Source organism: Lathyrus oleraceus, chromosome 4 (genome assembly GCF_024323335.1).
Source record: "Lathyrus oleraceus cultivar Zhongwan6 chromosome 4, CAAS_Psat_ZW6_1.0, whole genome shotgun sequence".
Lineage (NCBI taxonomy): Eukaryota > Viridiplantae > Streptophyta > Magnoliopsida > Fabales > Fabaceae > Lathyrus > Lathyrus oleraceus.
Window position 1 is genome coordinate 360865008 of NC_066582.1, and position 72089 is coordinate 360937096.

Below are 72089 nucleotides of genomic sequence, written 5' to 3' on the forward strand. Positions count from 1 at the left end.
TTTGCTTAGACTTATCTAGACTAAAACAAATTCATATGATTATTATTTTTAATTTAATTTAATTATTTAATTATAATTGAAAAAATACTAACTCTTTTTTGTTTTATTCTAACTATATTTTAAAAAATAAAAAATTACTAACTATTAATAATTAAAAAAAAAATTAAAGTTATATCCATCATCACTACAAATAAAATCAACAACCTAACACGATAAACTCACAAACTCATTCTTCATTATCTCCAATCCAATAAATTCATAAGGGTGTTCTTCATTACACCCTAAGTATTTTTCTCAAATTGTATAAATTTTCAATAACACTCTTGTTAGGAAGACGCATCCTATACCATTTATATCCTATACCATGTTATTCATATAATTTCACTTAAAAAAAATTATTAATGGGATTTATTATGAAGCTAAAATCTGATACTATAATTTTTAGAAAAGACCATAGGAGATGATAAAGTTTAGGATATTTTTGCGAAATTTACTGCCAAACAACAATCTATAGGAAAAATTTCAGTAAATTTCGCAAGAAATCCCGATGTCAACTTACAAGTGCACCAGTACTATTTTGAACTTTTAGTACTATAATTTGGAGAAAATATCGCAAATATGTCCGCAAAAATGTTGGAAATTAGCAAAATCTGTAAAATTTGCTGCAAAAAATTTCATAGTGCACCAGGAAGATTATTTCGAGACATGACAATCTATGTATGATTTTCGAATTTCCAAACGTGACAAATACATTCAACAAGAATCTTTGCAATTCAACATTTCTCATCCTCTATTTATAACTGATTACATACTAAGACCGAAGATGACAACACAAACTCATAGCTAACTTTTTGAAAGTGTCATGAAATCGAGATACTATTTAATCCCATATTTGATTTTACATTATGAAATTTTACATTATTGCTTTGCAGAAAAAGTCAGTTAAGTTTGATTTTGTTTAAGCAACACTTCCTTAATCAATCTGTCCAAATTCATGTATGAACCACCACCAGGTCTAGTATCCTCCTCTACTTTCTTCTTCATCTCATTTATCTTTTCCCTCATCTTCTTTCCTCTCTCTCCCACCATCAATTCATTCACCAACTTCTCCACTTCCCCTCTCTTGACATTGCTGTCAATTTCAATCCCAATCTCCCATATCTTACAAATGTATCTGCAGTTTGTTGGTTGATCAGCAAAGAATGGCCAACACAACACCGGCACTCCACCACATATGCTTTCAATCGTCGAGTTCCATCCACAATGAGTTAAAAATCCACCAATTGAAGGGTGCTTCAACACTTTCTCTTGTTGACACCAACCAACGATTAGGCCTCTATCGGAAATTTCATTCACAAACTCAGACGAAAAAACTACTGAACCGCCAATGACAAGATCAGGCCTAATGATCCACAAAAATGGTTTCTTGCTGTTGGCCAAACCCCAAGCAAATTCCAACAGTTTTTCTAGAGACATAACCGTCGTGCTTCCAAAATTTACATAAACAATAGATCCCGGTTCTTTCGAATCAAGCCACTCAAAGCATTTGGGGTCTTCTTTCCAAAGATTGGAATCTAAAGATGCCAAGTGATCATTTGGAGATTGATTTAAAAAAGAAGCAAAAGGGCCAATTGTGTATAAAGAAGGGAACATAGAATAGAGAACATTCATAACATCACTCTCAAGATCATTACAAGTATTGAAGAGAATAGCAGAGACTCTTCCAAATCTATCTCCTACTTCAATGATAAATTCTATCATCAAATCATTAGGATTTGTTGTCCTTATAAAAGCAAGAAGATCCTTCAGTCTAAAATTTTGCAATCCTGGAATCCAATCAACTTTAGCGTCCAAATATCCATTTGTTAGATAACTCTCATCTGTATATATTAATTCCAAAAGTCAATAATATTCGCACCAGTGTCACGATTTTGATATTATAAATAAATTTACAACTAAATATAACTGATACAACCTCAAAAAGACATCACAACCTTTATGTTTAGCTTGCATTGTTGCAGCATTTGTTTAAAACGCAAGGATAAAAAAGAGGAGCATAGATTGTTATTACCTTTGAGTGGTATGACACCTTTCTCAATAAGTGTACGAAAATGTAAAGCAGACAAGAAAGAACAAGCACTAGATGGGACAAGGAGAACGACTGGGAGTGCAAGTTCTTCAGCAACTTGTATGGTAACTGACATGAAACTATCAGAAACTAAGCATGTAACAGGAGGTATAAGACCAGATTTGGCAGAGTCATCAAGTCTAGCGGCAAGTTCGCGAAAAGGGTTGATGAAATTATTTCTGATTGATTCACGAAGAGATTGCAAGTCTTGACTAACATCACCATCACCATTCATTTCTGGGATGATTTTAAAGTCAAAGTCAGTGAAACCATCAAAGGCTTTTGGACCCATTGAATTGAGCAAGCGTTTGTGATTGTGTTCAGTATTTACAAAGGTTATATAAAAGCCTCTAAGGTGAAGTAGTTTTGCTAGTTGTAACATTGGATTGATATGGCCTTGAAGTGGATATGGAGTTAACACTGCATGTGGTTTTGTTTCTGCAAAGTTATTCATCTCTGAGATGCCTTTTTTTTCCTATGCATTGTTAGAGTGGGTGGGTATAGCTCTTTTCTTTAATAGACACAAAAGGCCAATTTCAAACAATGATGATTAAGAAATATTCAAACGAAAAAGAACAAGAAAAACAAACAAAGGTGAAAGATTCAGAGTACATAACCTTACATATTTCTGAATATATTATTTTGTCATGTAAAGCAACAGAATATTGGACCGGCCATAGTATATAATACTCTTGCTAAACGGATCATTATCTTACTAGAATACAGATGAGAGTTATCCTTGTGTAATTTGTATGTATGGATAATTCATCTGTCTTGGACTTTTAACATCGAGACAATTGGTTCAAGATAGAAGATTTGGCATAAGACAACTTTCTCCACTTGGTGCCATAGAAGGAAAATTTTACCTTGTATTCCTCTAGTTAGCCTCATACCTCTATAAAATTTTAAAAATTCTCATTCTACCCTTAATTGGTTTTAACCAATTTACCATTTCATTTTTACCATTCAATTGAAAATTTCAGAAATTACACGTTTCAGACCCCTCGCACCGGAACTCCTGCAAAAAGACTTCCTGTATGTATTTTTCCCAAATCGGAAGACTTCAAGAATGACTTCTGGAACACACAAAACAATGAACCGGAAGACTTTATGAAAGTGTTCCGGTTCAATCAGAAAAGATTTACAAACCGGAACACTTCTTGAAAGAGTTCCGGTGAACAAATTTACACATACCGGAACTCTTTGGAGAAGAGTTCCGGTTTGTATGATATGTGTTCCGGAACTCTTTCAAGAACTGTTCCGGTTTGCTTTTTTTATTTTATTTTATTTTTTTTAATCTGTTTTTTATTTTGCAGGAATGGAAAATCTTCCCCAAATATGTGTAGATACTACTCATGCGTTTATAACGATGGGAAGATTTGGTACACGAGAAGAGGTTATCAGATAGATTAAAGAGGTTGGAATCGATAATAAAGTAACTATTATTATCAGTCGTTCAGATACTGAAACGGGGAAGAGAGGGAGAAGTAACAAATTAATATTTGGTTGTGATAAAGGTGGGAAACACAAGATTGCTGATAGTGGTACCCAAAGCGCGTCCAAGAAATGTGGATGCCCATTTAAAATCAGGTTGACTCCGGCGAAAGATGGATCTGGTTGGAAGATTGATGTAAAATGTGGGTTACATAATCATGGTTTACCTGATAGATTAGAAGGTCATTCGTTTATTGGTAGGTTGACCATAGATGAGAAGCAACATGTCGCTGATTTGGCAAAGAGACATGTACCACCTAGACACATATTGCTTTCCTTGCAAGACCGATATCCTGAGAATGTCACTCGGATTGTGCAAGTATACAAGCATAAGAGTGTGATACAAAAAGAGATAAGAGGTTCTAGGAATGAGATACAACATCTGTTTAAGCTTATTGAGGATGCAGACTATGTCTATTGGAGTAGAAAAAAGGATGACTCGGAAGTGGTGAGAGAGATATTTTGGGCACATCCTGATTCAGTTAAGTTGTTGAATATTTTTCCGATTGTGTTAGTTATGGATAGCACCTACAAGACAAACAAATATAGACAATCTTTGTTTGAAATTGTTGGCATGACATCGACCGAGTTGACTTTTGCTGTTGCATTTGTGTATATGGAGTCTGAGCAAACAGAGAATTTTTGCTGGGTATTGGAGAAATTAAAAGAGTTGTTTGTGAAGAAAGACATGTGTCCACAAGTGATTTTGACAGATAGAGATCTTGCTTTGATGAAAGCAATTGAAATTGTATTTCCCAGGTCGATTAATTTGCTATATAGATTTCACATTAACAAAAACGTTGGTGTCAAATGCAAACAACATGTGGTGAATGACCTGCAAAAGATGATACACACATTATGGATGGAAGTTGTCTGGGCTAGTGATGAGGTTGAGTATGGTCAATGGTTGCATCAACTTGAGCAAACATGTGTTGATTATAGTGGATTTATTAATTATGTGAAAGACACATGGTTGACTCCACATAGGCATATATTTGTTGGAGCATGGATTAATCGAGTGCTACATTTGGGTAACACAACGACTAATCGGTACGTCTTATAATTTTTTATGTGTTATTTTTATATGTGATATTATTTCTATGTATTTTTTATGTGTTATTTTCAATATTTTTAGGGTTGAATCTGCTCATTGGAAGTTAAAGCAGATGTTAGGAAACAGTATAGGTGACATGGTCAAATGTTGGGAAGCCATGAATAACAACTTGAGGTTACAACTGGGAAACATTAGAGCTTCTTTTCAAAAGAGTTTTTACGAAGTTGAGCAAGCGCACGTAAGTCCCTTTTATGGTTATTTGCGTGGTTCCGTATCTCGAGCTGCTTTGAGACGTATTGCTAAAGAGTTATTGAGAGTTGATTATGTTGGAACTAACAGGCAAATATGTGGTTGTACTCTTAGAACATCTTATGGGTTACCTTGTGCTTGTGAGTTAGGAAGATACACACTAGGTGGTATACCGATACCCATTGATGTTGTTCATGTTCATTGGAGGAAACTAACTATGGAAGTTGAGTTAGAGGTAGGTGAAGATGATGGATCAGAGGTGGATATGACTTCTGCAATGGATGAATTGTGGAGACGATTTAGGTCATTAAATGTTATTGGGAAAAGGGCATTAAAGAGTAGGGTATGTGAAGTAGCATACCCAACAATGACTCCATTGTGTCTACCACCTGAGAAACTAAAAACCAAAGGAGGAGTGAAGAAGAAAGGGAAAAAACCAGCAGAATATGATGTTTATAGGGACCATTCGTATCATGAGTATGTTGATAAGGCATCTCAATCTTCACAAAGGCAATCTCAACCATCACAGACTTCGAAGAAGATAAAATTATCAAAGAAGCAACCACAATTCATTCTTCAATTTCCTAATCATATTAGGTCATACATTGAAGATGTAGTTAATGTTGAATCAGATGGTAATTGTGGATTTAGAGTCATTGCATCATTGCATGGATATGGTGAGGATGGTTGGCCAATGGTTTGCAGAGAGTTGGGGTTGGAAATAATAGACAAGGATAGGTCAACTTTGTATGACAAGTTATTTTCTAATCGGTTGTCAGAAGTGAGAGAATCTTTGATGATAGAATCATTTGGTTCGCAGCGACCTGAAAAATGGTTGAGTCTACCAGATATGGGTTACTTGATAGCGAATCGCTATAATGTTGTACTTGTTTGTTTAGGCAATCCGTGCATGACTTTCTTTCCGATGACAAGTTCACATTCACCAAATGTCTCTATTTATTGCATTGGTTTTGTTAACCACAATCATTGGGTTCAAGTACGTATTTATATGCCTAAATATTTTAATTATTTCACTACATTATTTCAGTTAATATTTTATGTTATATGACTTAATATTTTAATTATTTTACTTTATCAGGTTAACATGAAAGAGGGGTTTCCATTGCCACCGGTCACATTAGATTGGAAGAAATTTCATTCTCATACAGCAACTACTTGGATGTTAGGATTTGCAGGACGTATGCAACATTGTCAATTACTTACACATGTATTAGCATGAATATGTACTCAAAACATAAATATGTAATAAAAACATGAATTTTATATTATGTCTATTATATTCAGTCCTAAAACTTAATACATAAATCAATGTGAACGAGAAATATGCAAAGCTTCAAATAAATCAGCAAACTGTGGATCTTCCTCTTCGGCATTAACCTGTCTCAGATAGTGATGAATCAATGTAGATACACGAGCCCAATCAGGATCAGATGACCCGACGTCATATACAGGAACTGGTACCTCTCTAGGATCGTCACGATGGGGAGGGACCAACCGTGGATGCGAAACACAATAATACCACTCCAGATAACCATCTTCTACATCATATGGAGTGGTGGCCAGGGTAGATGGACCGATCACAGCGATAACACTCAGATGGTAACTAATCCAATCAACATCAATATTCGTCGCCATCATACAATCCAGAGGTGGGGATGGAACATACTTCCTATACCCGAACTGACGTAAACATCTGTCAGGCAAGTATGGAACAACTGTTTCAGCCCACTTCAAACAGCCCCTGTAAAGACATATCTCATCAAATAGACGCCATGCTCTATGATCCTCAAATGGACGCCATATGACGTCGGCAAGTGTCAGCTCGTCCAAAATAGGTCGTAAATCATCAACCTTCAGGACTCCTTGCCTATACGACCATCTCATCGCTCGGGGAAGACCACCGTTATCAGCAGGTTTCCAATTCTCCCCTCTTTTTTCCAACAGTTGGAAAGTATTCGTGAATCCAGCACTGTTACAAAATACAAACATAATAAATAAAATAAATTAAGTTAACATATTTTATAAAATGAATCCAACACTTAATAAACAAAATTAAATTATATACCTGTAGGAGAGTAGGATATCCACCGAGCTGTTTGTAACTGTACATGGACGCATCTCCAAGATATCTGTATAGGGTAACTAGTGTAGCTGCTCCCCAGCTATATCCTGAACATCTATCCAAGTCCGTAAACAGGAGGAGGTATCGTGCCTCTACAAGTGTAAAGGTCTTATCGGCAAATATGATGGAACCCACCAACATCAATAGATATGCTCTGGTTGCATATGCCCAGCTGGAAGCAGCTCTATGTTGTACGAATAAATCGTATAACCACTCCAACTTGTAATACAACCCCCTGCAGCTACGAACATGTGACTGTGCCTGACCCTGTGACACTCCTAGGTAGTCAACAACAAGTTCAACAGCTACCTCTTCCGTCACATCCTGAGGACTCCAGAAGATACCCCTGATGGGCAGGTGAAGCAGACATGAGACATCATCTAAAGTAATGCTCATTTCACCAAACGGCATGTGAAATGAAGATGTCTCTAGATGCCATCTTTCCACAAATGTAGAGACAAGATTTGTGTCTATCTTGTTCAGACTGGTTCTCTGCAGTGAAGATAAACCAGATCTAGATACCCAACTCTCCATCTGTGGTGGAAGAGCCAATGGAACCCTAGAAGTCAACTTCAATCCATGTCCAGCAACCTTCAACTCTTTCTTTGGACCTCTTTCCTAAAAACAATTAAAACACATATTAGAAAACACAATATAAAATATTCAACTATTATTCATTTTCAAATACATCCCGTTTACTTACCTCACCGAACCATAAATGTCGAGCAACATGATGCTCGTACTTCACCAAAAGAGACGTATCCTACGGCCCTCCTGGATATCCAGCCGACTCAGCTGCAGATGAAGATGCACCCCGGTCTAACGTGCGGACTGGAATCCTACCATCTGCACCTCGTCTTCGAACCACTGTAAAATTTTTTTTAAAAAAAATAATTAAATTTTTTTTAAGAAAAAAAAAACGTACCGGAACACTTCAAAGAAGAGTTCCGGTGAATAAAATAAAAGGATGACTTCCGGAACACTTTTTTAAAGAGTTCCGGTACAGATCATCCAAACCGGAAGTCTTTAAGAAAGACTTCCGGTATACAACAAACCAAACCGGAAGACTTTCTAAAAGACTTCCGATTCAGTGCCCCCTAAAGGCAACAAACCGGAACTCTTTACACATGTGTTCCGGTATACATTTCATGAACCGGAAGACTTACTCTGAGTGTTCCGGTTTACAATGGCAAAAATTGAAATTTTTTGTTTTCCGGAACTCTTGAGACGAAAATGGTAAAAAAAATTAGAAATGGAAAATATACCCTATTTATATGAGGGTATTTTGGTAAAAAAAAAATTAAATGTAGGGGTGTGGGTATAATTGTAGGGGTACGGGGTAAAGTTTTCCCATAGAAGATCAAGATGCACCAACCATTGAAGATACTTATGGTTCAGATACAAAATAAGTTCTTGTGACTTTAGAGACAATAGCTAGGGAAGCTCCATTCTCATCGACTATGCAATTCACTCTACCTAGTCTCAGGCTTCCTCCAAGGATGTCTATATTTGGTGTTCACCCAAGACAACTCACAATTGCCCAATGCATTCCTCCCCAAAACCGGTATTATGAGCTCAGTTCAATAGGTTTACTACTGAAAATTCAACATTCTAAGAAGGTATAAGCCTCCAGAATGTGTATATACAAGAACGGTAAGATAATGGAAATCATGTCTTTCTCATTGATCTGAATAGAATATATATACATCAATGTGTAACATTTGGTCAACTATCTAATTATGATACAACATAATTATAGGAAACTAATTATGACTAATTATAACAAAATATTATATTCTATCACACCCTCGTAGTTGAAGCGGGAGGTTCACAGACGCTTAAACTGGTCCGAAAATCATCAAAGAGAATGCGAGGAAGTCCTTTGGTAAAGATATCTGCGATCTGATGTCTTGAGGGAACATGAAGGACGCGAGCCTGACCACGAGCTACCTTTTCCCGAACAAAATGAATGTCCATCTCAATATGCTTAGCGCGCTGATGCTGCATAGGATTACCAGATAGATAGATGACACTAACATTGTCACAATACACCAAAGTGGCATGGGGAATAGGTAAATGGAGTTCCATGAGAAGATTGTGAATTCAACATGATTTAGAGACAACATTGGCAATCCCCCTATATTCGGCTTCAGCACTGGAACGAGAGAGAGTTGGCTGCCTTTTGGAAGACCAAGAAATAAGGTTGTCACCTAGAAAAACACAGTAACTAGATGTAGAACGTCTGGTGTTAGGACATCCACCCCAATCATCCTCAATGTAGGAGATAAGCTTTGTAATGGGAGATAAGGATAAGTGTAGTCCAAAATATAAGATGCCCTGAACATAGCGCAAAATGTGCTTAAGAGTAAGCATGTGTTCCGTGCGATGGGCATGCATGTGAAGAGAAACTTGTTAAACAACATATGATATATCAGGTCGAGTGAAGGTGAGATACTGTAAGGCCCCTGCAAGACTCCGATACAAGGAGGGATCCTCATAAGAAGTGTCGGAGGAGGTGCTGAGTTTCTGCTTGGTGTCAACAGGAGTGGCTGATGGTTTATAGGACGTCATGCCATCACGTTCAATGATCTCTAAAGCATAAGTGCTTTGACTGAGTAATATGCATCAGGGTGACGAGATACTGCAATATCTAGAAAGTAACTCAGAGGGTCCAAATCCTTCATTGCAAACTCAGATGCTAAGAGTGACATAATTGATTGGCGAATGACCTGGGTGGAGGTGATGAGGATGATGTCGTCTACATACAGCAGAATGTAGGCTATGTCTAAACTTTGTCGATATATGAAGAGGGAGTGGTCTGATATGCTATGGTGAAAGCCAATGGTGGTGACATAGTTAGCAAAACGTTGGTACCATGCCATAGGCGCTTGCTTGAGACCATACAATGACTTCTTCAACCGACATGCATAATCTGGATGACGAAGGTCGCGGAAACCCAATGGCTGATGCATGTAAACAGTCTCATGAAGATCACCATGTAAAAAGGAATTTTGGACATCCAGTTGATGAATAGGCCAGGATTTGGAGAGAGCAATGGTAAGCACTGCTCGAATGGTAGCGGGGTTTTACCACGGGGCTAAAAGTCTCATCACAATCCACACCTGCAACCTGTGACCTACCATCACCTACAAGACGAGCCTTATAACGCTCAAAGGAGCCATCAGAATTTTTCTTATGCCTAAAAATCCACATACATCGAATAAGATTAGCATCATAAGGATGAGGAACTAAATCCCACATCTTATTTCGAATAAGAGAATCAAATTCAGATTGCATTATGGATTTCTAATTCGGGTCTAATAAGGCTAGTTTGGGGTTTTTAGGTATGAGAGAGATGGTGTGGTCAGAGTGAGAGATTGATAAGTTAAATATCGTGTGGGGTTTGACAATGCCTTTCATGCTTCGGGTGGTGATGGTCCGTGTAGGTGGAGGTGGATGCGGTTGAATTGATGGTGGTGATGGAGAGTTTATTGTAATGGGTGTGTTGATCGAAGAGGTAGAAGATGACGATTGTTGGTTTATTGAGGGTAGTGGTTGGTCAATTGGGATTGTGGGTGTTGGTCGATTATGTGCAACAGGTGGTGAAATTTGATTTTGCCGCTGATGTATAAGGTAGGGGTGAAGGTCATCATCTAGGAATTGATAAGAGTGAGGTGAATGGGAGTGTATCTTGGTGAAGGGAAATTGAATTTCATCAAAGATAACATGCCTCAAAATTATGGGTTAAATACACTTTTCCCCCCTGTAATGTTAGCGAGTTTAGGATTACCCCCCTGTAAAAATATTTTTTGTAAACCCCCCCTTATGTTATGTAGATTCCTTCATAGAACCCCCTAATATCCAGGTGGCATGGAATCTAATAAGAGGTCCTACACCTGGCATATTTTTAATTTTGTTAAAGTGATTATGTGTCATTTTACACTTTTTAATTTCAAATACCCCCTTAGAAAATTAGGGTTCTGAACATAGCAGGGAAGACGAAGACGAAATTTCCAGGGGAAGACGAAGACGAAGAAGAAGAATGCAGGGAACGAAGCAAACGAGAAAGACGACCGCAGTGAAGACGAAGATGAAGACAACCTCAGCGAATACGAAGAAGCGATCCAGCTCAGTGAAGACGAGCTCAGTGAAGTGTCCAAAGTCCGAGGTTAGTAAAAATTTGAAGTTCATCAATGTCGTAGGGTAAAATTTTGAAATCAACAATCTTTGACATGTGGGTATAATATATTGACAGGATTCACAACACTTTAGTGTTACACTCCACCATGGGGGTGAATTTTACAGGGTTTTTGAAGAAGAAATTATATACAGAGGGGGTACGGATACGACAGTTAATGGGATACATGTTTCAAATTGGAACATGGATAACATTGAGAAGTTGTTGAGTAGGTTAGGGTATAAGGCTGATTGTGTTAGGGTATGGACAAAAGTTTTAGAAATTCAAGATGGTTTTTTTCTGATTAGGAAAGATGATGATGCTGTTGATGATTTTGCTCTATACTTTAGTGCAATGAATGTGAAAGGAGATTTGTATGTTGAACATAGTACTGGGAACATGGACCCTGCTGATAGGGAACCTAAATGTGTGAATGATGATGACCACCCCCCTGATAATGGAATTGACGGGTTAGATGAGGAGAAGGTAGAGGGGTTAGATGACAGTGAAGATGAAAGAGCTACTGCTTACTTTGATGGTTTTGAAGGAATAGATGTTACTAAGCCTATTAGGTGGGAGCCCAATAACAGTATGGAGGAGCCCAATAAGAGTATGGATTCAGATGATGTATACTATAGTGATGAGTTGAATAGTTCTGACCCAGATGATTCTTGTGATGAAGAAAGGCCCAAGTATGCTAGGTTTAGGAAAGAGCATCTAAACAAAGACTTTATATTCAAGTGGGGTATGGAATTCAACACACTTGATGACTTTAGGGCAGCTATCCGTGAGTGGTCAGTGCTTAATGGGAGGGAAATTTCTTTTGTGAAAAATGAGGGAGATAGGGTAAGGGTGGTGTGTAAGCATAAATGTGGGTTTTTAGTCTTATGCTCTAAGGTGGGCCACAAGGAGACTTTTGCTATAAAAACACTTGTACATAAGCACACATGTGCTAGGGTTTTGAACAACAAGTCTGCTAGCTCAAAGTGGGTGGCCAAGCATGTGGTAAAGAGGATGCAAACTTCTGATACAGTCAGGATAAGAGACATCATCCAAGATATGAGGTGTCGCAACCCGAAAAATACGGTATGCGAAAAAAACAACCGGCGAGAAAAGATGACAGAAGAGTCGCCACCGTGCGTTATTTATCCCAAAGGAGGGAAAGGAAACGCTCGAAGTAAACCTGGAGAAAGGAAAGGAAAAGACAAGGTCTCGCAACCAAATCTTGGGTTCGGGAGTCGATTATGCGAAGGGAAGGTATTAGCACCCCTACGCATCCGTAGTACTCTACGGGATCCACTCTTGTTGTTTCTGTCTAAAGGGTGTATGTTTATCTAATGTACTATTTACTAAAAGAAGGGGTCGAAGAAAAATGACTCGCACGGATGTCGCATCCACTGCATACGTATCTCATCTGAATATGAGAATCAGAGTCTTCGTAGCTCGGGTTCCTATGGGTGAAGGATAAGTGTGCTCGCTAAGACATCGCGTCTTATGCCTACGTATCTCAACGGGAATGAGAATCAGAGCAAAAAACGTAGTTCAGCCTAACTATGGGAACAAAGGGTCTCGATTGCAACTAGGGCAAGAGAAAGGAAAGTCTCGATCGCAACGAGGGCGAGAGAAAGGATCGCAACGAGGGCGAAAGCAAACAAGGATTAGTTGTTAGTCGTTAGTCAAACTCGGCAAGACATCGCATCTTGTGCCTACGTATCTCATCTGAACATGAGAATCAGAGTTGCCGTAGTTCGGCTACACGCACACAAACAAACACAGGCAAAGGCAAACGTGGAGCCTGACTGCCAATCACTGGACTTACATCAGCATCCGAACCAAACACACACAAAAGGGGCAAACGTGGAGCCCGACTGCCAATCATTGGACTTACATCAGCATCCGAACCAAACACACACAAAGGGGCAAACATGGAGCCCAACTGCCAATCACTGGACTTACATCAGCATCCGAACCAAAACACACACAAAAGGGCAAACGTGGAGCCCGACTGCCAATCACTGGACTTACATCAGCATCCGAACCCAACAAACCCACACTGGAACCCGAATGCCACTCGATGGGCTTACATCAGCTTCCAAGCACACAACAAGCACAAACAAACAACAAATCGCTAAGGAGTCGGGAACTCGAGCCTAGCAACTGTCCGACAAACACACACAAAAAAAGGGAAAAGTGCCCGGAGAGGTCTCGCACGACCTCCTGCCTACATACCTCGTCTGGAACAAGGATCAGGGCGATGTAGTTCCCCTTTATAGGGGTTGCCATCTGAACACGGACTTACAGAGGAAGACACCAGTTGTGTCAAAGGAGAGTGGGCAATGTGTTCACGTCCTAGCAGTAGGTGTCGCAGCTCGCTGAATCGAGTCTTAGGCAGTTACCTCTTTGCAATAGAACGGACTACATGCCACAAGATCGGAGACGCTCGGAAAGGTCTAAAAGAAAAGGGGGAAGCTCTGCCCTAGAGTTGTCATGCAATATGTACTTAGGTATTAGGATTTACAAATGGGAATATCTACCTAATGTTGGCATGCAAAGAATATGGGAATTCTACCTATGTTATCATATAAAAGAATAAGGGAATCCTACCTATGTTATCATACAAAGGGTTCTATCTAACGGGTGCTACCTAATCGGAGCAAGAATCGACGAATGGAGCAAGGAGAAGTGTTAGGGATTAGGGTAGATGGCGATGCATGAAGCAATCGACTTACAAGGTTGATGGCGATGCATAAAGCAATCGACTTACAAAAGGGTGGATGAATACGTGCTGGTTCTGTTAGGTTTTGAAAAATGATTACTCGACGTTGGATCGAGGTTTTGGTCTTGTTTTGAAATGGTTATCGAATGTTCCTTTTAGTTCTTGTATTAACAGATGAATAAAGAATGAAAGAATATTATACATTTCATGGGAGAGGGATACATTTGTTATGAATGGGGGTTGTCATGGCAATCAAGCAATATAAATATATGCCTCATACATCATACAAGTAGGCAACAGTTAATCAAACAATTAAGATATAAACAAGTATATGATCAAATCAAATAATCAAAGAATGGAATAATACAGCATTAAACAATGTATGAGTGTAAGTGCAAAGAAACCGGCTCATTGTAAGAAAGCCCAAGAGTAAGCTATGTGAGGTTGATGGCGATGCTTAAAAAAGCAATCGACTTACAAGGGTGTAAAAAAAGGGCTCGACTGAATCGAGAATTGTTTGATCTTATCATTATTATTTTTGAATGGTTCTTCTTTTTATTAATGAAAATGAGATGATTTATCATGATCCTCACACATAAAAGGTAAATAATTCACATAAATCCCAAAGAAAGAGGAATCACCTAAGTCATATTAAAAATAACATAATAGAAAAAATAAATAAACAATAGAAATATGTTAGTTAAGTAGTCAGACTAGATAGTTAAATGTGAGAATTAAATAAAATGTTAAAAAAAAACCAAAACATCACACCTGGGTATCAAACCCAGGACCAAAGAGGAAGTGAGCTATCTCCACTTCCACCAAGCCAAGACTTGCTTGCTACTATACTAAGACCAAACAAAACTAAACTCTAAACGAGAACTCCCCAAGGAGGAGAACGAGAATGGCCAAGCATGGGCCGCTGGCCTGGGAGTTTGACTAAGGCCCAAGAATCCTAAATTCCCAAACTCGGGTCAAAAAAAAGACCCAATCCCAAAATACCCTCACGTGCGAATAGAGAAAGGATCCCGAAGGTCACCCTAGCCGCATGGCTGTTGGGTGACGGGACAAGGGATACGGTTAATCTGGCGGCGTTATGAAGGGTTAGCAAGGGAGATGAATGTCATCAATGACAATAATGCTATGGTGCCAGTCCCAAAACACAAATCCTCCTCCCAACACTCGCAGGCTTAAAACAGTGACGGCTGATAAAACCAGCTAGATCCGTACACCACTAATCATGAAAAACGGCATTGAGAGTTCTCAAAACAAACTTCAACACAGACACAACCTTCTGGATCTAAAAGGGGAGCGAGCTATGGCTCAAAAGAATCACTCGAATCGCAAGCAGAAAGCCGACAAAGCAAACAAACGAAAACCAAGAATCAATGAAGCAAAGCGGAGTTTCTACCTTCTTGGAGGTTAGAAAAAATAAATGAAAGAGAGAAAATTTACCGGAGGCTTACGATTTTGGTGGTATCCTGATGAAAAGTATATCCGAAGTGAGTATTTTCGCTCTGTCGGTCTACCTCCTCCTCTTCTTGATCTTTAAGGTTTTTTTTCTTTTTGAATTGTAGCCACCGATTTTCCTCTCACTGATTTCTTCTGTATTTTTGGATTAGGGTTTATATCTCTATTTTGCCGCCTCCCATTCTCTCTGATTCCTCTTTCTCTCTATTTATGTTTGCAAATTAGGGTTTGGAGATCAAAAGAGGTCTCTGTCAAATCCCCTCTTCATGTGCTCAGTCAGGATTGGCCTTACTTGATGCTAAACCAGAACCGGTAAATTGCACTCAAGCTTTTTCCCTCTATTTTGTCTGGATACCAAATTGGGAATTCCTCTTGAAATTTTACTGTTGCCATTTTGCTTTTACTGCAGTGAATTCAGAGTATTGGTCTGAACTTGGTTTTGGATGCATGCCTTGGCTTTTGCTTCATCATGTGGCCAACCTCTTGGTCATGAGTTGCCATGTTTCGCAGAGAACAAAGTTATTCAATTTGTGATGCCAACTGTTGTTCTGATGATGTTGTCATGACAATTTAAGTAGCAATGTGGTAATGTTCTTGTAACTTCCATAGGTTGTTACTCACTGCAGAAGTCATGAGACCACTGCTCTATTGAGTACTTGCTTGTAATGCAGGTGGTTAGGTGCTCTGTTCCTAAACTGTTTTATCTATGCATTAAGATGGCCTGGTTAAGCATGCTACATATTTCATCTTGTATTATGTACTAACAGGGGAATTGTAACAGGTAGAAAGACTTGGTGGCTGCATGGTTCATTGCATAAAATATTCAGTTCCCGTATCAGTTATGCCAGTATGACTGCAAGCCGAAAGAACGCCAACGTGACATTATCCTTAGCAATTGAACTTCTTGCCTGCATTAGGCCTATGGAGTATTTCTGACTGAATTTTCCATGGTAATTTCGTCAGGTATAAAACCTGCTATCTTCATTGAATCAAACACCGGTAAAGCCTGTCTGCCAAATCCATGCCTAGCATAACCAGCTGACATTGTGTTCCAAGAGATGATATCTTTCTGCTGTATTCCTTCTTTAATCAAAACTGAATGGCCTTTTTTTGGATATGTTTTATTGCAGGTTGTTCTTACTGTCACGGTTGTTCTTCCGGCTGGAGGAGTTCTGGTTCCTTAAGGTTTTGTATTTGACCATTAATCCATAGCCCCAGCAGGACAAGAAGTGCAGTTCCAAGAGTAAAAAGAAGAGCAAATTCCATGCTGAATAAAACACCAGGTTCAACAACTTCAATTGCTCCATTAAAGAAGGTGTTTTGGTATGGGTGTTGGTCCATCTCATAGACAATGGTGCCCACAAGATCAAACGGTCCAGGTTGCAAGAACTTGCTGACAGAAAATATGTATGGGAAACTAGCCTTAATAGCGATGACATTCAAACTTGACTGCCCATCATTTTTTTAGACCAACAAGCAGCTCTGCCTCTTCACCACCTTTTACCAATCTTGCAATTTTCTTAAGGAAGACACAGATGGTATCAACTCCCGGAGCAGAAGGAAAGCCTCCATCCGCAAAGTCTTGAGCGTCGTCGGTTTCATCACCAACAATTCCGATGTCATTCAACTTCACCAGCATCCTCTGCAACTTCATCTGACTGACACCTAACAACTTGGAGGAGTGGGGAAGCGATGAGGAGGAGAAGGATGGAGAGAATCCAGAAGTTGTTGATGAGTGCCATGTGGGTGGTTCTAGCGTTGTGTTGTGTTGCGTCTGTATGCCTGTATAACTACCGCATAAATTAATGTAACCGTTATTTTTTCATGTTTTGAAGACATCACTGCTGAACCAGAAATTGTAAGAAGTGTGACTTGGAAATCTGCTTGGATCACACATGTTAAACTTTTTTTTTTTAAAATTAAGTATGCCTCTTCTCGAATGTATACTATCCGTTTCATTTGCAATAATCCTAAAACTATTGGTTCCCCCACAAAAGTAACATTGCCCACTCTCCTCTGACCTTTATCTTCTCAACAGCATCACGCTTATACACTATTTGGTGTGACAAATATGTTGTTGGGTGGTAATATGTGAAAAACTTCTTCACGGCTTCGCAGTATGAATCCTCGGAGGACCAAGGTATTCCTCGGACAAGAATTGCAAACTGACTTGGTTTTGGAGGCAATCCAGTGACATGTCCTAGGCATAAATTAGTAATGCTCTTGTATTCAAAGTAAAGAAGTGAGCATGTTGTCAATGATATGATGTACAATGCAAGACAATGAGTCCAAAGCTATTTGGATCCTTCCTGGACATTCTCAATGGTAAAGGCTTCCAGTGACTCAAAAGGTAGGTCCTTGCGTATCCTGTCATAACCATAATAATTCACTGGAAACACTAAAATTGTGCAGATGATAACAACAACAGAAAATACTCGAATACTGCATGCGTAAAGGTGAACCAATTGTCAATGAGGAGAAACTAGGAACACCCTGGTTCAAAAATCACAATGTTGAAGGGAGAAATGAAATGGAATGTGGATTGTTCAGATGTTTAGACTGGATATTGGGTCAGCAATGCATTGTACATTTTCCTTAAAGATGCGGCACTTCTCTCAGACAAAACAATGCATCACACAGACTGTGCTGGTCATTAAAGGAGAATGGGCAATTAAGTACAATTAACAAAGGAATCCGGAAGAAATTCTCCAAGTATGAGGAATTGCCAGTTGAGCAATTCTTGAAATGAAAACAAACAAAACTTGTGGCAACTTGACCAGAAAAGCACTCCATCCATGTTTTGAAAAATATATCAGAAACCTTAAGATTCAAATGCAGATCAACCCTTAAAACATGCTACCCTCCGCAAAATCCTATGTTTGGGACTCAATAGCATTGTAATCAAACCGTTCCCCGATAATAAACTGAGGATGAAGTGTGAGTGAAGAAAGAATGCAAACGAGTGATTGATGGGAAGAAAAATTCAGGGCCAAAATCTGGGTATGACAGCTGCCCCTATTTAAGCGTCTTCAACTTAGAGAATATGAAGCAGTGTATTCTTCATATGATCAAAGTGGGAGATGGTTAAATACTAAGAAGACCCGGATTTTGATCCTGAATCCGTATGTCGGAATCGGCAAAGAAGCAAATCTCGAAAGAAGGGTCCGTCTGGTACGGTGAAAAATCGGCCTGAGTACCGAAACAGAAAGTTGACCTAGATACCAAAATAAATGGTAACACAGAAATACCCATGGCCTGAACGCCGCTCATTAGTCTGAACACTAAGCATGAGAGTATCAATGTTGGTCTGATCGCCGGAAAACTGGTCTGAACACCACAAGTTCTTCGTCCTGATTGTTGAGAACTTCTTCGATCTGGAAATCGGAAACTGGCCTGAATGCCTCTTCGGTCTGGATACCGGGAAAACTGGTCTGAACACCACAAGTTCTTCGTCCTGATTGTTGAGAACTTCTTCGATCTGGAATCGGAAACTGGCCTGAATGCCACTTCGGTCTGGATACCGGGAAAACTGGTCTGAACACCACAAGTTCTTCATCCTGATTGTTGAGAACTTCTTCGATCTGGAATCGGAAACTGGCCTGAATGCCACTTCGGTCTGGATACCGGGAAAACTGGCCTGGACACCACAAGTTCTTCGTCCTGATTGTTGAGAACTTCTTCGATCTGGAATCGGAAACTGGCCTGAATGCCACTTCGGTCTGGATACCGGGAAAACTGGTCTGAACACCACAAGTTCTTCGTCCTGATTGTTGAGAACTTCTTCGATCTGGAATCGGAAACTGGCCTGAATGCCACTTCGGTCTGGATACCGGGAAAACTGGTCTGGACACCACAAGTTCTTCGTCCTGATTGTTGAGAACTTCTTCGATCTGGAATCGGAAACTGGCCTGAATGCCACTTCGGTCTGGATACCGGGAAAACTGGTCTGGACACCACAAGTTCTTCGTCCTGATTGTTGAGAACTTCTTCGATCTGGAATCGGAAACTGGCCTGAATGCCACTTCGGTCTGGATACCGGGAAAACTGGTCTGAACACCACAAGTTCTTCGTCCTGATTGTTGAGAACTTCTTCGATCTGGAATCGGAAACTGGCCTGAATGCCACTTCGGTCTGGATACCGGGAAAACTGGTCTGAACACCACAAGTTCTTCGTCCTGATTGTTGAGAACTTCTTCGATCTGGAATCGGAAACTGGCCTGAATGCCACTTCGGTCTGGATACCGGGAAAACTGGCCTGGACACCACAAGTTCTTCGTCCTGATTGTTGAGAACTTCTTCGATCTGGAAATCGGAAACTGGCCTGAATGCCTCTTCGGTCTGGATACCGGGAAAACTGGCCTGGACACCACAAGTTCTTCGTCCTGATTGTTGAGAACTTCTTCGATCTGGAATCGGAAACTGGCCTGAATGCCACTTCGGTCTGGATACCGGGAAAACTGGTCTGAACACCACAAGTTCTTCGTCCTGATTGTTGAGAACTTCTTCGATCTGGAATCGGAAACTGGCCTGAATGCCACTTCGGTCTGGATACCGGGAAAACTGGCCTGAATGCCACTTCGGTCTGGATACCGGGAAAACTGGCCTGAATGCCACTTCGGTCTGGATACCGGGAAAACTGGCCTGGACGCCACTTCGGTCTGGATACCGGGAACTGGCCTGAATGCCACTTCGGTCTGGATACCGCCTTGGTCTGAACACCGGAAAATTGGCCTGAATGCCATAAGTACATCGACCTGATCGTCGAAAACTTCTTCGATCTGAAAATCGGAAACTGGCCTGAACGCCGCATCGGTCTGGATACCGCCTCGGTCTGAACACCGGAAAACTGGTCTGAACACCATAAGTTCTTCGTCCTGATTGTTGAGAACTTCTTCGATCTGGAATCAGAAACTGGCCTGAACGCCGCATCGGTCTGGATACCGCCTCGGTCTGAACACCGGAAAACTGGTCTGAACACCATAAGTTCTTCGTCCTGATTGTTGAGAACTTCTTCAATCTGGAATCGGAAACTGGCCTGAACGCCGCATCGGTCTGGATACCGCCTCGGTCTGAACACCGGAAAACTGGTCTGAATACCATAAGTTCTTCGTCCTGATTGTTGAGAACTTCTTCGATCTGAAAATCGGGAAAGACTGGCCTGAACGCCACTTCGGTCTGAATACCGCCTCGGTCTGAACACCGGAAAATTCTTCATGTCTATCAGCATCGGCGAAGATAACAAAACAGTGATACGTGAGCCGACACGCATGCCAAGGACCTATGCTGGGGATAACAATCGAAAGATTGACCAAAGAGTGCATGAGATATATTATCTGTAGCCGTCAAAATGCAGATAGTACACTCGCATGGAAGATTACCCATAACCGGGTTGTAGGTTGTCAAATGAATAATCGACCGAAAAGAAAGGCATCAGGGTACCAGGACTAAGCATGCAAAAGATGACCAACCAAAAGAGGATAAAAGTTGCCAACTTGGAGCAAATACCCAAAAGAAAGGGGAAAACCCACTGGGGACAATACTGCTTGATCAAGGCAAGTATCCAGAGGGGAAAAGAGTATCAATACCGCAAGCTGGATACTGATAACTGCAAGGAGGGGATTACATCTACCGGTTTGTAGGCAGAAAACCACAGAAAGGTAACCAGTCATCGATAGGATGAGCACAAAGGGTTAACTCTGCCAATGGGATGAAAGTGGGATTTTACAACTACCAGCTAGTAGGTAGAGAACCACAACGATAGGACTTACAACTACCAGTTTGTAGGTAGAAGCCACAGAAAGGTAACCAGTCATCGATAGGATGAGCACAAAGGGTTAACTCTGCCAATGGGATGAAAGTGGGATTTTACAACTACCAACTAGTAGGTAGAAAACCACAAAGATAGGACTTACAACTACCGGTTCGTTGGTAGAAGCCACAGAAAGGTAACCAGTCATCGATAGGATGAGCACAAAGGGTTAACTCTGCCAATGGGATGAAAGTGGGATTTTACAACTACCAGTTAGTAGGCAGAAAACCACAAATTCCGCTGAGGATGAGATGAATGAGTGCCGGTTAGTGAGCGACTATTCATTTATGCCCCAGGGAAGCACGGGAGACAGCCAACAGGAAGCCAGTTTAGGATCGATCCAAAAAGCAGACTGAAACAAGACTCATCCTAATGAGGAAAGAACTCAATAGGGAAAACCCCTCACGTTAGGGAGGGAACGGAAACAACCGTCATCCACGAGGATGTATCTCGGTGGGGAGCGCAGAAGGAATGGTGGACATTTTCTGCTTAAGGGGTCGACTCTATATGGAGAGATCAGACACGCCCACATATGCTAGGGGAATTGAACCAAGCTTGCAAAATGATGCCAACTTCGGGGAGTAACACTGCTGGGGATACCCATTCAACTAAGGAGTCACTTGCTGGGAAAACACCAACTTCTCAACCATGCTGATGAACCCAATTCTGAAGCCGATCCAACGGCGCGATGCTAAACTCTTTCCAACAACCCAATCTCGGCTGGTCACCACGGCCTAGGGCTAATGGACATGTTTGCAATGTTGATGCATGAGTTTTTTGTTTTACACAATGCCCCATGATCATGGAAATGCTATGCACTAATGATGCAATATGCTATGCTTATCTAAATGATGAATGCATAAACACACGTCTCCTCCAGAGACAACACCGGGGAACTCCAGGAACTGTGCTGAGGATCCTATAATCACGTCAACTTCCACCCTGCTGGGGAAAGACAAACCTTGCTGAGGATACACTCCATCGAATCTGAACCGCTTGGAGATTACCCTACTAGGGGAGGCAACCCATTCTTATCTCTACTGGGGATGATTTTCTCCGAACCCGATCCGCTTGGGGATCTCACTGAGGGAAAACCATCAACACAAACCCTACTAGGAAGGCAGTAACCTTCAGGCTCGCTGAGGAGACACTGATCTCAAATCTGTTAGGGAGGATCTACTGGAGAGATCTGTATCAACAAATAGCAGGAGACAACCATCAACAGATACACGGCAACAGCTGCATCATGAGTATCTGAATGCTATGATTATGCATGTATGCATGATACCTAAAAATGTATGATGAATGCTGACAAACAGACGTGCTCAACACACAGGTCCGGGAATCAACCATCCGGTACCACTCTTCCGGAGGGAAAACCAAAGTCACCAGAGAGACGAGAAAATCCACTGGAGACTGGGATATCAGGGAGCAACACCATCCTGCAGGGGAGGAAGGCCACCAGAGGCTTCCGGAGGGATCGTCGGTCACAACCGGAGAACAGAGCTCAGCATACAGGCGGACGCGCCATGACCACTCGTGCTGGAGATCAGAGATACCATGAAGCAACCAGATCTCTGATAAGGATAGATAGGCACCGGTAAATCTCATCATGCCAACAACTCCGCTGGGGATCTACCTGAGGACATGATGGAGTACTGGATGTCAATCCACCAAATACTGAATCTTCCAAGAATAGCACCCATGCTGGGGGAGGGAGGAAGACTGCTCTGATGGAGAGAGGAAAGTTGAAGTCTTCAATAAATGCTCTGCCTAGGACTGCCCCACAAAAAGCGTCCAAACAGCAAACTTGCTAGGGATGCCCCACAATAGGGCTCAAACAACACTCTACTGGGGATGCCCCACTATAGGTGCTAATAGGGACTTGGAAGAAAAAAAACTGCACTGCCGGGGACATGAAGATGGACAACTTCAACCAACACTACACTGGGCAATCTCGCTGAGGAGAAACCATGAGAGGTTCTACAGGGAAAAGATACAGTCATGCTCGAGATACGAATAATTGTCTTACCTGTTGGTAATCATACCGCCCTTGGGAGAGCACTGTGGGTCTCCTAAGTATCCTCCCATCATTGTGAATATTCACTTAGTTTGAGAACAATTTTGAAAAATTTATTTATTTTGAAAAACAATGATACTTTATCAATTAAAACATGCAAAACGTTTGTTGAGTTGAAACAAATAAGAGTACAAATAATTGGATAAAAGCTCAAATTGATGTGATGGAATGGTAGTCTGCAAAGGGCGAGACTCCATAGATCTGTACAAGTTTGAAATCGGTGATATATATTGGAGAGGGCTACATTGAACATAATGACCCTTACTCTACCATTCTGAATTTCGATGTATTCAGAGCTTCAGTCGACGACGCATCGAGGATTCCTGACGGATGACAGATATAGAACACAGTCTTGTCAAGATGCAGTTACTTGCCAAATCCCTAATTTTTGCCTAGATTGCCCCAGTGTGAGGTGCTCAATCTAGCGGGATGCGAATTCTTTTTTTTCAATGTCTCTAACTTTTGCCTGGATCGCCCTTTCGGGTTTTCAATCCACCGAGACGCTCCTTTTTTGCCTAAGTTGCCCTTTGGGGTGTTCGACTTAGCGAGCTTTTTGTTCTTTTTTTGTTTTTTTGCGAAGTATTTCTTGACTGCATCGGGAATTCACAGGACGAGTGAACTTCTTCATCCATTGCTGTAAGTCTCAGAGCACCGCCTGAAAAGACTCTCTTGACAACCTATGGGCGTTCATAGCTTAGGGTTCACTTGCCCCTGGAATCGGGTACGAAAGACAAGACTTTCTTGAGCACAGGGTCCCTCGGAACACACGAGGCTTGACCTTCTTATAGCGTGCTTTCGTCACTCTCCGCTGATATAACTGACCATGACACATGGCAGTTAATCTCTTCCTTTCGATCGGATTCACTTGGTCGTAGTGACTCTGAATCCATTCAGCATCAGTCAACTTGGGACTTTGAGGGTGCTATTTCTCTTTTGTTTCTTTCTTTCTTTTTCTTCCTTTTGATTTGGATTTCTTTTGATTTTGCACCCTCCTCTTTTTTTTATTTTTTTTATTTTTATGTGCCCCAGTTGGCTGTTCTGCTGATTCTCGAGATGCAGCTGAGTGATCTTCTTTTCTTGCTCAAGAAGCCGGGAAATCTCATCAGGAATCCTTTCAACATCATCTTCTTCCGCTTCAAATACAGGGAATTCAAAATTGGGAGATAACGTCTGATCATTAGGTTCAATGGGTTTAAGAAACAACCTGCATAATGATTTAGAGATGAAAAGCTTTTTGAAAAACAAACAAGACAATCGTTATGCAGATGAAAAGATTGCTTTTATTCTTGTTTTTAAGGTTTTTTGTGATCACCAATTTCATGCGAAAAGCGAAAAGGGAAAACAAATGGAAAAACAAATGTTTTAACATGAATTTATTTGAATGAAAATATCATTGCACAAAATGTTGCCAACAATGTCATCACTTCTCCTTTTGGCATGGGAAAAGGGTTTTTTAAACAAAGTGATTATTACTCTGACTTGTGAACGACTGTAGGAACGCCCACAGTGACCCAATTGCGATAGATCCTACCAGGGATGACAAATGTCAGAATCCTTTGCATCAGCAGCTTCTGCTTTTGAACAACCCTCTTTGTTGAAGATCTTAGAAGAAAAGCCACCGCCGGCCCGGGGCTTGTTGTCTTCAAGCTTGATTAACACTGGGACCTAAGTCCTCGAAGCTCAGAATCCCTGATCTGACAAGGTCTTGAACCTTCATCTTCAGCTGGAAACAACTATCCACATCATGACCAGGAGCACCCGAATGATACACACAATGCTGTTCAGGCCTATACCACCACCGAGGGTTGACGGGTATAGCCGGCGGGTCTCTGGAAGTAATCAAGTTCCGCTCTATCAAAGAGGGATACAGCTCTGCATAGGACATAGGGATCGGATAAAAAATGATCTTCTTCCTCTCATTACTCGTACTGGCTTGATTACCATTGGGAGGCCGGTAAGCCTGCTGCTGAGGACGATGTTGTTGATGCTGATATTGCTGAGTTGGTATTCTCTATTGTTGTTGAGTTTGAGTGGCTGGAATAGTCACAGCAGCAACTTGCCGATGCTGTCCTTTGTTCACGCTCCTCCGACGGTGCACAACGTTTGTTTCACCCTCTCCCCTTCTGGGTGCCCCAGAGGATGGCTTTTTAGAACTTGAAGAATTTGAAGAGCCAGGATGGCGAACCGGAGCACGGGTTGCTCTGACATTAACAGTCTCTATAGCAAGAGGTTGTCCATTGATTATAATACCCCTCAAATCTTCACCCACGACACAGTTATTGACGGGAATAGTGACAGCAGTAATTTGATAATTGATAGGGACCCTCTCTGGTGAAGCACGACTGGGCGGCAGAATCACAGCTTCCTGTCTCTGGGCTAAGGCACGCAGCTCCTCTTGCCCCTGAACAACTCCTTGCATCATCGTCATGAACTGGGCCATGTTCTGCCCTCATCTCAGCCAACTCAGCTTGGACTTGATCCATACTCCTTTGATGATTCAATCTGGTTGCGGTGCGGACGATGATCAACAATCCCGTCTCAGTCAAAACCCAGAGTGAGAAGTCTCTCCCAAGCATGTCTGCAATGCAAGGATGATATGTGCATGATATGCATATGATGCGGATGCTATTTTATCATGAATGATCCTGAAAAGGATATGCACATGCGAGTTAACTTTTTTTCATGCATTATTATTTTTTTGGAAAATAAACATGCTATGATGCAAAGGATGGAGCCAAGACTGGCAGGTTGTGCATCTCGGCACACAGGATCCGAAGCTTCGGCTTGAACTCTGATTACAACCATCTGAAACCCAAAGTCAATCTGATCAACTGGCATCTGAACCCATGTCTGGAGAATTGAGTCACCATCTGAGAGAGCACCCACAGATTCAGCCCATGGATCCGAAATAAACGGAACCCGCTGATAAACCACGGACAGAACTCCGGCGTCCCGGAAATAAACGTCCATAAATTTGGCTGAACCAAAGTCACCATCACAGCACCACTGGCAGAAACCGTATCTGTAGAGATCAAACCCTCCCCTCACAGGTAGGTTCTAAGAACAGAAGTTTGTCAGCTTCAGCCCTTCAGTCGAGAATAATACGTTTACCACTGAAGGTTTGGCATTATTACGGGATAAAAGACCTCTGCTGACTCCCCTCAACAGGATATCCTAAAGCAAGTTCCCAGTCTCGGGGTCCTCGGATTGAGCAGCGAGAATGCGCCCACCAGAGCTAACATAATCACGTCTCGGAGGAGAGGCCTCGACTGAGTTCTCGGGAAATGGCCACCAGAGTCGACGATTTCTAAAGGAACATCATGTCGTTACGGAACATCCGTAGGACATAATATATCCAAGAGAAACCTCGTCTGGGTGTGGTTCTTCACGAACGACTTAACGTAGCAACATGCCACGCAAGCCTCATGAACATCCACTCTAAAATCTGTGTGTACACTCAAGCCTGGGTAATGGGCTTACCTCTCATAGAACACCCCCACCCCAATAAACAGATAAACAGCAGCAGATACAACAAACATATGTACATGAATGCAATAAGGTAAAGCAGGTAAATGCTGAAAATAAATAACTGTACAAAAGAATAAACACCCAATAAACAAGAAACCTACAAAAGCTAGGAGGGACTCGCTTAGGGAAATCAGATCCCCAGCAGAGTCGCCAGCTGTCGCAACCCGAAAAATACGGTATGCGAAAAAAACAACCGGCGAGAAAAGATGACAGAAGAGTCGCCACCGTGCGTTATTTATCCCAAAGGAGGGAAAGGAAACGCTCGAAGTAAACCTGGAGAAAGGAAAGGAAAAGACAAGGTCTCGCAACCAAATCTTGGGTTCGGGAGTCGATTATGCGAAGGGAAGGTATTAGCACCCCTACGCATCCGTAGTACTCTACGGGATCCACTCTTGTTGTTTCTGTCTAAAGGGTGTATGTTTATCTAATGTACTATTTACTAAAAGAAGGGGTCGAAGAAAAATGACTCGCACGGATGTCGCATCCACTGCATACGTATCTCATCTGAATATGAGAATCAGAGTCTTCGTAGCTCGGGTTCCTATGGGTGAAGGATAAGTGTGCTCGCTAAGACATCGCGTCTTATGCCTACGTATCTCAACGGGAATGAGAATCAGAGCAAAAAACGTAGTTCAGCCTAACTATGGGAACAAAGGGTCTCGATTGCAACTAGGGCAAGAGAAAAGGAAAGTCTCGATCGCAACGAGGGCGAGAGAAAGGATCGCAACGAGGGCGAAAGCAAACAAGGATTAGTTGTTAGTCGTTAGTCAAACTCGGCAAGACATCGCATCTTGTGCCTACGTATCTCATCTGAACATGAGAATCAGAGTTGCCGTAGTTCGGCTACACGCACACAAACAAACACAGGCAAAGGCAAACGTGGAGCCTGACTGCCAATCACTGGACTTACATCAGCATCCGAACCAAACACACACAAAAGGGGCAAACGTGGAGCCCGACTGCCAATCATTGGACTTACATCAGCATCCGAACCAAACACACACAAAGGGGCAAACATGGAGCCCAACTGCCAATCACTGGACTTACATCAGCATCCGAACCAAAACACACACAAAAGGGCAAACGTGGAGCCCGACTGCCAATCACTGGACTTACATCAGCATCCGAACCCAACAAACCCACACTGGAACCCGAATGCCACTCGATGGGCTTACATCAGCTTCCAAGCACACAACAAGCACAAACAAACAACAAATCGCTAAGGAGTCGGGAACTCGAGCCTAGCAACTGTCCGACAAACACACACAAAAAAAGGGAAAAGTGCCCGGAGAGGTCTCGCACGACCTCCTGCCTACATACCTCGTCTGGAACAAGGATCAGGGCGATGTAGTTCCCCTTTATAGGGGTTGCCATCTGAACACGGACTTACAGAGGAAGACACCAGTTGTGTCAAAGGAGAGTGGGCAATGTGTTCACGTCCTAGCAGTAGGTGTCGCAGCTCGCTGAATCGAGTCTTAGGCAGTTACCTCTTTGCAATAGAACGGACTACATGCCACAAGATCGGAGACGCTCGGAAAGGTCTAAAAGAAAAGGGGGAAGCTCTGCCCTAGAGTTGTCATGCAATATGTACTTAGGTATTAGGATTTACAAATGGGAATATCTACCTAATGTTGGCATGCAAAGAATATGGGAATTCTACCTATGTTATCATATAAAAGAATAAGGGAATCCTACCTATGTTATCATACAAAGGGTTCTATCTAACGGGTGCTACCTAATCGGAGCAAGAATCGACGAATGGAGCAAGGAGAAGTGTTAGGGATTAGGGTAGATGGCGATGCATGAAGCAATCGACTTACAAGGTTGATGGCGATGCATAAAGCAATCGACTTACAAAAGGGTGGATGAATACGTGCTGGTTCTGTTAGGTTTTGAAAAATGATTACTCGACGTTGGATCGAGGTTTTGGTCTTGTTTTGAAATGGTTATCGAATGTTCCTTTTAGTTCTTGTATTAACAGATGAATAAAGAATGAAAGAATATTATACATTTCATGGGAGAGGGATACATTTGTTATGAATGGGGGTTGTCATGGCAATCAAGCAATATAAATATATGCCTCATACATCATACAAGTAGGCAACAGTTAATCAAACAATTAAGATATAAACAAGTATATGATCAAATCAAATAATCAAAGAATGGAATAATACAGCATTAAACAATGTATGAGTGTAAGTGCAAAGAAACCGGCTCATTGTAAGAAAGCCCAAGAGTAAGCTATGTGAGGTTGATGGCGATGCTTAAAAAAGCAATCGACTTACAAGGGTGTAAAAAAAGGGCTCGACTGAATCGAGAATTGTTTGATCTTATCATTATTATTTTTGAATGGTTCTTCTTTTTATTAATGAAAATGAGATGATTTATCATGATCCTCACACATAAAAGGTAAATAATTCACATAAATCCCAAAGAAAGAGGAATCACCTAAGTCATATTAAAAATAACATAATAGAAAAAATAAATAAACAATAGAAATATGTTAGTTAAGTAGTCAGACTAGATAGTTAAATGTGAGAATTAAATAAAATGTTAAAAAAAAACCAAAACATCACACCTGGGTATCAAACCCAGGACCAAAGAGGAAGTGAGCTATCTCCACTTCCACCAAGCCAAGACTTGCTTGCTACTATACTAAGACCAAACAAAACTAAACTCTAAACGAGAACTCCCCAAGGAGGAGAACGAGAATGGCCAAGCATGGGCCGCTGGCCTGGGAGTTTGACTAAGGCCCAAGAATCCTAAATTCCCAAACTCGGGTCAAAAAAAAGACCCAATCCCAAAATACCCTCACGTGCGAATAGAGAAAGGATCCCGAAGGTCACCCTAGCCGCATGGCTGTTGGGTGACGGGACAAGGGATACGGTTAATCTGGCGGCGTTATGAAGGGTTAGCAAGGGAGATGAATGTCATCAATGACAATAATGCTATGGTGCCAGTCCCAAAACACAAATCCTCCTCCCAACACTCGCAGGCTTAAAACAGTGACGGCTGATAAAACCAGCTAGATCCGTACACCACTAATCATGAAAAACGGCATTGAGAGTTCTCAAAACAAACTTCAACACAGACACAACCTTCTGGATCTAAAAGGGGAGCGAGCTATGGCTCAAAAGAATCACTCGAATCGCAAGCAGAAAGCCGACAAAGCAAACAAACGAAAACCAAGAATCAATGAAGCAAAGCGGAGTTTCTACCTTCTTGGAGGTTAGAAAAAATAAATGAAAGAGAGAAAATTTACCGGAGGCTTACGATTTTGGTGGTATCCTGATGAAAAGTATATCCGAAGTGAGTATTTTCGCTCTGTCGGTCTACCTCCTCCTCTTCTTGATCTTTAAGGTTTTTTTTCTTTTTGAATTGTAGCCACCGATTTTCCTCTCACTGATTTCTTCTGTATTTTTGGATTAGGGTTTATATCTCTATTTTGCCGCCTCCCATTCTCTCTGATTCCTCTTTCTCTCTATTTATGTTTGCAAATTAGGGTTTGGAGATCAAAAGAGGTCTCTGTCAAATCCCCTCTTCATGTGCTCAGTCAGGATTGGCCTTACTTGATGCTAAACCAGAACCGGTAAATTGCACTCAAGCTTTTTCCCTCTATTTTGTCTGGATACCAAATTGGGAATTCCTCTTGAAATTTTACTGTTGCCATTTTGCTTTTACTGCAGTGAATTCAGAGTATTGGTCTGAACTTGGTTTTGGATGCATGCCTTGGCTTTTGCTTCATCATGTGGCCAACCTCTTGGTCATGAGTTGCCATGTTTCGCAGAGAACAAAGTTATTCAATTTGTGATGCCAACTGTTGTTCTGATGATGTTGTCATGACAATTTAAGTAGCAATGTGGTAATGTTCTTGTAACTTCCATAGGTTGTTACTCACTGCAGAAGTCATGAGACCACTGCTCTATTGAGTACTTGCTTGTAATGCAGGTGGTTAGGTGCTCTGTTCCTAAACTGTTTTATCTATGCATTAAGATGGCCTGGTTAAGCATGCTACATATTTCATCTTGTATTATGTACTAACAGGGGAATTGTAACAGGTAGAAAGACTTGGTGGCTGCATGGTTCATTGCATAAAATATTCAGTTCCCGTATCAGTTATGCCAGTATGACTGCAAGCCGAAAGAACGCCAACGTGACATTATCCTTAGCAATTGAACTTCTTGCCTGCATTAGGCCTATGGAGTATTTCTGACTGAATTTTCCATGGTAATTTCGTCAGGTATAAAACCTGCTATCTTCATTGAATCAAACACCGGTAAAGCCTGTCTGCCAAATCCATGCCTAGCATAACCAGCTGACATTGTGTTCCAAGAGATGATATCTTTCTGCTGTATTCCTTCTTTAATCAAAACTGAATGGCCTTTTTTTGGATATGTTTTATTGCAGGTTGTTCTTACTGTCACGGTTGTTCTTCCGGCTGGAGGAGTTCTGGTTCCTTAAGGTTTTGTATTTGACCATTAATCCATAGCCCCAGCAGGACAAGAAGTGCAGTTCCAAGAGTAAAAAGAAGAGCAAATTCCATGCTGAATAAAACACCAGGTTCAACAACTTCAATTGCTCCATTAAAGAAGGTGTTTTGGTATGGGTGTTGGTCCATCTCATAGACAATGGTGCCCACAAGATCAAACGGTCCAGGTTGCAAGAACTTGCTGACAGAAAATATGTATGGGAAACTAGCCTTAATAGCGATGACATTCAAACTTGACTGCCCATCATTTTTTTAGACCAACAAGCAGCTCTGCCTCTTCACCACCTTTTACCAATCTTGCAATTTTCTTAAGGAAGACACAGATGGTATCAACTCCCGGAGCAGAAGGAAAGCCTCCATCCGCAAAGTCTTGAGCGTCGTCGGTTTCATCACCAACAATTCCGATGTCATTCAACTTCACCAGCATCCTCTGCAACTTCATCTGACTGACACCTAACAACTTGGAGGAGTGGGGAAGCGATGAGGAGGAGAAGGATGGAGAGAATCCAGAAGTTGTTGATGAGTGCCATGTGGGTGGTTCTAGCGTTGTGTTGTGTTGCGTCTGTATGCCTGTATAACTACCGCATAAATTAATGTAACCGTTATTTTTTCATGTTTTGAAGACATCACTGCTGAACCAGAAATTGTAAGAAGTGTGACTTGGAAATCTGCTTGGATCACACATGTTAAACTTTTTTTTTTTTAAAATTAAGTATGCCTCTTCTCGAATGTATACTATCCGTTTCATTTGCAATAATCCTAAAACTATTGGTTCCCCCACAAAAGTAACATTGCCCACTCTCCTCTGACCTTTATCTTCTCAACAGCATCACGCTTATACACTATTTGGTGTGACAAATATGTTGTTGGGTGGTAATATGTGAAAAACTTCTTCACGGCTTCGCAGTATGAATCCTCGGAGGACCAAGGTATTCCTCGGACAAGAATTGCAAACTGACTTGGTTTTGGAGGCAATCCAGTGACATGTCCTAGGCATAAATTAGTAATGCTCTTGTATTCAAAGTAAAGAAGTGAGCATGTTGTCAATGATATGATGTACAATGCAAGACAATGAGTCCAAAGCTATTTGGATCCTTCCTATTCTCAATGGTAAAGGCTTCCAGTGACTCAAAAGGTAGGTCCTTGCGTATCCTGTCATAACCATAATAATTCACTGGAAACACTAAAATTGTGCAGATGATAACAACAACAGAAAATACTCGAATACTGCATGCGTAAAGGTGAACCAATTGTCAATGAGGAGAAACTAGGAACACCCTGGTTCAAAAATCACAATGTTGAAGGGAGAAATGAAATGGAATGTGGATTGTTCAGATGTTTAGACTGGATATTGGGTCAGCAATGCATTGTACATTTTCCTTAAAGATGCGGCACTTCTCTCAGACAAAACAATGCATCACACAGACTGTGCTGGTCATTAAAGGAGAATGGGCAATTAAGTACAATTAACAAAGGAATCCGGAAGAAATTCTCCAAGTATGAGGAATTGCCAGTTGAGCAATTCTTGAAATGAAAACAAACAAAACTTGTGGCAACTTGACCAGAAAAGCACTCCATCCATGTTTTGAAAAATATATCAGAAACCTTAAGATTCAAATGCAGATCAACCCTTAAAACATGCTACCCTCCGCAAAATCCTATGTTTGGGACTCAATAGCATTGTAATCAAACCGTTCCCCGATAATAAACTGAGGATGAAGTGTGAGTGAAGAAAGAATGCAAACGAGTGATTGATGGGAAGAAAAATTCAGGGCCAAAATCTGGGTATGACATGAGGCAAACATATTCTGTGGGTATTACTGTTGCAAAAGCATGGAGGGCTAAGCTAATTGCCAAGAAGATAATTGAAGGTGATGCTGACAATCAGTATGCTTCCATATGGAGGTATGCAGAAGAACTAAGAAGGGTAAACCATGGCAACACTGTGAAGATAAATGTAGAAAGACCTAGTCCATCCATACAACCAAGGTTTGGGTCATTTTATTTCTGTTTTGATGGCTGTAAGAAAGGCTTTATTCATGGATGCAGACCATTTGTGGGGGTTGATGGATGTCACTTAAAGACCAAGTATGGTGGACAGTTACTTATTGCTGTAGGCAGGGATGCTAATGATCAATACTTCCCTTTGGCATTTGGTGTGGTTGAAAATGAAACAAAGGAGAGTTGGAGATGGTTTATACAACTACTAATGGAGGACATTGGTCAGGATAGAAGATATGTATTTATCTCTGATCAACAGAAGGTATGTATTTAACTCTATCTTTCTGTTGCAAATTATTCTATTCTCTAAATGTTGGAAAAATTTCTATTTTGTATCAGGGACTTGTGGCTGTATTTGAAGAATTGTCTGATACTATTGAGCATAGATTATGTCTTAGGCACTTGTATGCTAATTTCAAGAAAAGGTTTGGTGGAGGAGCCCTTATTAGAGATTTAATGATGGGAGCTGCTAAAGCCACATACTATCAGGCATGGGTCCAAAAGATGGTCAATTGCTGAGACTTTTCAGGTTACACATAGTTACAACACACATGAATTTATTGTTGACATTGCTAAAAGGTCATGTAGTTGTAATTTTTGGGAATTAGTAGGAATTCCATGTAGGCATGCTGTAGCTGCTCTGAGTTATAGAAAGCAAAACCCTGATGAATTTGTTGATGCTTGTTACACAAGAGAAAAGTTTGCACTATGTTATGGATTTTCAGTAAGTCCAATCAATGGTCAAGATATGTGGCCAGAAGTTGAGATGGAACCACCTCTACCACCTGCATATAAAAATGGTCCTGGTAGACCTAAGAAGATTAGGATAAGAGAAAGTGGAGAGGATGGTGCAAGGAAGAGAAGATCTGGTGTTGCATATAAGTGCACCAAATGTGATAATTTTGGTCACAATGCTATGACTTGTAAGGCTACCACTCAGGATCCCAATGCACTTAAAAGAAAGGTAATTCATTGTGATATACATTTTGTCTTACATTCTACATTCTGTCTTACATTCTTCATTGTGATATGCATTGTGATGACAACCATACATTGTGTCTTACATTGTAGAGAAAACCTAAAAAAGGACATGTGCCAACTGCAACTGATATGCCAACTGCAAATGATATGCCAACTGCATCTGATATGCCTGCCCCAACTGCAACTGATATGACTGTTCCAACAAATGTGCCTGTTCCAACTGATCCACAGCCTCCAACTGATATGCCTGTTCCAACTATTATGAGTCAAACAGGATCTAGTGTGGCTGCCTCAATCACAAAACAATCCAGAAAAAGGGTTGAAAAAAAACCTATCATCAAAAGAAGGCAAAGTAAGAGGATCAAGTTGAGTTGGTTTAAAAGACCCATAACAGGTGAAGGAATATCTAGTGACAAACCAATTACCCTACCAGAAAATGAAGACATACCCACTTCAAAATGAGGGACTGATTATTATGTTTCTGCTATGTATTTTGTAATCCTTTTGGAAAACTCTTTTGTAATGCCAACTGATCTTTGAAGACATGTATTTTGTAATCCTTTTGTAACAAACATATGCACTTACTGTGATGATCAATTCTAATGTATCAGTTTAACATTATTGGTGTGTATTGTCTATAAAACACAAGGGCTAGTCTGTCACATTTTTTTCTTGTTTTTCATAAACCATGAATTCTGCAGAGAGCCATGGCTAGTCTGTGCACCAATCTTACAACAAAACCATGAATTCTGCAGGACCTAAAGAAAAAGCCAAAGTATTTAATTACATTCACCTTGAATTCTGCACTGAAAAAGTTTAAGAGATAGACTACATTAATATATTTCAATTTATTTATATGTTTACTATGTCATATTTTCTTTAGAATTACTGACTATAAAATTGTTCTGTAGTTTTCTGATGATTTTGCAATTTTGCTCTTTCATTATGATATAACTTTTTTCTGTCATTATTGGTAGATTGAATGCTGAAAGTTTAATCAAATAATGATGTTGCACTGACAGTTTAAGATTGATGAACATATTACATTTCATTGATGAACACATTACAAGTTCAACATTACATTGCTGAAAAACACTAATGACATAACAATTACATGACAGACTCATTAGACTAACTTAACCATAGCTGCTATCAACATCCATGACAGACCAATTACAAACATTAACCATAAATTTTTCCTCTTTTCCATTGCAATCTTTTTCTTCAGTTTTTCTAACTTGTTAAGCTTTCCGACTCTGCAATCTATCTCCTCAACAATCTCTTTAGCAAATTCAATCAAATAAGCCTTGTTGACTTCACATTGGCGGCATCCGGACGGATTGGTTTCTTTCACTGCAAACTCACTGACCAAATCATCCCACAAAAATAAACCGCACCCATTCTGCAATTTGAGACAAACACCACCAACAATTAATTTCGAAATCAAACTCAAAATAATAAAATGCTTCAAAATTGCTCACCATATTATTCCTGCATTTCCAAAATTTGCGACCGGGGTTTTCAATTGACTTGGAGACCAACAACTTCATGGTTTCATTGCATCCACATCTTGGTAAGTCGTTTCCAACTTCACTCGTGGAAGATGCCTTGCTGCCACCCATAACCCAGATGAAGGGGACACGGACGAAGATGAAGAGAGGGATGGATTTGGGGTAGGGATGGATTTCACGAAGAGAGAGAGGGATGGATTTGGGATAGGGATGGATTTCACGAAGAGAGAGAGGGATGGATTTGGAACCCTAATTTCTAGTTTATGCCATGCTGGAGACCTAATGAAGATTCACATGTGAAAATAAAAAAATTAAAAAGCCACGTCTGAAATAAAAAACCAAGATTCCATGCCACCTGGATATTAGGGGGTTCTATGAAGGAATCTACATAACATAAGGGGGGTATTGAAAAAATAACTTTACCAGGGGGGTAACCCTAAACTCGCTAACATTACAGGGGGGTAAAGTGTATTTAACCCCAAAATTATTAATTTTCTATTAGACAAATCAAAACACTTATAACCTCTACGATTAAGTGGATAACCCAAGAAGACACACGGAGTAGAGCGGGGTTGTAACTTATGAATGGTAGATGACGGGAATAATGGATAACATAGACAACCAAAGACTCTAAGATGTGTGTAGGTGGGATCACGATGATACAGGAGTTGTGTTGGTGACTGATTATTAAGTGTTTTACAGGGAATAATATTTAACAGATAAGTTACCATGTGGAGAGCATGATGCCAAAACGAGGGGGAACAGAAGAATGAGCTAACATAGTGCGTATCATATTATTAATGGTTCTTATTTTGCGTTCCGCTTTCCCATTTTGTGAGGATGTGTGGGGATAAGAGAAACGAAAAACTAGACCATGATCAGTGCAATATTTTTGAAAAAGCTCATTACTATATTCACCGCCATTGTTACATTGAAATGTTTCGACTTTTTGCAAAAAATTGAGTTTGAATGAGTTGAGTAAGTGACTCGAACGTTTCAAACACATGAGATTTTCTGCTAATAGAAAAAGTCCACAAGAAGTTTGTAAAATCATCTAAGAATAAGACATAATATTTATGACCAGTAGAACTTAAAATTGGAGACGTCCATAAATCACTATGTAAAATGTCAAAAGGCATCAAAGTCGTAGTTTGAGAATAAAAAAATGGCAATTTCACCTGTTTTCCTAAAACAAAATAGTCACAAACAACAGAAGAATTAAAAGGTTCACAACATATGAACTTATATTTGCGAAGGGAATTCAAAACAGACACGCCAGGATGACCAAGACGGCTATGCCAAAGATTGGATGTGAGACCGACAAAACTGGGAGGAGTGGTAACTGGATAAAGATCTCCACGACTGTCACATCTAAGAAGGGTGATCCCCATCTAAAAAATTAGAGATAGTAAAACTAAAAAGGTCAAAGGAAACAGAAACATTGTTGTTAGTGGTGAGTCGTCTCACAAAAATTAAATTTTCAATAATTTTTGGGGCATGCAGGACATGGTTAAGGTGAAGTGGTTGGTGAGATGTGGTTATTTCTGTGTTTCCGGTTCCGTGAATTGGAATTCCATGGCCACTGTCAACAATGACTTTCTGATTTGAATTACTTACTGGAAAATAAGACGAGAGATTACCTTGTGATGCGGATGCGTGAGATGTTGCGCCCGTGTCCATGTACCACTGATTGTCAGGAGTGTGGAGTGACATGGTGTGCATTATGGTCTCAATGTTTGTCGGTATTTGAGATGAGGTAGAGGTTGCATACACCTGAGGACACTGTCCTAGAATGCCTGGCTGCTTAGGAGGACCGCAGGGCGTGTCACTGAGAGGTGGGATACAAACACGGTGGCATAGTCCATGGTGGTAGAGTCCAACCCCATGGTTTTCAGGTTGGATATTGCTGTTGTTGTTGCCAAGGAGGAGAGGACCAAGGTGATGGAGTGTTGGGAGCTCCAGACTGAGGTGCACTACGGTTACCACGTCCCCCTCTACGACCCTGGTTTCCACGGAAGCGATAACGATTGTCGAGGCGGCGGTTGCCACACTGGAGGTGTCTTCAATAGGTTTCAGCTGAGTGGTGTGCATAACAGCATGAGAGCCTGTGTTTTCCATCTTAGCCATAGCAGTTTCTTCCAAAGTAAGCATGGAACGAACCTGATAGAATTCCGGAAGAGGGTTGCTCTGGAGAATCAAAGTAGCAACACTACGGTAAGCTTCTGGGAGACCAAAGATCAGCTGAAGGACCAAACGATGATTGTTGACAGGGGAGCCGACATTTCTCAACTGATCAAAAAACATCTTAAGACGCTGACAATAAGCAGAGACATCGGGAAAATCCTCTATACGAGTGTCAGAAAGCTCTTGCTCAAGAGTGACAGCTCGAGCATTTTGGTTGTCCTGAAAAATATCTTCCAAGCGATTCCGTGCTTCCATTGCAGTGGAGTTGGGTTCCAGAATAATGGTCAACAAATCGGTAGAAATAGTGGAATAAATCCACTGAAGAACGATGGCATCAAGAGTGGGTCATTGTTCATGGTTGGCGTCGGTAACGGATGGTGGCTCTTTTCCGATAGATGGAACGATGTGATGCAGGACTCGATGTGAGCGAGCATGGATGCGGAAAAGCTCGGCCCAGGTACCATATTGATCTTTTTCCATCTCAAGAATAATAGGAATGTGGTTCCTAATATTTAAGACGACAAGCGAGAGATGAAACTCCGATTTGGAACCTTGAAACTTGGTGTTCTTGGGTTGGCCGGAATCACCAGTATCGGCGTCATTGTGTTCTGAATGGTCTCATTCAGACATGGTTGCAGGTGCGACGGCAGAGGCGGAAGACAAGAGAATATGATGGTTCTCGTGTTCAGTGGCGGCGGCACAGAGGACAGTAGTCCTGTCGCGGCGACAAACTTCAAGGAGGGAGAAGAAGCATGTGGCGGCGGACTGTAATGGGGGAGAAGAAGAAACGCATTTCCACGCTTGCTTTTTATTTCTTTTAATATTTTATATATATTTTATTTTTAGAGAGAGGGATCGGTTAGGATTGATACCATGTAAGATAATGGAAATCATGTTCTTCTCATTGATCTGAATAGAATATATATACATCAACGTGTAACATTTGGTCAACTATCTAATTATGATACAACATAATTATAGGAAACTAATTATGACTAATTATAACAAAATATTCTATTCTATCAAGAACAACTTCGAATTCAAGCCATACAACAACAAAATATTCAAGCACAACTGTAAGAGTAAAATGAAGTTCTATAATTGTAGCATACCAACCATACTAGTCTAAAAGCAACCCTAAATGAATTTCTAGCCTCCCTTAGGAGTTTAGTTCCTATGAACTCTTGATTTCTAGATTATAACTATGTTGTGTTTTATGAACTTCTTTTTTTTTTATGACAATAGGAGATAAAGGTATAATGTTAATGATTCATACAAAGAGATCGAGCAATATCAAAGTTATTGGAATGTTAAGATCATAACCAACAATTAAATGAACCTGACTTGAATATTGACTAAACATTTAAACATGGTTGTCTTTGTTAGAACAGCAGCACTGTGATGAACACAATTTGATGGGCAACAATGACAGTGGTGATAATAGAATGGTACACACACACACACACACACACACTTGTTTTTAGAAAACTTGTAATAGAAGATAGAGTGTAAAATAGGAAAAGTTTTCATTGATCATTTCAAATCACAAAACAATTATTTATTTACATTCTACAATTGTTTACAAAGCCAGTTATCCACACAAGAGTAACCAATTAACCAACAAACTTGTAACAAACTTTCTAAAACCTGTTAAAATACAATTATGGATTATATTTCAACAGTCCCCCTTAATTCATAACTGTTGAACACTTATAACACCAAGTTTCCTTCTCAAAAACTCAAATCTGTCAAGCTTTAAAGCCTTTGTAAAACCATTTGCTAGCTGTACTTCAGCTGGACATTATTGTACCTCAATCATTCCATTGCTCACTTTCTCTCGAATGAAATGGAATCTTGTATCAATATGTTTACTTCTGCCATGTGAGATTGGATTTTTTCCAAGGCTGATTGCTGACTTGTTGTCAATTCTAAGTATTAGAGGCTCCATCACTTCACACCTCAATTCCTTCATCACTGAATTACATTGCTTGACAGGTTGCAAATGTTCCTGCAATATATTCCACCTCACAGGATGAAAAAGTAGTCTTTGGTTGCTTCTTTGTACACCATGATATGACTGCTTCATCGAATTTGAATACATAGCCAAACGTGCTTCTCCTGTCTGTGATGTCTCCACACCAATCACTATTTGAGTATCTAATGAGTTCACTTTTGTCACCTTTACTTATATTAGGGAATAACAGCCCATACTCCTTTGTGCCTTTTACATGCCTAAGTATCCTTTTAGCAACTATCATGTGAGTCTTCCTTGGTTCATGCATGAATTTTCTAATCACACTGACTGAGTAGCAAATGTATGGCCTGCTGTTGCACAAATACCTTAATGAACCAACCATTTGTCTGAACACTGTTGGATCAACTCTTTCTTCCTCACTGCACTCATCAATTTTTGAGTTTGTCTCTGATGGATTTGAAATTGAATTGTAGTTACTCATTTCAAACTTCTCAAGTTGTTCACCTATGTACTTCTGCTGGTGCATCACTATTCCTGTCTTCATCTTCAGGAATTCCATTCTTAGGAAGAATGAGAGTTCACCTAGATCAGTCATTTCAAATTCACATTTCAACTTGTTTTTCACTTTTTCAATCTATGATGTTTTGCTTCCAGTGATGAGAAAATCATCCACATATAGGCAGATTATCATGGTTTCTTCTTTACTTGAGCTTTGCACATATACACCAAACTCTGCTAAACACTTTTTGAAACCTTTTTGAGTGAGAAACTGATCAATCCTCTTGTTCCAGGCTCGAGGGGTCTGCTTTAAACCATATAGAGCCTTATGGAGTATATACACCATATTCTCTTTGCCTTGTACTTAAAAACCAGGAGGTCGTGACACAAACACAACCTCTTCAAGTGGACCATTTAGAAAGGCAGACTTTACATCTAAATGATAAAGTGACCACCTTCTCTTGCAAGCTAGAGCCACTATTAGTCTTACAGTTTCAAGCCTTGCAACTGGAGCAAACACCTCATTGTAGTCAATGCCATGTTTTTGTAAGAACCCTTTAGCCACCAACCTGGCCTTATGCTTTGAAATTTTCCCATCAGGATTTTATTTCAGTTTGAAAACTCATTTCATATCTATCTTCTTTTTCTTGTCTGGCAAGTTAACTAGCTCCCATGTGTGATTCTTCTCAATTGATTAGAGTTCTTCCACCATGGATTTCTTCCATGCACCTATCTTTAATTCTTATTCAAAGTTGAGAGGTTTGGAATATGCTAATAATGTAAAATGAATGATATAACCTTCATCATTTACTGCATTATCAGAAATCACAACACAGTCACCAAACCTGCTTGAAACTTGTCTGATTCTTTGAGGTCTCACAGTTTCTTCCACTTCTTCATGCTCATCTACATAATTATTGTTTACTTCTTCATTATCTGACTCATCTGCATCATCATTGTTCACTGATTCATCACTTGAATAAGGATAAATGTAGGTTTATTGACTCTCTTCACTATATACTGGTTCCTCTTCCCATTTCCACTTCTCAGCCTCATTGAGAATCACATCTCTACTGATATGTACCTTTTGAGTAACAAGGTTATAAATCTTATAGGAACTTGTAGGATGGTAGTCTATAAGTATCATAATCTCACTCTTATGTTCCAGCTTCCTTCTTCTAACATCTGGTACATGTTTATAGCACAAGGAGCCAAAAACCTTGAAATACTTCACATTAGGCTTTCTTCCACACCAAGATTCTTCAGGTAGTTTTAAATTTTGCTTCTTTGTAGGACATTTATTCAGAATGTAAGTAGCAGTAGTGACTGCTTCACCCTAAAACTTGTGTGGTAGGTTTTTCTGCTTTATCATACTTCTTGCCATATTCAGTAGAGTTATGTTCCTTCTCTCAACTAGCCCATTATGCTGAGGTGTATAAGGAGTTGTTACTTCATGCACAATAATTTGATTGAAATAAAAGGTTTCAAATTCCTTTGAGGTGTATTCTCATCCACCACCAGTTCTCAAGATCTTAATAGATTTGTCACTTTCCTTTTCTATTAAGATTTTGAATTTCCTGAATACCTCTAAGGCCTCGCTGTTAAACTTGATTGTATACAGCCACATCATCCTTGTAAATTCATCAACAAATGTGATGAAGTACATGCTTCCTCCCAGTGAAGGTACTTCAGAAGGACCACATATATCCGAGTGAACTACCTGCAGTACTACACTAGCTCTTTTAGGAGCTTCAGAAACAAAGGAGGACCTACCTTGTTTACTTTTCATACACACTTCACAAATTGGTTTTTTTGACATTTAGTTTTGGCAAGCCATACACCAGTTCTTTAGTATTCAAGTCACTAAGACTTCTAAAGTTTAGGTGACCATACCTCTTGTGCCATAAGTCTTCAACACTTTCACTCACTACTGCAGACAAGCACATCATCTTCTCACCTGAGATGTTGCATCTGTATGTTTTATTCTTTGACATGTTTCATTTGAGCACCAAATTCTTCTTTGCATCAAACAACTTCAAAGATTCACCACCCATAGTCACTGAGAATTCCTTCTCCACCAGTTTACAAATGCTCATGAGATTACACTTCATCTCAGGGACATACATCACACCTTCAATAATGATTCTTTTGCCAGCATTGCTTCTGGTCACTATATTTCCACTACCTTTAGCTACAAGGTTTCTAATGTCAGCCAATTTGATGCTTGTTTTCTTGCTAGTATCAAAGCTTTCCAGCCACTCTCTATGTGATGTCATGTGATTAGAGCACCCAGAGTCAAGAAACCACTCTTCATTTTTATTTTTTTTCATCACTGGTAGTAGCCATTAACAACGCTATGATGGAGTCCTCTTCATGAGCCAGATTTGCTTCTTTATCAATTTTTTGATCTTTCTTGAACCAACATTCATCAGCAAAATGCCCATGTTTCTCACAGTTAAAGCATTGCACTTTACTTTTGTCAAACCCTCTCTTCTTGTTTTGACCTCTGCCAAAGCATCCTCTCCTTGAAGATCCAGCTTTGTCTACACACTTGTTCTTCCCATTGTTGGACCAATCTGCTATGCTCTTTCCCTTCTTCTTGAAAATCTTATGATTTCCTTCTTTCTTGAAAGTTTGAACTTGGAGTGCTTGTTGAACTAATCTTTCAGAGCTTCTATCAAACACCAGGAGCTCATGTGCTTCCAGTGAATTTTGCAATTCTTCGATTTTCACAGTTCTCACATCCTTTTCTTCTTGGATAGCTATAACTATGAAATCAAACTTTGTTCTTAAAGATCTCACCACCTTTTCTGCTACCATCTGACCTGTAATGTTCTCCCCACAAGTTTTCATTTGGTTGACAATGGCTGTTAGTTTTGAGAAGTAATCACTCACTTTATGATCTTCTTCCATCTGCATTATCTCATACTTTCTTCTATAGGATTGTAGCTTTACTTTCTTCACCTTATCTCCACCAGTATGATAGTTTTCTAAGATATCCCACGCTTATTTGGATCTTGTTGTTTTGGAAATCTTCTCAAGTGCTGATTGTCAATATTCTGCTAAATGTAGAACAAAGCTTTGCAATCTTTCTTCTTAGCTTCCTTGTATGCATTCTTCTGCGCATCAGTTGGATTCACCACTAAATCCTCATAGCCATTATTCACAATTTCACTCACTTCTTGTGCTCCAAATAGAGATTTCATCAGCGCACTCCATCGGTCCCAGTTCTTGCCATAAAGAACCAAAATATTTGATCCAAAACCATTGTTATTCATCTTGCCTATCAAGAATCTATCACTTAGTGTTTCCCTTGGTTGTTCCCCTCACTTTTCAGCATCACATGCAACCACAACACCTACAATATGTCCAGCTTCACACGTTGACAAAACAACAACTGGTTACTTCTTGGAACACAAAGAAATAGGACTTCCTAGATATTTAAACAAATAACCACAAGTACTTCTTTTGTCAACTTCGTATCCACACCAATCAGAGTCTGAGTAACTCATAAGCTCTATATTAATTTTTTCTTCAAAAGGCAACAAAACTCCATACTTCAGAGTCCCCTTAATATACCTCAGAATCCTGACATCAGCTTGGTGATGAGATCACTTCGGTTTACTCATGAACCTACTAACCATTCCAACTGCATATCAAATGTCAAGTATGGTATTACACAAATACCTTAGACAGCCAACCAACTGCTTGAAAGTTGTGGCATCTACATCATCACTTTCAGAATCATAATCCAAATTTTGGTTTGTTTTTGATGGTGTGACAACAACCTTACAATTCAGCAGCTCGAATCTCTTCAGAAGCTCAAGTTCATATTTCAGTTGATGCAAAATGATACTCTTCTCAGAGTACATAAACTTCATCCCTAGGAAATATGTCATTTTTCCTAGATCAGTTATCTCAAACTCATTCATCAACACCTTTTTTAACTTAGCTATCTCATGTTCACAACTCCCCGTTAGCAATATGTCATCAACATAGAGATATATCCAAATCATATTGCCTTCAGAAGTATGCTGAACATAAACACCATACTCCATTAACACTTTATGAATCCTTGGAGCTTGAAAATGAATCAATTTTCAGATTCCAAGGTCTAGGAGCTTGTTTCAGTCCATACAATTCTTTATGTAACCAGTACACCATCCCTTCCTGATTCTTTTTCTCAAATCCAGGAGGTTGTGAGACATATACCTCTTCTTACAATGGACCGTTCATAAATGCATATTTCACATCCAGATGCATCAGAGGCCAATTCTTATTAGAAGCTATCGCAATCACGAATCTGATTGTCTCATGTCTCCCTACAGGAGCAAACACCTCAAAGTAGTCTAACCTAGGTTTTTGTAGAAAACCACTCGTCACTAACCTTGCTTTGTGTTTGAAGATTGATCCATATGGCTTCAGTTTCTCCTTGAAAACCCATCTGACGTTGATAGATTTCTTGTTCTTTGGAAGCTTAGTCAACTCCCAAGTCTTGTTTCTTTCTATAGCCTCAAGTTCTTCTTTCATGGCCTTCAACCACACTTTCTTCTTGAGCGCCTCTTAAAGACTGACTAGTTCAGAGTATACTAACATGGCACACTGAATGACTTCTCCTTCAGAGTTTACTTCAGTATCTTGTAGCATGTCAAACTTTGCAAACCTTCTTGGTATGCTTCTAATTCTTTGTGACCTCTAAACAAGTTTAGAATCTCCTTCGGATGCTGGAACAGTATCAGATGCTGGAATCCCATAAGTACCATCTTCAAGTCTGCAATATTCTCAGAGTCTGGATGTCCACCAAAGTCTGAATCACGATTAGAATCTGGATCAGAATAAGATTCACTTTCAGAGTCAGACTCGCCTTTAGATTCAGACTCTCCTTCAGAGTCGCTTTCAGAATCAGCTTCTCATTCTGACTCACCTTCGGAGGCAGATTCTCCTTCAGAGGTTAACTCAGGTGTTAACAATACACAAGAGTTGGATTGAGATTTACTCTAATCCCATGTTTACGATTCTTTCACAGTAACACCTATGCTGAATTCAACCTTGTTAGTGATAGAACAATAGAGCTTATAAGCACTTGTACTACGGTACCCTACAACCAACATGACTATGCTTTTCTCATCCAATTTCCTTCTATTAGCATTTGAACATGTTTGTAGAAAACAAAACCAAACACCTTTATATGACTCACACTTTTCTTATCTCCTGTCCATTTCTATAAAGGAACAGTTTCCTTCAGCTTCTTGGTTGGACACCTATTAAACACATACATTGAGGTGGCAACAAATTCTCCTTTTGCATGCTCCTTGTCATTGAAGGAGAAGAGCGATCCAAAACGCATCGGAATTTAAAATTTCTCCTTTAGTGATCCTTACGAATGGGCATGATCAGTGATAGAATCGTTACCTCTTGTGGCGATTGTAACCTTTGATGCAGATCTACGGAGCGATCACGAACATTGAACGATAACAACACCTCTACTCAATCCACGCGAACAAATTCCTTCAATCTCAGTGCTAGCTGCTACGAATGAAGGCTTTGAGTGAGTGAGAGAGAGAGAGAGAGAGAGAGAGAGAGAGAAACGAAATTACAACTGCACAAATGCTTCTACACAAGGGTTCTATTTATAGAACCACTTGTGTGGGCTGCAAGCTAAAAAAGCCCACTCAAGTGTATGTGGCCCATATCTTATAATATGCCAAAATCACTTAAGCGTGTGGTACTTTGCCATATTTCGTATTCTACTTAAGTACACCGCACCTTACGATGTTCTACAATTCACTTAAGTGCACCGTACATTACGGTATTCCTTAGTTACTCTATCTCTCATCAATCCATCCTTTTGTGTGTGACCCTGTAGGTTTTCGCGGCATTGGAAATGATATTAAATCACATATTTAATATAATAAACAGTGAGCAGTATCTAGCAACACATCACTGCTACCCAAGACACGAAAATATCATGTGATCTGACAAATCCTTTTGTGATAATACTTATGTGTACAATTACCCTTTTGCCCTTATGTCTATATTGAACACAAGGCATAGACCGTGTCATCCTTGTCCAGTTCAATATTGGGCCCATAGACATTTATCCTGTTACGCAGGATGGGCGAATTCCATCTAGGCCACTCATGTCCCTTAGCATGCTTCGTGGAGTACCCATCAACTGTCTTTATGGTCATCCAGTTATGGACAAAGTTTGATCAGCAATAAGGCACTCAACTCTACATCTAGGGTCCATAGTGGTTTCAGGTCGAAGGGTGGTATACACCGTTATCACCATGAGAATAACTTATGACACTTTGTATAACATTATATATAGTATTCTCATAGTGGGTCAATCCAGTATAAATATTACTCTTAATATTCATACCCATGTTTAAGACTTGATAAGTCCTTATCCATGATCCATGAGATGTGATCATCAGTCTATATACATAATAGTCTTAATACTTTAATGTTATCCCACTTCACAATAAAGCTCGACTATGGATACTTTAAGAATAGTGTCCTTATGTTTAACGTGATCTCATGATTAAGTCACACTTGATACATTAAATGGACTATCTATTCTAGGGACTTTATTAGACAAACATAATAAAGAAAAAGTACTTTTATTATTAATAAATAATTCTATACAAATACCAAAAGTGTTGGCCTCTAGGGCTTACACCAACAATCTCCCACTAGCACTAGAGCCAATCAGGCATACCCCTAATGCCCATAGATCTAGGATGGCTATCATGCTTCTGTTGCGCAAGAGGCTTTGTCAGTGGGTCAACAATATTGTCAAGTGTAGGTACTTTGTATATTTTCATATCTCCTCTATCTATTATCTCTCGAATGAGGTGATAACGCCTAAGTATGTGTTTGGATCGTTGGTGAGATCTAGGTTCCTTAGCTTGTGCGATAGCACCATTGTTATCACAATAGAGACCAATGGGATTCACAATGCTAGGAACTATGCCAAGTTCACTAATGAACTTTTTGATCCAAAAAACTTCCTTTACTGCACTTGAGGCAGCAATATACTCGGCCTTGGTTGTAGAATCAACAACTGTATCTTGCTTTGAACTTTTCCAGCTCACAGTGCCATCGTTTAAGCAAAACACATAACCAGATTGCGATCTAAAGTCATCCTTATCTGTCTGGAAGCTAGCATCGGTGTATCCAATTACAGCCAGATCTTCCTGACCTCCATATATCAAGAATGAGTCCTTAGTCCTTCTCAAATACTTAAGGATATTCTTGACAACTACCCAATGAGCATCACCAGGATCATATTGGTACCTACTCGTTGCACTTAAAGCATACGAGACATCTGGTCGAGTACATAACATGGCATACATGATACATCCTATTGCAGATGCATATGCAATCTTATTCATGTGATCCCTTTCTTCCTTAGTTGAAGGGGATTGTGTTTTTGATAGATACATGCCATGTTGCATAGGTATGAATCCTTTCTTGGAATCATGCATATTAAAGCGTCTTAGCACTTTGTCTATGTACGTACTCTGACTTAGGCCAAGCAGTTTTTGTGATCTATCTCTATAGATTCTGATTCCTAATATATAGGCTGCTTCACCTAGGTCCTTCATAGAAAAACATTTCCCCAACCAAGACTTTACTTGTTGCAGGGTAGGGACATCGTTTCCAATGAGTAATATGTCATCTACATATAATACCAGGAAAACCACTAACCTTTTTGTAGACACAAGGCTCATCTTCGTTCTTGATGAATCCATATTGTTTTACTGTTTCATCAAAACGAAGATTCCAGCTTCTGGAAGCTTGCTTCAATCCATAGATTGATCTTTGTAACTTACATATCTTTTGGGCTTCATCTGGTATGTCAAACCCTTCAGGCTGTGTCATGTACACATCCTCAAGAAGATTCCCATTACGGAAAACAATTTTGACATCCATCTTCGATATTTCATAATCATGATATGCAGCGATAACAAGTAAAATTCGAACAGATTTAAGCATTGCAACTAGTAAAAAGGTTTCATCATAGTCAACCCCGTGAATTTGTTTATATCCTTTAGCAACCAGTATTGCCTTATAGGTATGTACCTTACCATCCATGCCAGTCTTCTTTTTAAAGACCCACTTGCATCCTATAGGGTTAACTCCTACAGGAGGCTCTACCAAGGTCCAAACTTGGTTTGTGTACATGGAATCCATTTCAGATTTCATGGCTTCTAGCCACTTCTCAGACTCGGGACCAGTTATGGCCTCTTGGTTGGTCACAGGCTCATCTTGATCCATGAGTAATACATCACCTTGATCAGTTATGAGATATCCACATCTCTCATGTAGGTGACGTATCCTGCTTGACCTACGCTGGTCTTGTTCTACTTGAGCAGGTTGCTCTTCCACAACTACTTGTGTTTCCTGCTCTAATTCCTCCATAGGTGTATCAATGCTTTGTGATTCTTGAATTTCTTCAACTCTACTTTCCTCCCACTGATTCCTTTTGAAATAAAATCCTTTTCTAGGAAAACTCCAGTTCGAGCGGCAAACACTTTGCCCTCAGAAGGATTGTAGAACTAATACCCTCTTGTTTCTTTAGGATACCCCACAAATAAGCATTTGTCAGATTTAGGCTCAAGCTTAGTTGAAATTTGTCGTTTCACATAAACTTCGCAACCCCAAATCTTCATGTAAGACATATGTGGTTTTTTACCACTCCATATCTCATATGGTGTCTTCTCAACCTTTTTGGATGGAACACAGTTAAGTGTGTAAGCTGCTATCAATAGTGCATGTCCCTAAAAGGAGTTTGGAAGATCGGCGTGACTCATCATGGATCAGACCATGTCTAACAGGGTTTGATTTCTTCTCTCAGATGCACCATTCCATTGGGGTGTTCCAGGAAGAGTAAGTTGGGATAGGATCCCACACTCTTTCAGATGGTCATCAAACTCTAGGCTTAAATACTCACCACCTCGATCTGATCGAAGAATTTTAATATTCTTACCTAGTTGGTTTTGTACTTCATTCTTGAATTCCTTGAACTTTTCAAAGGACTCTGATTTGTGTTTCATTAAATACACATAACCATATCTACTGAAATCATCAGTAAATGTGATGAAGTACTAAAAACCTCCTCTGGCTGGTATGTTCAGTGGTCCACATACATCAATATGTATGAGGGCCAAAAGATCATTAGCTCTTTCACATTTTCCTGTGAATGGAGACTTTGTCATCTTTCCAATTAAACAAGATTTGCATGTCTCATATGATTCATAATCAAAAGAGTCCAAGAGTCCATCTTTATGGAGTTTGGAAATGCGTTTCTCATTTATGTGGCCTAATCGACAATGCCAAAGGTAAGTTGGATTTAACTCATTAGATTTCGTCCTTTAAGTATTAATGTTATAAATAGGCATTTCAAGATCAAGGACATATAGTCCATTGTTCATTTGTGCAGTAGCATAGAATATATCATTCAAATAAATTGAGCAACAATTGTTCTTTATTATAAATGAAAAACCAAACTTGTCCAAACAAGAAACAAAAATTATATTCCTGCTAATTGCAGGTACATAATAACAGTTCTCTAACTGAATTATTAAACCACTAGGTAAAGTCAATACATAAGTTCCTACGGCTAAAGCAGCAACCTTTGCTCCATTGCCAACTCGTAGGTCAACTTCACCTTTTGCCAAATCTCTACTCCTTTTTAGCCCCTGCACATTGGTACAAATGTGAGAACCGCATCCAGTATCTAATACCCATGATGCAGAAGTAGATAAATTAATTTCAATAACAAAAATACCTGAAGTTGAAGTCTCTACTCCATTCTTCTTATCTTCCAGGTACTTTGGCAGTTTCTCTTTCAGTGTCCGGTCTTACCGCAATGGAAGCAAGTGCCTTCCTTTTCTATGCCTCCACTAGGCTTCAAAGCAGCAAGATTGGGTTTGGGTTTGGCAACTTCCTTGCCTTTCGCTTTATCACCCTGCTTGGTGGGTCTTTTGTTCTGTCTCTTTCCATTTCCGATCATCAGAATGGACTTCCCTTTTGACTTCAGATTCTGCTCAGCAGTTCTTAGCATGGCTAGCAGTTCAGGAAGAGATTTGTCCATATCATTCATATTGAAATTTTGGACAAATTGACTGAATCTATCTGGCAACGATTGCAAGATCAAATCAGTCGCAAGTTCCTTTCCGAGGGGAAAATCCAACCTCTCAAGGTTTTCCACATACCCAATCATCTTGATCACATGGGGACCTACAGGGGCTCCCTCATCTAACTTGCCTTGAAAAAGGGCTTTTGAAACTTCAAACCTTTCATGCCTTGCTTTCTCTTGATAGAGCATCTTCAGGTGTTCGATCATATCGAACGCTGCCATGTTCTCATGTTGCTTTTGCAACTCTGAGTTCATGGTAGTTAGCATGAGACAAGCAGTTTCATTGGCATCATCGACATGCTTCTTATAAACATCTCTTTCTGCCTTAGGTGCAGAACTAGGAGGTTCCTCTTCAGGAACAGGTTTCTCCAAGACATACATCTTTCTATCATGTTTGAGGATAATCCTCAAATTTCGGTGCCAATCCAAAAAATTTGTCCCAGACAATTTTTCCTTGTCAAGGATTGATCGCAAAATGTTGTTAGAGGTGTTTGTTGTCATGGTATTCTACATGAAAATAATTAAAATATAAGTATCAATAACATATTTAATTAGGCCTTTAATTAAATATGCTCCCACTATTTTACTCAAAACAAATGACCCTCGCCATTTGATTCGGAAAATCCCGTTGGAAGATTTTCTAGTGGGTCGAGATCCACATTTCACTTTGTTTTAAGTCCGCGTAGGCGGATTACACAAAACTAGGTTATTTAGGTAGGAACTCCTTCCAATTGTATCTAATACAACTCTCGAATATTTTAGTTGGGTGAATAACTCCTTATTCCAATCCATCACATGGATCATTTCCAACTCTTGCTTCTAAACATATATAATCTTATTATAATTTATTTAGTTAAGTTTGGCCCATTGTTTTAGCAATTGGATATTACAATTATCCCATCGCACCTTACTAATATAGAACATGCACCTCGCGTAGGAGAAATCTACATTATCCGATACTAGTCTTGATGAGTGCTAAAACTTGGAAAGCATAAACTTAATATTTAATTTGAGGAAATTTGCAATTATTCTGATCTCACCAGCTTATTTATCATATAAATTGTCTCTCACATGCATCAACATACATTCACATGCATCAACATACATAATGAAATATTTATGGCCCCTAGCGCAATTGTTCTCCCAAGCCAATGAGAGAACCTAAGCTAACCTAATAACGATCTAAGTTTCTCCAAGCAAGATCTTCAAGGTTGTCCTCCTTTGATATTCAATTCTTCTCTTTCTTCATAATATTACATTACATAAAAGAAACTCGTTTTACATACGATGAAGTGAGATGAGAAAAGAAGTTACATTAAGAGATTAAAAGAGAGGCACGACACGCAGGTCGTATTTTAAAAACCCAAAACAAAATAAAGGAAAACTAAGGCCATAACCGATCACCATAAGACAATAATAATAAACACATTATTATTATTAATTTTAATTCTTTTAATTAATTAAGACCAAATTAAATTTTGGCGACCGATCACACTACGGAGAGTTAGCCGGGGCTCCGCTGCCCGGTCAGCGGACGGTGGTTCCGCTGACCGATTAGCGGACGGGGGTCAAGGGGGAAGCGCCCCCTTGTGGGATTGCAGGGGCAGCGCCCCTGACTGAAATTTTTAATGAACAATTCATTTGAAATCGACGTCGTTTTTCGCATCAATACTTGATACTTTAAAGCACAACTCTTACGCAATCACAACCCTAATCGCATAACTCTTTGACAACACAACCCTTGTGTCGTCATTAACCCTAATGCACCAATTTCAGACCGTCAAACACACCTCGATTGTTGATTTAGTATGATTGATCAACACGTCATTGCTTCACCATACTAATGTCGGATCAAGAAGCAAACTACCATTGATCGCTCAAAGTAAAATAACCATTAAGTGTTTGAATGAACGAAACAGAAACAATATATCATATATACCGTATTTTGCATCAGGATTACTTATATCATATATATAACTTGATCGATCTCAATTGCATAACCTATGGACGATCGATGTATCGCTGCTTCACCATACTAATGTCGGATTCCGAAGCATAGTCAACATCAATCATCCAAATCGTACACACATGATGCCAAATTTAATTACTCGTTTATTCTTTGATTCATTTTGTCTTTTAATCGTATTAATACAGAAAATACAGAAAATAAACAACTATCAGATGCATGGTTTCGTAACCAGGCTCTGATACCACTGAAATAGAAGAGCGATCCAAAACGCAGTGGAACTTAAAAATTCTCCTTTAGTGATCCTTACGAATGTGCATGATCAGTGATAGAATCGTTACCTCTTGTGGCGATTGTAACCTTTGATGCAGATCTACGGAGCGATCACGAACGTTGAACGATGACAACGCCTCTACTCAGTCCACACGAACGGATTCCTTCAATCTCAGTGCTAGCTGCTACGAATGAAGGCTTTGAGTGAGAGAGAGAGAGAGAAACGAAATTGCAATTGAACAAATGCTTCTATACAAGGGTTCTATTTATAGAACCACTTGTGTGAGCTACAAGCTAAAAAAGCCCACTCAAGTGTATGTGGCCCATATCTTATAATATGCCAAAATCACTTAAGCGCGTGGTACTTTACCATATTTAGTATTCTACTTAAGTACACTGTACCTTACGATGTTCTCCAATTGACTTAAGTGCACCGTACATTACGGTATTCCTTAGATACTCTATCTCTCATCAATTCGTCCTTTTGTGTGTGATCCTGTAGGTTTTCGCGGCATTGGCAATTATATTAAATCACGTATTTAACATAATAAACAGTGAGCGGTATCTAGCAACACATCACTGCTACCCAAGACACGAAAATGTCATGTGATCTGACAAATCCTTTTGTCATAATACTTATGTGTACAATTACCCTTTTTCCCTTATGTCTATATTGAACACAAGGCATAGACCGTGTCATCCTTGTCCAGTTTAATATTGGGCCCATAGACATTTATCATGTTACGCAGGATGGGAAAATTCCATCTAGGTCACTCATGTCCCTTAGCATGCTTCGTGGAGTACCCATCAACTGTCTTTATGGTCATCCAGTTACGGACAATGTTTGATCAGCAATAAGACACTCGACTTTACATCTAGGGTCCATAGTGGTTTCAGGTCGAAGGGTGATATACACCGTTATCACCATGAGAATAACTTATGGCACTTTGCATAACATTATATATAATATTCTCATAGCGGGTTAATCCAGTATAAATATTACTCTTAATATTCATACCTATGTTTAAGACTTGATAAGTCCTTATCCATGATCCATGAGATGTGATCATTAGTCTATATACATAATAGTCTTAATGCTTTAATGTTATCCCATTTCACAATAAAGCTCGACTATGGATACTTTAAGAATAGTGTCCTTATGTTTAATGTGATCTCATGATTAAGTCACACTTGATACATTAAACAGACTATCTATTATAGGGACTTTATTAGACAAACATAGTAAAGAAAAAGCCTTTTATTATTAATAAATAATTCGATACAAGTACCAAAAGTGTTGGCCTTTAGGGCTTACACCAACAATCATATCATCCAAAGTCCAGTTTATTCTTTTAACAAGACAATTATGTTGAGCAGTGTGTGAAGCACTCACCTCATTCTCAATTCCATTCTCCTCACAGAAATTTATAAACTTTGTAGAGTTATACTCACTTCCACCATCAGTTCTGGGAATTTTCAGCTTCTGACCACTCTGATTCTCAACTTTGATTTTGTATTTCTTAAATTCAGCAAACACCTCATGTTTGAACTTTATAAGGGATACCCATGTCATTCTTGTGAACTCATCAATAAATGACACAAAGTATTTATTCCCTCTAAGTGAAGGTACTGGAAATGGTCCACACACATCAGAATGCACCACACCTAGAGCATGTTTTGCTCTTGGAGGCATTCCAAATGCAAATTGCAGTCTTTGTTGCTTTCCTCTCATACACACATTGTATGACTTCTCTAGCTTCTTAATTGTAGGAATTCCATGTACCAACTTCTTTAAATTCAGATGCCTTCAACTTCTGAAGTTCAGATGACCAAATCTTTTGTGTCACAACTCACGTTCCTTCACAACACTTGCTACATTAAGGCATTCAAAGTCTGCAACTTTAGCATTCACTTTGAATTTTTTATTCCTCCCCTGTCCTGACTTCATAATCAGCTTCTGATTACATTCATACATCTTCAAAAGATTGTCCTTCATGGTAACTTAAAGACTTTTCTCAATTAATTGACCTACACAATTAGATTGTTTTTCAAGGCAGGAACATACCATATGTTCTGAATCAATGTTGCTTTACCATTATTCAGAACTACTCTGACATTTCCCATACCTTCAACATTGAGGTATTTATCATCAACACATCTAATATTTGTCCTCTTGTTAGAGTTAAAATTAACTATCCATTTCTTATTTTCAGTAAGATGATTTGAGCAGCCAATGTCCATATACAACCAACATGCAAAATACACATCATCATATTCAGAAGTCATCAGTAGCACAAATTCATCATCATAATATCTTCTGGCTATGTTTTCTTCTTCTGACTTCCTTTTCTTGTTTGAACAACAATCAACAGCGAAATGGCCAAACTTCTTACAACAGTAGCACTGAATCTTCCTCTTGTCATACTTCTCTTTCCCCTTCTAAGCATTCTTCTGCCTTTCAGAAGTTGAGGTTTCTGACTTTTGAACACCATCAAATCTCTTCATGGCTTTTGCTAAGACTGCTTCTGATATTTCTTACCAGAAGCTACTTTTAGAGTCTGTTGCTCTACCTCCATTTTAGAATTTCTCTCAGTCAGACGTAACTCTTGTGCCTCTAGACTGCTTTGTAGTTCTTCAATTATCATGGTGCTAAGATCCTTTGAATGTTTAATTTCTACCATAATGTGATTAAATCAAGGAGTAAGAGATCTAAGTACCTTCTCAATGATACTTTCTTCCGAGAGAGTTTCTCCATACAACTTCATCTCATTTGTGATTAGAATCACTCTAGAGATATAGCCAGATACCTTCTCATTATTCTTCATGTTGAGATTCTCATACTGCTTATATAGAGACTAAAGCTTTACCTTCTTCACTAATGCATCAACATCGTAGCACCGAACTAGTGTGTCCCGCGCAACCTTCGCTATCTTCAAATCAATGATTTTCTTAAACACGTTCACATCCATACACTGATGGATATAGAACAACTCCTTCTGATCCTTCTTCCTCAGATCATGCTGAGCATTTCTCTGTGCATCTGTTGCATTTGTCGGAAGTGCATCCGGAATGTAACCGTTCTTGACGAGATAAAGAACATGTGAGCGCCAAACAACACACACATCCGAATCATCCACCGATTCCAGTTCTTTTCATAGAACACTGGAAGCTTAATACTCAGATTACCATTTTTGTTCATCTTCAATCTTGTACAAATCACTCAAATCTCACTACAACCGGAACACAATCGTTGTTGACGAGATCAAAAACACGTGAGAGCCAAACAACACACACATCTGAATCATCCACCGAGTCTAGTTCTTTCCATAGAACACTGGAAGCTTAATACTCAGATTACCATTTCCGTTCATCTTCAATCTTATGAAAATCAATCAGATATCATAAAACACTAGTGTTTCCCCATCCCGCAGAATCAATAAATTTGATTATGTTACGATTCTGATTCAGAAATTCAACACGAATTCAAGAAATGAAATCAATCACACAACGCCTCACCGTTCACTCGTGTTTCCCTGTGTTTCCCTATGGATCTGAATCGGAGCTCTAGATACCAATTGTTGGTGCACAAGATGAAGAAGATGAAGATGGAAGAAGAGAGAATAAAAAACTTCCACTACTATGCTAAAACAGTTACAATAAAATGGTTGCACAGACACTATTGTATTGTATACATACTGTTGATAGCTACACTAGTAAATATACATAAATAATAATGTCACGTAGGCAACATGCTAACCTACACTAGCTAGGTTAAGCTTAAAAAAAATACTATCAATGTTGAAAATGAATTACTTCTAACAGTGAACACTCTGATTTGAACAACATATGAATTATTTTTAAAGCTTTGAAAACAATTACAATATTAGCAAAGAAAAACACATAGACACATGTGCTCTTAATCACTATTATTTCTTAGGAAATTTATCATTTGTATTGAGCTTTATTGAATTTACCTTTGTGTGTGAGTTATTTTACATATTTTTTTTTTGTTAATTTCTCAAGTTCTTTAATTGAGACAAGAAAGACCTTAAAGGTTAAAGGCAAATAAGTTCCCTATGTGAGGGAAGGAAATGAGAAACTTGATATCATTATTTTCTCAAAATAAATTGAACCACTCTACGAGTCTTGAGAGCAATTCAAAGAGATACTTAGGAGGTGTTTTCACCACGAATTTGAGAAAATGGATGATAATACACTCATTCTATAATTGTCTTACCTATAGAACTAAGATGCTAATGAATGTCTCTTGAAGAAGGGTGCAAACAAATTATACCATTGATCATGCATTTACCTTAATAGAGGAAATCACGTAAAATCACTGCCGGTGGTCTAGGTAATGTGATACACAATTAAAAAGAGAGGTAAGTATTATATTGACGCTATTAATCTTATTGCATCCAAAGCAGACACTTTATTTTTTAAAAATGGATTGGTTAAGTGTAAGTCTTTTTGAGCTTGTTTTGGTGCTTTGAAAAATTTATGGAATAAACGACCATGTGGTAGTGATGTCACATTGGGATGATCTCTACAACTGAGCATGTTAGTTTGTTAACAACCTTATGGGATAAAATCCATATCCTAATGTCTTCAATCGAGGGTGGAGAAACCACCAAAAAAAAATCTTATAAAAATACACCTTTAATCCCCCATTCTCAAGGAGAAAGAAACTAGATTTAAATAACCCACAAAATCAAACATAAATGTTATGCTTGAAAACTTCGGGCAAACCCAAACTAGTTAAAATGATAAGTTCAAGGCCCACAATCATCAAATAAGTGAGGCATATAGGCAACTAAATAAAAAAAATTAATTATGTGGCCACACACAACAAAATTCTTGAGAAACAAATAACTTAATTAGCCACACTAGTCATCTATTTTTTCCAAGGCTTCTTGTACATGTTCGAGAGATTTAGAACCCAACTTAAGGGCCACACTAATGATATGTTATTGAGAAATGAAAATTAATTGGTTAAACCAGAGGGTAGAGTAAAAGACAAGAGAGGTGTGAAGAAGAGAAAAGAACCAACAAGTAAGGTAAAATAGAAAACAAGAGAAAAACAAGAGAAAGAGGTAAATGAAGTGATTTGATAGGAACTTTCTCTTCAAACTTCGATGATAATGTTAGTGACAGTCGTAAGTGTGAGATTTTAAGTTAGAATTGTGTGCACATGTGACGAATCACAACCTATTTTTATAGTGAGGTCTTAGGGACATATGTCAGAGGATATCGTAAAGTACAATCCATAAGTCTCTAGGATGTGTTAGCTCTAATCAAGTATACTTCTAGGAATAGTTTTCTCAAGATGGTAAAGATTATGGGCAACAAGGATGCAAGTAAGCTAGTAGCTGTTTAGTTTCAATGAATACAACACTTGAAGTCCAACAACTGTTGAAGATAGTTCAAGCGGTCAAAGATGCACAAGATGATTGATCAAGCTATCCTTCTGAATCAAGCTAGAGACATATGTTTAAAGTCAACATGTAGTTCAACGAATTTCAAGTAAGGACTTAGGGTTTATGATCACCAATAGTTTAACTTTCAAGCTCTCAGATGATGATAATAAATATGGAGATATCTCAAGCATCATAAAAAAGACTCAAGGTTCTTGTGTGTTTCTAAAGTCAAAGATAATTATGCCAAGACTTGAAGCTTCAAAGTATGAAAGAGAGGAAGTGTGAAAGCTCCTCTGGTTGTGTTTATTTGAGTGATCAATGTCTTATAAAGACACAAGGGAATTTCTGAAAGTATCAAACAAACACTAAAAACATTTAAAAGCCTCTCGTTTTTTATGAAAATCATAAATAAAAAAATTGTTTTTTGGGCATATCTAATTTATTAGGTAGTGTTAGTTAATTAGGAGACTTTTTACAACTATATAATCAATTTGATCTTTTGGCCTAATCGATTAGATGATGAATAATTTAGTCTATAATCGACGGTGACAATATCTTAATGATTGATAATGACTCTATGTCTAAACCTTCCATTTTGGGGCCACAACAATTTTTTACATTGCCTAATCGATTAGGTCATTATTTTGGCCCATGGATTATTTCCAAATTTACACTACACGTTGGACTATAAATGGAGAGCATCTATATCATTTTCAACACCAATAAAATGTGAAAAACCTCAGTTTTAATTTATCTTATCACATCTCTAAATATTTCTAGTTTTCTCATTTATTTTAGCCATAATGCTTTGAGAGGGCTCTTGAGTCTAGTGAGGAACATTGTTTTGGGTGAGGGAAAATTGTAAATTTATCAAGAGTTGATTTTTTTCTCTTGAGTAAATGATTTTTCCTTAGGAAGTTGTTGTTTTGGTTGAGAGCTAAACCATTGAAAAGTATCTTGTTTGAATTTGGGGGAATTTGTCTAAGTCTCTGTTTGGTTTGTGAGTTTCGCCATTAAAAAACTCTCTTTTTCTTTGTGAAGATCAGTTAGTAAAATCCCTACAATGGTTATCGAGTTCATCTCGATTAAAAGCTATATCAGTTCGAGTTGATCCTAATGTAAAATTTCATTTGGTTTCTAAGTTCAACGTAGTTTAAAAACTCAGTAGGTTCGAGATCATCCCGATATAAATATCAACTTGGTTCGTGGTTAGCCAATATAAAACTCCGATTTGGTTCAGACGATAACCAACTCAGAACTCCATCTTGGATCGAGATCAACCTATGCAAAATCTCCATTTGGTGTGAAGACTAACCGCTTTAACCGTTGTTCGTTGTTTAGTTAGAAGTTAGTTCAAAATTTCATTTCCTTGTATAAAGGGGGTTGTGGGCATAACTTTCTAAAAGATCTCAAGCATAACGGATACTCTCAAAATCAATTCTTGAGGACATGATTAAGTCTTCTTGACTTAACTTATATAGTTACCCGATGTCATATCTCTTCCTTATCTTTTTGTTTTTAAGTTATTTACTTTACATTTTTGCTGCATTTTCAATTGTTTTCATAAAATGTTTTTAAACTCTAAATTATCATATGATTTGTTTTTAAATCAACAATTTTCAGACCGTCACAATCCACCTTTCTCTTGTATATGGAGGCACATGTCCAACAAACCTGTTAATCTAATTTGTTGGTCCTTATATTCTTAACCATCCTCAACCGATGTGATACTAAAGCATGACCACTTTATGGACCTAAGGTTCTTTATTCGTTATTAGATTATGGATGATGTCATTTTTCTTATAGGACCAATGAATGGTATTGAATGAATTGGGCTCTTGACCAGATCGAGCAATTGGTAGATTTGTAGTGTGATAGAAGTAATGCATACACATACTTACAATTGTACCACCTTGGCTTTCTACATTGTTTAATTTATACTACAACAAACCACCAATCACATTTTAACATTTACTTTGTGTACTTAATGATAAATGTGTTTTTTACAACAAAATAATTAAGTTTATTATGCATATAAACAAGACTCCGCCTCTCTGAAAAAGTATGCATTCATTTTTTTCTTCTTAGTCATCTCATTTGTGCATGTACATGAGCAAAAAGTACTTTTCATTCTTTCCTTCTCATTCATTATTTTCTTATCATTCATCTCATTCTTTTCTTATCATTCATACCATTTGTGCATTCATTAATTTTATTTTCATTCATCTCATTCTTTTCTTTTCATTCATCTCTAGAAACCTTACTGTTACAATCTCTCTATCAAAGTTTCAACCTTTGCAAATATTTTAAGTTTTAATTTTATAGAGTAGGGTTTGGCATGCACAATTACACCATGGTCCTAACCGTCATACCTCAAAATTCTCCCTCCCTCTTTTCATCTTTTCATTCAACATGTGACTTGAGATTAATCTGCAATCATATGCATCATGCATTCATTCTCACAAACATCGTAGATTCAAAGTCTGTGAATAACATAATTATGTCTTGCTTGATTCTTGGGGGATTGCATCATGCCCTAGTTTCTTGCCTCAAGACTTTGTTTCATTCATTGCTTTGTATGCTTGACTAAGATGTGGTCATATGTTATTCATGGCCACATCCTATGCTTCATATACAAGTTTGGTTTAGATTCCTTCCATTTGGTTGTTTAGCTTACAGATGTTGGTTGTCATATTTGATCCATTCATCTATTACGTTGTATTTTAGGTTTCATCACATGCATGATAGTATGGATTGCATCATTCTTACTTAGGTTGACTTTTGGTCAACCAGTTGACCAAAGTCAATGGTTGACTTTTTGGTCACCAGTTGACCAAAGTCAACCATTCCAATTGGAACCTTTCCAACTTAACCCGGCTTGTTCCCATACCATAATTAATAATTAGGTTTTTATAGACAACAACATCGATTATAATCCTTTCCATTGATTTGTTTCTATTCACATTAACGAGTCATGAGTAACTAAGGCGTTAAAAGCTTTCATTAAATTTCTAATGCTCTTCCCATGTTGAATTTTCACTTTCAATCTCCATTAACATTTTGATTAATATTTCCAAATCCAATTGCAATTTAGTTTTGAAATCATTTCAAATTAACTTTAATTAACATTTTGAAACCATTTCATATTATTTTTAATTAATATTTTGACCTTTTTAAATTAAACTTGTCAAAATCACTTCAACATTTTAAATCCATTTTCAATTAACTTTGAAACCATTCCCTCAACATTTTAAATCCATTTTCAATTAACTTTGAAACCATTCCCTCAACATTTTAAAACCTTTATTAATGTTTAATTTTCCATTCCAAGCCCTCTTTCTAACATTTGGGTCTATCACACACTTAAAACCATTTGAATTTAAACATTAATCAATTAGCATTTAAAGTCAATCTCAAACTAATAAAAAAATCAATTCCATAAAACCCACATTTCTATCCAAACATTCAAGACATAACATTCAATTAAATTCAAATCATTTCATGTACATTTTCATTCATAACTGATATTTTATTCCCTAAAGCTAACCGATCCCATATTCTATAAATAAATTCAAACCGATCCCATATTCTATAAATAAATTCAATTGATGCATTCCACATAGTAAACATTCCACGCCGGCCATTCTCAAGCAGCCTCGGATAAGCATAGCAGGAAAAATCTCAATCACTACAATCTACGTATAACAAAGGATTTAGTGAAACATATTCCGTTTTTCTTTAACAAGCATAATTAACATAACTTCCTAACAATCCCTAGTGCTTCTGATTTTAATAAGCAGTGAGCAAGCAGTTTTGAACAACTTTCATGATCAGGTTCATTTTCTAATAATTAACTCAACATTTGGCATAGTGCAGTAGGCGATTCAAAATAAATCCAGTTTCCAAATAGCAAGGCACATGACAACAAATACAAGATCAACTTAGGCCGAGTTCTTAACAATGCCAAAGTTAATTCACAAAGGTCAAACATAACAATTTTCAAATAATCTAGCTAAACCCAATCATAACCGCCTTCATTGCTAAATCTGTTTTGATTCAATCTATTGGATGAGATTATATTTTTGCTGACAGTCCCTTCATCAATGACAAACTAATTCCATTCAAAACCTCATAGCCAACCTTTTAACTATAACTAAGCCAACCAATAAACCAGTTCATAATGGAGAACTAACCTAGAGCTAGCCATAACTGAATTTAATTGACAGATTACTAACAGAAATTGCAATAACTAGTCTAAAAAAATTTACTCAAACATATTCTCATAACTGAGTCTATAATTAACATGACTAATTTCTACATTTCACTAATCATTTCATTGCATTTTGATTTTCTAACCAAACTGTGCATTTGTAACCAACTGTGAATTTTGAGATAATTTCATGTGAATTTCGATTTAATTTCTAACCGACTATGGATGTTATAAAAGCATACCTTGCTCCATCATTTTCGTTTCAGTTCTTCAATCCTCTCCAATCTTCATATCTCTCAACCTCACTTCACCTTTCCACGACCCTCACTCTCAATCTTCTTCTCCATTCTGCATCAGTGCTACTCGGCCTGCATATGTGTCATTCGGTAATCTCCTTCACACTGCACCAAAGAGCTTATCCATTCTGCAACTTCTTGATCCTGCGACAAAAAATTCACACTGCATCAAAATACTTCGCATGGCATCGCTCAACAACAAGCAACAACGCAGACAGATTGAAGAAGAAGAAGAGGCATATGCTGAGTAAAATACCGGTACCTGTTGTGTCGCAGGGTCAAGATCCGAATCACATTACGGTTCATCATCAAGACTTGAAGAACAAAACCTGCACACACATCACGCAAACACCAAATTCAATTGCGCCATCAAAGCAGCAACACAATGTCACAGCTAGAGATAGGGTCGGGACCTAACTTTTAAGGCCCCAAAATATAGGGGGCCCAAAATTCTAAAACTAAATGAGCCCCAAAATATATAGGTCCCATAAACTAAAGACCCATAAAATTTAAGTAAAACCTTAAGGCCCCATCATTTTTTAAAGTTGATTTTTTAAAGAAAAAAATTGATTTTTTTTTAAAGAAAAAATTATTTTATTTTTTTATTTTCATAAAAATCATTTTTTTTAGAAAAATATCAATTTTTTTGTTTTAGAAAAAATTGATTTTGGCATTGATACATTGTTAGCTTGAAATCGGTGCAGTAGATGGGACTCATTTTGTCTCTGTTATGAAAATGTGCAGGTTATGTTAATCGATTATGATGTAGGGCTTTGTTTGTGGTCTACTGAGGAGAAATTGCAGGAAATGTTATATTCTGTCAAAAGAATTTCTACAGGGTGCTTTGCATTATGAAATTGACTTGGTGTGTGTATGGTTTTGAATTATTGTAGCCTTGTGTTTGAAATTTGCAGTGAGTTTACATGGACTATTTGGCCTTGTTGAGTGCCTTGGTATGTTTTATGCTGAAATTGGAGGGCCATGCGTGTTGTTGGAACTCGGTCATGGTATGCTTGGAATATATGGACTGACTTCAAACGGGCTTAGATTATAGTATGTATTTGGCTTGGTCATTTGCTTTGTAGTAATGGGAATAAATTTGTAATGAAATGTTTATGGAATTGAGTTTGTATGGAATGTGCAATTGGTATTGGATTGAATTTGAATATTTTAATGGAAAGATGTAATTGATGGCATAGAATATATATTGAATGTTGTATTGGATGAATATGGAGAATTATGAGTGTGCATTTAAATGTGTTGAATTGTATTGAATGGAAATTACACTTAAGTTGAATGAATTTTGATTAATTTGTAAAATGGAAATGAATCAAAGATTGGTTGGAAATTAATTGGTTGGAAATTAATTTGTAAAACTTCAATTATTATTAATTTTTTGTGACCCCTGAAGCCTAGACGCTCATTCAGTGTTCTATAGAGTCCTCAAACTTTGCCCATCCAACCCCTTGGTCTAGAGTCATACATGCAAAGATAAGATCCAAAATGTTTGGATTCATAACCTCTTTAGCTGGGAATCGAACACCTATATTGTTACTTTTGAATGTCATACCTTGGAGGGGAAGTCAATGAAAGGCCACTTGATGTCCTACTGATCATGGAGAAGCACTTACCGCGGGAAACCCTTACTATGTTTCCTTCTTGTTTCCTTTTAGTTCTTACATCTTGATATCATCAAACCAAAAATCAAATAGCATTGTTCTTTAAACCAACTATGATTCAACACGTCGTAGTTGGCCATGATGACTTTCACTAGAGTGGATGTTATGCATATGCGTCCTTTTGATCGCCACCTTCTCAAAAATATGGTATCAGGGGACGATTATTTTTTCCCAACATTAACTCTTTAACTATAGACACCTCTTGATATTGTGTCAGATACTCCAAAGGAAATGAAAACACATTGTCTTATCTATATCTGCACACTATCGCATCTTCTTTGGAAACTCCATTCCTTTTTCCATAAATTTATTCTTGGAATATTCTTGGAGAACACACTTTATAAAAGGTGTTGAGAGGCGTATACTCCTTCTATCTGGATGAAGGCGGCCTCTTAATGTATTTGAAGAAATGATTTTCTCTTCGTGTGCTAGTGTCAGTCTTATCTATGTTATAGTAAATCACATTACTTTCCTCCATTATCTCCTCATATTGTATAAACGATTTTGTTCACTCCAACAAATCGTTAAAGTTAATGGTTCTTTAAATTTAATGTTCTCATCGAACCATGTTCCTTTCCGAATTCCCATAACACCCTTGTCAATGGCATGTCTTTACTTTGTGGGATAACTCTCAAACTTTCCATGGATTTTAGTTATCTTCTGGAAGCAGTGAAGTGTGTCGTAAAACGTCTGCACAATTCACCCAAAGAGTTTATAGAAATGGGCTTAAGCCTTTGAACCATAACATTGCATGATTTTCATTGTGAGAACTAACTTGCATTTTGACAATCATTTTTCCGACTAGAAAATGAAGATGGTGTCCATGACTTCAACATAATCGTTGGGATCGGTTATCTTGTTGTATGTTCCCATCACCAAGCGCTTTTAGAGGTCCTTGGAAATGGGATAATTGTTAAACCGAACAGTAAACATATTTCTACTCAAGGACTCCTATTTGCACCAAGATCTCTTAGAGGAATAGGATGGTGATAGTCTTGTTGACGAACTTTGGTATGGAGGTCCTTCCACTACTACAAATAATCCTATTTCACTTTGTACGCGAAGGGAATATAACATCGATTATACTGGCGAGGTAACAAGGGGCAACATCCCCTAGGTTTTTGAATAACCGAGGGGAAAATGACACTAGTCATGGGTTCAATCCCTAGCAACTTTAAATCTCAACAACAACAACAACAACAGATAAACAAAATCAATAGAATTGTTAAATACTAAATTCCAACCACAATAAAAACAACAATATTAAATATTTTAGTTGATACAACTACAACTAACATTAATAAGTTATTTTCATGTTTTCCTAACTAACATTAAACATTTTTAATAAGAATTACTAGAGAAAAGATTATGTTCAGAAACTAACCATGAAATATTTGTCTACTCTTACTTTTCTTATCATTGTTTTTAAGTTTAAATTTCAGCATTTTGCATCCAAAATAGATAGTTGTGACATTCACGTTTTGATTGACTAGTGGAAGTTTCACGCGGATCACTAATGTTTCACGTGAATTGATGATTTTACAATGTCTTGATCATTGTTACTTTATAGATGGACGACAAAAATTCGTTACTTAATTTTTTCATCAAATTGGTCATACATAAAAATATTTAAAAATTAAAAATGCGCTACTTTACCTCTCGATTTTCAGCAAAACTGAGGTAATATGTCACAAAAAAGCTTTTAAAATTAAAAGGTGATAAAATATAGTTGATGGGATTCGAAAATGGGTACTCTAAATATTTTCCCCTCGATTTTTAGCAAAACCGAGGTAATAAGTCATAAAAAATTAAAAAAAATTAAAAGGTGATAAAACGTAGTTGTTGGAACTCGAAGACATGTCCTTTAAATACTTTGAAGATACACCACATCCATGAGACTATTATGAATACTACTATAAATAATATATTTTATGATGAAATTTTCACCTTTACCCAATAAAAAATCGATGTGTAAATCATAGACGCGTCACTTTTTTTAAATACCATATATTTCTTTGATTTTGCTGAAAACTGAAGGGTAAAGTATTCAGAGGACACACATTTGAATCCCAGCATGACTACCTTATGATTTTGAGATTCTAAATCATTATTTTGGGAAAACTATCCTCAACGATATCAAAGGATAATTGCTAGAGGATGCCATAATCCTTGTGATCTAACCGTTTGAAGTAGATGCATAGATATTTGTGAATGTCTTATGAATTATCTCAGCTCTCTTGACTATGTAAGATGATGTCAAATGGGTTAAACCTTTGTCCAGACCGAGACCGAAACCTACAGTATAATTGCTTTAGAGAATACAAAATTCAAGTTAAGGTTTAAATTGTAGCTCGTAAAATACCAAACTTGATTTGAAAGTCAATAAGTTTCATGCATTCTCATTCATCTTTGTGTATGCGTGTTATAACCGAATGCAACTTGGTAGTTCTACCTAATTTTTTATTTTATTTTTATAAATTGGATATTTTATACGCTCAATTGAAAATACTAATCCCTCAAATTAAAGAGGACCACAATGATTCATAGAGATTTCCCTCAAGAGAATTTAACACTATTAAGTGTCTAAAACTGAATTCAAAATCGAGATTGTGATAAAACTGAAAAAAATCTCTTATTATTTCAAGTGTATATAACTGGAAATGCTTTTAATTTAAGTTTAGGAAAAAAATCATTAAAACTTTTTAGTCTTTAAACCAATTCAATTTAGTTGTAAATGAGATAAAAAGTTGATTAATAATGGAGTTTGTATGATCATACTATTAAATTTTGTATTATACCGAGTTAAGAAGGAGAATTACATTATATAATCGAATGTGGTAGTTGTTATGGTTAAAATTTTGTGTAGAAAAACGTCAATTCCGTGTATATTTTGTAACAATTGGGATTTATTTTACACTCGTATCTCACATTATTCATTTTGAATAAACAATTATAAAAATCTTGATAACAAATAGTAATCTATATATACATCCTTTATTGCAAATCAATTTGTCGCGTTGTCCACAACCTATAGGATATCAAGAACAATATACAAAATATAAACCAACTTCTGAAAACAGCCGCAATATTGTGTTTAGGTAGAACGTGTTCCACATGCGCGAGCCGAAATGTGCCTACTACAGCTAAATAATGTCATGCAAAGTTGAAAACAGAACCCCTTTTTCAGCTCCAATGGGTTCATGCACCATCCCAATTTCCATAGTTACTTTCTTTGTCACTAACCAGTACACGGATTCATTCTATATTTCCTTGCGTATTCCTACATTCACCAGGACCAAAACTGCATTTTTTGTCTTTCTACTTTTATGATCCATAACCAAACCAAACTAAACCGTCACACTCACGTTGAATTGCCAAAAAATCACCAATTATTTGCACATATGCAGTGCATTTCCGATTGACACATATGCTTAGAATTCTTGTGTAGATTCTAAATAAATTTCATTGCCAGTATTTGAAGTTGGTGATTCTGTTTAGCCTTTATATGAGGTTCGTTTGCTTTAATTTAAATATTTTTTTCTTCTAAATTATCATGACATAAACAACTTCTTAGTCTATAAACCTAATTAATGACCCGAAAACCCAAACCCAAACGGGCCGTCTAGGCCCGACAAAAACGCATTTTGATTATGCTGATACAAATTGAAATTATCATTATCGGTAACCCGGTGAGTCTTCATGCCACTCTGAACCTCTTCTTCCGTGGGGTTCCTAAATCCCGCCGAGAAGTCCATCTGGCCAAACGGCGGAGCTGAAGGGACACAAAAGTCACTACAGCTGTAATTCAACATCCCCTGTGTTTGGCTCCCGGAATCAAATTCGGGTATCGAGTCAAACTCCGTTGGGTTAACCCAATCAGAGAAAATTCCGGCGCCCATGTTATGAAACCCGAACTTCTCCTCTTGCTGTAACATTCTGAGCGATGTCACCCGCGGAAGCGCAAAGCTCTGGTCGTCAATTACCGGAAACGAATCCGACATATCCTCCACATGGGAGGATGAAGAAGGCGATGAACCATTGCTATATTCTTTCCCAGAAAACGATTGAACTTCCTTTTGCGAGCTTGAGTTCTTCTTGTATATGCGACACAAAACCCAATCATCCAACTGCATCATAATAGCATCACATAAGTTAGATTCTCTTTCGTTTGGTAATCAAATAAAATACTAGCAGGAATATAGGATAGTGTTACATACTTTGGAGCTACCAAGGTTGTGTTTTCTTGAAGTGTCAAGAAGGCGATACTCATGCATAATCCAATTCGTTTTGGTGCCTTTTGGTGCTTTACCAATATAGAAAACAAGTGCTTTCTTTATGCCAACTTTTCTACCTTCAGTGGTGATGATTTTGTCAGTTCCAGTAGCTTTCCAGTAACCCGACCCAGCAACTCTGTTTGGTCGTGAACCATTAGGATATTTTCTGTCCCTTGGACTGAAGAAATACCACTCTTTCTCACCGAAATTCGCTTTACCTGCAAAATTAGAACATTAAATTAAAAAGCTTCCAAAAGATAGAAATAGTGAAATATTAACCGAAATAATGGTTGGGGATTAGTTACCTGGAAGAACCCATGGATCGAATTTGTATAAATCAATTTCAGCAATAATTGGCAAAGAAAAATGGTGTCCTGCCACTTTGCGACATAGGTACTGAACAAGAAGCTCTTCATCAGTAGGGAAGAATCTGAAACCAGGAGGTAAACTCAACTGGGAGAGAGGATCTTTATCTGGAACTCCCATTTTGATGATATAAAACAGAGAACAATGAGCCAAGAAAACACGTGTTTCTTTGTTAATTTTTAATTTTTCTTTTTCTTTCTTTTTCTTTTTCTAAGCAACTGGTGGCGGTTATTTATATAGGCATAAAAAATGCATCGTGATCTTTGTTGTTGTACTGATGTGGGACCTACTTGAGTTTTGGGCCATTAAAGAAATGCCACGTAAACGGTTTGAAAAGATGATTATGCGCACAAGCTTATCTTCTTACCGTACGGTCCGTGGCCTTTGACGGGTCCGATTCAATGTATATCGAACTGTTATAATTTAAAGCAAAATAATAATTTCTTCTCTTTACAGGATAAAGACATGAATATATATTACTGTTACAAATAATGATTGTAATACACTACACAAGTCCTTTCATAGGATATTCTCTCGAACAAAACGTCTTTCTATATGATTTACATGCATATAGTACATTTTTGGATAAGTCTTATCTTATCAAATACTACTAGTATGTTTTAGCTTAGAAAACCACACTTCAATCAAATCAAGGATAGTCATCAACCTTATTATATCTAGTAAAATTTTGATTGTATAATTTATCAATTGCCAAATAGAACCCTAGCCACAAAATTAAGATTTTTTTTTAATTTTTAAAAAAATAATTATGAAAAGAATAGATTTAATAAAGTCTTTAAATTTTTAAAAAACCAATATGAAAAGAATCTAAATTTCAAATAGTGATCATCTTCTTTCTTCTAATTTTAAAAAAAAATATTTAAATCATTAAATGTAAAAACATAACTTTGGAAAAAAAACAATTCTTTTTTTTTACGAATAATATAAAAAAATAGTGACTCCGTTTTAATCATTTTAATAAAATAAATTTATTTTAAAATGAATATAATTCTTATAGGAGTAACTATTAGGTTTGGATCAATTTTTTATAAAAGAAAATATATGAATGAATAATATCTTGATCGGTTTGGTTTGGTTCGATTTTTAATATTTTTTGAAAATAGAATCAAATCGAACTAACTGTTTAATTTAGTTTGAATTGATTTGATTAATCGCTTTATAATATTTTTTATAATATTATATTCATAAGTATATTCTTCGATATCATCTTTTTGATATATTTTATGCTTTTATTTTTTAAAATAATATATTTCATTTTCTATTTTTCTAAATAAATTACAAGTTTCTCCCAATCCATATGAAACAGTGACATGATTTCTATTGTATCATGAAATAAGTTTACTATCAGATATAAAAGTTGACACTTGACATCAAAATGCTGAAAAGAGATTTGAAAGCTTAACAAATAAAACACAACAAAACACATATCAATTAACATGTTTCACACCTCAAACACACATAAAGAAAACTATTTTGTAAAAAGATTAGAAGAAACAAAAAAGATAAAAATAAATATAAAAATTAACAAAGTGAACTTAAACACAAAGAAGACAATCATAACATATAAGAACGACATTAGAGAAAACAATATTTATAGCGGACAGCGAGAGCAACAATTTAGTGAAAGCATGTTTTTATGATTTATGATTTTTACTTTCTAAATTTTGGAGTTTGATTCTAGAAATGTGTTTTGCTGAAAGGAATGAAGTGTTCCCATAGATGGAGAATGATTAGACCAATACAAAATTTAGGCTTAACGATGAGTGAAATAAAATTTCTAGAGTGTAATTATATTCATTCATTCGATTCATCATTTTGACGGTTTTTAAAAATTAAAATCGAGAATCGAATCAAACCACATCGATTTTCATTGGTCCGATTCAGTTTTGAACTGAACCAGAAACAATTGATTTTATTTGAATTTGATTTGATTAGATTTTTGATTTAATTGATCTTTTATGATTCACTTACATCCTTAATCATTCTCAATACATTCATAAAATTAATTTAATAAAAATATAATATTTTATATAATATATTATTATATTTTTTAATCTATGTATAAAAAATTTAAATGAGAGTATTTTGAATCAGATGAAATAATATATAATATTATAAAATTTAATTAATTAATATTTTTTAAAGATTGTTTGAATAATTTTGTCTATCACTGATTCACTAGTAGTAGCACCGTTTACTCATAATAAACCGCAGAGATAAAGCTACAAAAGTGTATTTAGAAACGAAAAAAAAGTTACACACGTGTATATAGAAACAAAAAAGAAAGTTACACACGTGTACATATAAACAAAATACTTTCATAGTTTAATTTTTCTTGCTGTCAGTCTGTGATTAAATATTAAAATAGTTTCATTCGATTTTGTCATTATCATTTTTCACGTGTAAGTTTTCACAAGACACGGTGAGCACGCGTCAAGAGCAAAAGTCAGACTAGAAATCAGACTTATATATTTCACATTAAATAATTTAATATATTCTTTTTTCATTAATAATTGATTGACCGAATATTTTATCTTATAAAAATTTTAAACCGTAAAAAATCAAATTGAAACGATAAGTTATATATTGCTTTATTTCATTTCACGTTCTCTTTCAATTTATTTGGATTTATTGGTTCAGTGGAACATTTCCATATTATGATATGATTGAATGGTAGAAAAAGAAATTGGTATTCATTCATTAATGTTGTGTTGTAAGCTAGGTTGCACGACACGTGGTGTTTAGAAATGTACTTACCTTATCTTACTCTTACCTACTTTTTGAGTTTTGCTCTCTTTTTTTTTGCTTAGGCTTTTCTTTCACTCTTCAACCTCTACGTGCAAGGTTACAAGTATTAATTTATGGATGGAGATTTAGAAGTTTTGTGTGGTTTTCATTAAAAAGTAATGTGGTGGTGACGTAGTTGGTCAAGGTCAAAGTAATAGATTGGTGT

General features: G+C 38.1%; 6 protein-coding genes, 1 long non-coding RNA gene and 2 pseudogenes across 7 annotated transcripts; 1 reads left to right on the forward strand and 8 right to left on the reverse strand.

Moving 5' to 3' along the window:
* Window positions 1-854: 854 nt before the first annotated feature.
* LOC127075463 (7-deoxyloganetin glucosyltransferase) lies at window positions 855-2872 on the reverse strand. The gene is made up of 2 exons (XM_051016928.1): window positions 2072-2872; window positions 855-1880 (listed from the first exon to the last, which is right to left on the reverse strand). The coding sequence occupies exons 1-2, from the start codon at window positions 2580-2582 to the stop codon at window positions 943-945; spliced, it is 1449 nt and encodes a 482-aa protein (XP_050872885.1). The 5' UTR covers window positions 2583-2872; the 3' UTR covers window positions 855-942.
* A 582-nt stretch (window positions 2873-3454) lies between these two features.
* LOC127137420 (uncharacterized) lies at window positions 3455-6165 on the forward strand. Its single transcript, XM_051063884.1, has 3 exons — window positions 3455-4672; window positions 4758-5922; window positions 6025-6165. The coding sequence occupies exons 1-3, from the start codon at window positions 4140-4142 to the stop codon at window positions 6163-6165; spliced, it is 1839 nt and encodes a 612-aa protein (XP_050919841.1). The 5' UTR covers window positions 3455-4139.
* Window positions 6166-16574: 10409 nt separating this feature from the next.
* LOC127137422 (translocon-associated protein subunit alpha-like) lies at window positions 16575-17173 on the reverse strand (annotated as a pseudogene).
* Window positions 17174-31268: 14095 nt separating this feature from the next.
* Window positions 31269-31867, reverse strand: LOC127137423 (translocon-associated protein subunit alpha-like; annotated as a pseudogene).
* Window positions 31868-35445: 3578 nt separating this feature from the next.
* LOC127137424 (uncharacterized) lies at window positions 35446-36172 on the reverse strand. The gene is made up of 2 exons (XM_051063885.1): window positions 35801-36172; window positions 35446-35721 (listed from the first exon to the last, which is right to left on the reverse strand). The coding sequence occupies exons 1-2, from the start codon at window positions 35939-35941 to the stop codon at window positions 35446-35448; spliced, it is 417 nt and encodes a 138-aa protein (XP_050919842.1). The 5' UTR covers window positions 35942-36172.
* A 3821-nt stretch (window positions 36173-39993) lies between these two features.
* LOC127137425 (secreted RxLR effector protein 161-like) lies at window positions 39994-40548 on the reverse strand. Its single transcript, XM_051063887.1, has one exon. It carries the CDS (start codon window positions 40546-40548, stop codon window positions 39994-39996), a length of 555 nt encoding a protein of 184 aa, XP_050919844.1.
* A 2255-nt stretch (window positions 40549-42803) lies between these two features.
* Window positions 42804-43406, reverse strand: LOC127137426 (uncharacterized). The gene has a single exon (XM_051063888.1). The coding sequence runs from the start codon at window positions 43404-43406 to the stop codon at window positions 42804-42806; it is 603 nt and encodes a 200-aa protein (XP_050919845.1).
* Window positions 43407-61360: 17954 nt separating this feature from the next.
* Window positions 61361-63224, reverse strand: LOC127135528 (uncharacterized). Its single transcript, XR_007808599.1, has 3 exons — window positions 63059-63224; window positions 62743-62940; window positions 61361-61985 (listed from the first exon to the last, which is right to left on the reverse strand). It is a non-coding gene; the product is annotated as an uncharacterized LOC127135528 (long non-coding RNA).
* A 4226-nt stretch (window positions 63225-67450) lies between these two features.
* On the reverse strand, window positions 67451-69348 carry LOC127075465 (NAC domain-containing protein 72). Its single transcript, XM_051016930.1, has 3 exons — window positions 69055-69348; window positions 68693-68967; window positions 67451-68602 (listed from the first exon to the last, which is right to left on the reverse strand). Exons 1-3 carry the CDS (start codon window positions 69233-69235, stop codon window positions 68063-68065), a joined length of 996 nt encoding a protein of 331 aa, XP_050872887.1. The 5' UTR covers window positions 69236-69348; the 3' UTR covers window positions 67451-68062.
* Window positions 69349-72089: the final 2741 nt, after the last annotated feature.

Bases quoted from the DNA above. Each gene is read 5' to 3' on its own strand.
- LOC127075463 (XM_051016928.1), bottom strand. From the start codon at position 2,582: ATGAATAACTTTGCAGAAACAAAACCACATGCAGTGTTAACTCCATAT. The intron at 1,881-2,071 runs GTAATAACAATC...TAATATATACAG, and splicing joins AGGTGTCATACCACTCAAAG to ATGAGAGTTATCTAACAAAT.
- LOC127137420 (XM_051063884.1), top strand. From the start codon at position 4,140: ATGGATAGCACCTACAAGACAAACAAATATAGACAATCTTTGTTTGAA. The intron at 4,673-4,757 runs GTACGTCTTATA...CAATATTTTTAG, and splicing joins GGTAACACAACGACTAATCG to GGTTGAATCTGCTCATTGGA. The intron at 5,923-6,024 runs GTACGTATTTAT...TTACTTTATCAG, and splicing joins ACCACAATCATTGGGTTCAA to GTTAACATGAAAGAGGGGTT.
- LOC127137424 (XM_051063885.1), bottom strand. From the start codon at position 35,941: ATGGGTGGCAGCAAGGCATCTTCCACGAGTGAAGTTGGAAACGACTTA. The intron at 35,722-35,800 runs GTGAGCAATTTT...CTCAAATTGCAG, and splicing joins GGAAATGCAGGAATAATATG to AATGGGTGCGGTTTATTTTT.
- LOC127137425 (XM_051063887.1), bottom strand. From the start codon at position 40,548: ATGGAATTCCTGAAGATGAAGACAGGAATAGTGATGCACCAGCAGAAG.
- LOC127137426 (XM_051063888.1), bottom strand. From the start codon at position 43,406: ATGCAGATGGAAGAAGATCATAAAGTGAGTGATTACTTCTCAAAACTA.
- LOC127075465 (XM_051016930.1), bottom strand. From the start codon at position 69,235: ATGGGAGTTCCAGATAAAGATCCTCTCTCCCAGTTGAGTTTACCTCCT. The intron at 68,968-69,054 runs GTAACTAATCCC...CTAATTTTGCAG, and splicing joins CGATCCATGGGTTCTTCCAG to GTAAAGCGAATTTCGGTGAG. The intron at 68,603-68,692 runs GTATGTAACACT...ATTATGATGCAG, and splicing joins ACAACCTTGGTAGCTCCAAA to TTGGATGATTGGGTTTTGTG.